Source organism: Metopolophium dirhodum, chromosome 1 (genome assembly GCF_019925205.1).
Source record: "Metopolophium dirhodum isolate CAU chromosome 1, ASM1992520v1, whole genome shotgun sequence".
NCBI lineage: Eukaryota > Metazoa > Arthropoda > Insecta > Hemiptera > Aphididae > Metopolophium > Metopolophium dirhodum.
In genome coordinates, this window is record NC_083560.1 from 78,033,566 (window position 1) to 78,105,654 (window position 72,089).

A 72,089-nucleotide genomic window follows, 5' to 3' on the forward strand; every position below is an offset into this window, starting at 1 on the left:
TTTATTCAAATTCTGATGTGATCTATTTTAGTTTAATTTAGGACGATATTCTCAAATACTTAGATTTTTATACAGTTTTAGGAGTGACAATACCAACTTCTTTTGGAATTTTCTGGGCAAGCTGGAATAATTCAAAAAATAAATTTACTCTAATTCTTGGGCTGTTTATAAATACTTGAAACTTCAATAGAAAGGTGCACTTACAGCAATAGAAAAGAAATTAAAATACTTAACACAATTTTTTTTAAAGGAACCCATACCTATTTGAAGTTCAAATGTTGACAAACTAGATAGTTATATAAACGAAAAACAACTCATTTTTATTGCAATTAAAAAAATATAATCTTAGAGTTTTTTTTAACTTTTTACCATTAAGTACATACATATTACACTATTATTTTCTGGGCTCGGTAAAATTTTGAAAATATTTGGACTAAATTTAAGCTATTTATACCATTCTATGGTACGTTGGTATTGACTATCAACACTTATAAATTATATTTAATAATTAATAATAAAATATACCTAGGTATTTATATAGATATATATATTTTAAAGTACCTACTTGATGCTAATACTATAGGTACGCACAGTACACACGACATAGGTTGAACACTTCATAATGAAGTAAACGGTAATTTTATTGCTATTACATAATTATTATGTGGTTTATATCAGGTAACTCAAACCACGATTAACCTATATCTGTTCAAATATTATTAAATCTAAAATGTTCCAAATCTCAAAACAAAAAATTAGATGTCATAATTTATTACATTCAACTGTAATATTATATTGTTACATACCTTTTTTAATAAAACAAAATTGGTGTCAACTCAAATTTGTGTTGGTAATGAACTTTGAGGTACTCAAATTCTTCAGTATATTATTATACTTCTTATATTATAGTCTTTCACCCAGAAAATTTCTCTGTGGGTCTTTATTTTTATATAACAATAAGTCAATAAGTGACTATTTCGTGCATTGTAGTTAATTTTATGATAAATATCATATTAATGGGTTTTTAATTTTTATATAAGTACGTAACTTATACAATATTATAATTACAACTGATGTCTGATATCTACCAGACGGCAGACATACACATAACTAGACGTAATCGACATATGAGACATTCTAACAGAACTATGTATAATATAAGATATTTCAAGTATAAAATGAATTTATAATGTACAGACGTATTGTAGTACCTATTTAAGTATTTAATTTAAATTATAAAACAGTGTCGGTCTGGCCATTCCCACTTTCCAGTTATCGTTGTGGGCACTCGGCCTCCGATTTTATTTTCTATATGGGGGCCCAACTCAAAAAAGCAAATATGTAAAATATCTTTGACCAACTATAATTGTATTATCTTGTTTGTGGTTATTATTATATTAGGTATATTGACTTCAAAGTTACAGAAACAAATAAGAATATTATCAACCTTATATTCATTAATTTAAGATTTAACTTTAAATTTAAGTATGATCAATGTTCATGGCCAGGAATTTGATACATTTACATTATTTCTAATGATTTTATACAATGCACGCTTTTATAGAAATTTGATTTATACCTATCATGCAAAATGCAATGGTACAAATTTTAATTTGCATTTTTCTTTTATTTCTTGTAGCTATTTTTTGAATTTTTCTCGTTTTAAGTCAAATGTTTGGTCGTACTATATGTATTAGCTTTTTAAAATAAAATATTTGAAAAAGAATTAACCTAACATATCATGTAGTACTATCTTTCAATTACTTATAGAATACAATATTGTTTAGAATACAGCCACCGTGAACTTGTAGCTTATACCTACCTATTTTCTTTCTTATCTTCAAGTCGTATTAACATATATGAGTCGTAAAAATATACCTAAATTTTTATTTTTTTTTTAATTTAAAATCTATATTAGGTATATTTTAATTTTAAAAATAAATGTATGGTCATCTTGACATTTTTAGTTAATTATTTATGTTTTTCAGTGATTTTAACATAAAAAAAAAAAAAATTTAGTCCTCAAGTTCCGAGCCCTATACCTTATGGATACACAGATATCTATCATGTAAAATACCTGAAAATCAAGGTAAAACTTAAACAATTTTTAAAATGTATTTATGTATAACTAATAACCTGATTTGCATAGGAGTCAATTATAAAAATTTTAAAAAAATCGTTTATAAACAGGGGCCCGTGGAAAATTACTGTGCCGGAGTCCAAATGATGAGCCAGACCAACAGAATATATGACAGGTATACCTACTACCTACATTAAAAATGTTTAATTAATTCATACTTTATACGCACATATCTATAAGACTATACGGTATACCTACAAGTGTTAAAAATTATGCATACCTACTCAATGTAATCTGTAAACATATATACTAACAGTTTGGATATTAATATGTCGAGAGTAGGTAGTGTATATCTAACTGATTAATTGTAGTTAAAATAATTCATGATAAACATATTACCTGATATACAAAGTTAATAAGATACCTACTCAACAATACCTATATATCATAGTATCATACCCATAATAATGTTGTTATATTATGTAGATTATTTATGTAAATATATTAAGTAATATAACTATAATGTATCATGTATGACTGCTAATCAAATAATCGCATGCTGTCATTTTTTTACTTTATCAAGAACTTATGTTTTGTATTAGTTTTGATCCATATTATAGTAGGTACTGAATATTTATATTAGTTATTAATTAGTAATACTATATCGTTAATTACGTATAGATAGGTTATTTGCACTTTATTTACATACAAACATTCCCGTAAAGACTATACAATGTATATATGTATGTCATACCATATTGTGTACCTAGTGCTACAAACGTCGAATAGTAGATACTCGTTTATTGTTAACTTTTTTTTTTACGTTTTGAACCTACAGCAGAGGAGGGTCTGTTTAAAAACAGTTATAAGTATAACAATACTACTCCTCTGCTGCCATCGTTTATTGGTGAATAACAATTATCACACACAATAATTCACATACATATAATATACATATCACTTATAATTATCCAGGAAATGGTCGACTGATTTTTCGCTCATATTCTCGAACCGGTGTCGCACGCACCCGCCGGCCTGGAATCTTGTTCCGCTGATTTGGATCGGCTCTTGCTTCAGTTTATCGATAACTTAACATTGTCAGTTTGCACTACAGTAATATAGGTTACATTTATCACATAAATCCGTGTAATACCACTCTTAACAGTGCCTTAATTTTTTTTTTAATTTAGTAGCCAAACTGTTCAAATTAGGTACCTAAACATAATCTATTTTAAAAATGACTAAAGAAGTTCCTATATTAATCTAGTGCTTTGATGAGGCTTTAAAAAAAAAAAAAAAATCGAATGCAACTGTTGCAGCTATAATACGGGTTCATTGTTAACCTCAATCGGTTACAAATTAAACAATTACTAAAATAGTCTAATATTGAAATGATCTATTCTAGAGAAACACTTCCTTGATCATTTTAGTAATATATGTTAAGTTTAGGCTACACGAGAAGAAATGGGAAGACTAGAAAGTTGTAGATTGTATCTATGTGCAGAATAATGTTATAGTTAGGTACCCATGCTAATATAATCAAGCTATATACATACGTAGTATGGGTAAAATGTTCATAATAAATTACAATTGCTATGTTATTACTACAAATTATAACTCTGAATGCTATCATTACAAATGAGATTAAATTGTAATTTTTATTGCACTTATTGCACTTATTATAGATCTAGTGACTTTATTGATATCATAATTGGAGGTGCATTAGTATTAATAAAATAAGTAATAGGTAGTTAAAAATAATAAGCTGTTAATTTGAAAGAACATGATACTTTTATGGCCATATCTTAATGGCAATTATTCTTAGGGATCAAAATGCAGGAAAAATTCGGGCAAATATCGGAAAAACCCCGTTTTCTTCCCAGAGCCTTGGAAAATGTGGAAATATTGGAGAATATTAAATGAATACATTTCCGAAAAACCCCATAGGTTTTCAACACAATAAGCATAAAGGTTAAGGGCTATACATAACATGATTACATGATAAGAAGCCACCCATTAGTATGTCAACTTAAAATCGGTATATTATTATGCTACAGGTATCTGTAGGGCTGTAGCTACCTACCTACCATGTAGGTATTATTTTATACTTAGTATTTAAAACTAGATTTGGTTTTTGAATAAATTGAATTTTTTTTTATATATGAATTGAATAGCAGCACGCGACGTCAAGTATAATCAAAAATTATAATTAAATAACTACTTTTAATCGGAGTTGAACACTTTAAAAACTGCTGACGTAAATTAAAAAAAAATGTCAAGTGTGTGTGATTATTGACTATTAAACAATATATACAAGAGGATTATCTTAACTAGATAGAGTCAGTATTCAACATTTACAAAAATCAATTAAGTACCTACATTCAAAAATTAGTAAATTATATTAATAACCTGAAAAATGAAGTAAATTTATTAAATAAAATGTAGTATAGGTACCGACATATTGTACAATAACATGTGGCACTGTGGCACATAATATATAAAAAGGTTACAAATAATATAATATTGATTTAATATATGTTATATTAGTAATAAGAACTCTGATGTTAGTACGTTTTCATATATGCTACCTAATTATATATTTATAAACTAGTACAATATGAAAAAATATAATTATAAAAATTTCCCACCAGTAATTCCATTAAAAAATGTTAACTGTTATTATATTGAACAGTTCACTTTGTATTTGTTCATGACAAATAGGCACATTACACATATTAATTGATAAAAATAATATAGTATAATGCATGTATGATTGCACAATCTTTAAAACTATACCTGTATAATGTGGATATATAGTGTATATATTATATAAATTGTCTTTGTATTCTTAACGATAATATATTACTAACATTACATTATAAATTATATAATAATATATATAAACTATTGAGATAACGCAGGTACCTACTTCTGTTTTTATTTGGTAAGTACCCACCTATTATTTATCTGTATATATATATAATAGTAGTGCCTATTTATAGACCTATATCTTTTTATAATTTAAGCAAAGCCATTCATTTTATTAATTTTACAATGATGTGTGTTTTAGATTTTGAGCAGAGCAATGAATGTATTGGTTTTACAATAATGTGTGTTTTTTATTTTATTTTTTAATTTTTTAACTTTTTTTGTGTCTGTGTACACGATAAGTAGTCGAAATAATGCTTTGATTTTCAACTTCAGTATCTTGTTCGATGGGAAAGTAAATATTGTTGTTGCATTGGGGAGGTCAAAATTTCCCAGTAATTTTCAAAAGCGCCGTGAAAAACAAAAGTAGAATAAAATTGGTTTTTGACAAAATCAATTTTGGTTTTTGGTGTAACTTTAAAACAAAGACCGTAGATACATGACATTTTGACTGAATGTATTTATATTAGCATTTTCTATACACGATAAAGTATAATATTTGTTTTGAACTGTTTAGGGACATTTTCAGTTTCCAATTTTATTAGTTTTTTTTTCTATGAATGTCAATAAAACTTGATTTGTTATGTAAAAATGCTTGAAAATTAATAAAAGGTACAATTTTTTTTCATAAACATTTAAAGTTGGAATTTGGACAAAATTTATCAAATTTCAAATTTAATAATTATTTTGTAGTTAAAAATTTATAAATTGTTCAACTTTTATAGCCAAGGATCTAAAATTTAAAACAAGGTTCCACGTAAATATGTTATATATAAATTACTTTATTATAAGTAATATCATAGGATTTCGCTCAGAATCGTTTTTCTTATACAATTATATTATATCATTGAATTCAAATTTGAAACCATCCATTACAGTGACCCACTTATGTAACCTACTGTACAGAAGAGCAACACCCACTTGTCTACCTTCTTTTGTTTTGAGTGCTAAATTAACTTTTATTTTTTAATCCAATTATTATTTGTTGTTTGACATCTAGATTCTAGAGAATAACCAGTATTACACCCTGGCACAAAACAACACGTTTTTAATGTGTAGGTGTAAAAATACAAAATACAAATTACTATAGTTTTATGCATAATTATTGTATTTAAATGATCAAAGCAAAATAATAATAAAAATTATTAAAAACCTTCACGATCGTTTACATTTTATCTCATTTACATTTTACTTAATCGTGAGATCGTTTAGTGTGTAGCTTAATTTGTCATGGTGTGTAGTGTGTACCAAGGTATGCAATTATTAATTGTATTATTTTAGCTATCACGATAAGATTGAACTTTTTAAGTTACTTTATACCACCGGCTAAGATATCTTAGACCATGCTACTTGGTATTCATATACCTTATACGTGAAGAAACGCTAGAAAGTACGTAGTGCTAAATACAAGTTACTAAGTTAGTGTATTCTAAAGGTAATTTCATGCAGTTGCAGTGTTTCCCATTAAAAATATTATTATTTGATAATTTTATATTGGTAAATAATATTATTACACATCGATTCGTTGATGTGCTCGGGATTTGTTAGAATACTTATAATATTACTCAGTTTACAATATTGTCCAATGTACTGTAAGTATCTATAATATTATTTCCTAATGAATTTTAGTAATCAACTTTATCAACTTAAGAGGACGTTACAAGTGCGTAACATAGCAAATTGTACGCTCAGCAGATCACGTTTAGCTTTGTTAGCAAAAAATTAGAGTGAATTGACCTCTAATAAAATTTAAAGGTAAGATTATTACCTAGGGCATCTCATAGGCTTTTTGTTATAGTTTAATTTTAAAATTGTAATGTTAATATTAAGATTAATAACATTCATATTATTTTTTAAATTGTTCAGGAAATCAACTTGTGGTTGGTAAAAATATTTGATTGATTTTCAATATGGATAAAAATGTTGGAAAAAATCATAAAGAAAACCTTAAAGTAAGTATAAAATAATTAATATACATTTTAATATTTTATCATTATTCACTTATTTATTCATATTTTAGAAAACATATGTTAATGCTAGTCTTTTTAGTAATATTGAAGTGGGTATAACTATAACTATAATACATAGTTTTGCAAAAAAAGTGTGATAGCTGCCAAAATTTTCCTAAACAAGATATACACAATTGGTTATTACTCAAATTAAAAATGATCAACAATAAAGTCTATTTTATTGATTTTCAAAACAGTAGAATATACACTGGCTGGGATGAATATATGGAAGATAATAATCTCCCTGAAGGATTTATGTTCTATCCTAAAACAGTGTTTTATGATGCATCAAAAACATTGTATCAAACTATGTAACACCGGCTTACAAAACAACCGAAACAGTTTTAAAAACAGCTGATATAGCTTTATGCATATCAAATTGGGTTGGCCATGTAATGTTTTTCTGAGGTTTGTGGATATTTCCTATATCAGCACCTATTGCGTTTGGATTTACAATGCCGGGGTCTTTATTATCAGTAACCGCTTTTTCTTATCGATTTGGTTGACGAGTTCAACAACTAATTGTCATGTTCAGACATGACATTAATAAATCCAGCACAGAATCCTGGAAAAAATGGATTAGTTTAGCAATTGTCACAATTGGTACTTTTTTCGAAAAAGTGCTTGTATTACTCAATGTACATTGGGAGTCTTCCGTGCTACTCTGGATTTCATAGATAGCAATTTTAAAGTAACATTGGAAAATGTGTTAAAACTACTTTTAGATTTGTTCATTGTTACAGGATTATTAATGTCTCCAAGTCACATTAAAGATATTTTAAAGGTAAGTATCGACACATGTTCTATTAAAGTAATCTACATTTTTAAATAGAGCCCGAAATCATATGAATTTGTATGTTTATAAATACATTTACAGAGAGATGAATGTATTTAACAATGATGTGCCTTTTTTCTGTCTGTAAACATTTTTCTAATAGAAAGAAATGTTCTTATATTTATAGATTTGAAAAATCAATAAAAGATTCCAAATAAGTTTTCCTACCTTTAGCAAAACGCTTGCCAAGTTCAAAATCGGCATGTAAACTATCTTGATTTTTAATTTTTAGAAATGTATTAACTGATATCACACTCAAGCGGTACAATAATTTATATCCAGAAAAATGTCGATGTGAACAGCCCCACAAAAAATCATTTTCATTTAGTGAGATAGATCTCCGAAACCGGAGAGCGGATTTTGTCGTTTGGGGTTTTGTTTGTGATTAATACTGGCTAGGTGAAGTGCAGTGAAGATTGTCAGAACTTTATATTTAATAGTAAATTCACTACAGAACATTGAAAAAAATAAAAATAAATTTTATTGAGCGTTTTTTTATGTTTTTTTTTTAGCTTTACAGCTTTGTAATGAATGAACGATAAGAGATAAAGTTCTAAAAATCTTCACCGCACTTCTCCTAGCCAATGTGATTCTAACAAGACCCCAAAAAACAAAATCCGTTGTCCAGTTTTGGAAATTTTCCAATGAAAATAATATAGCAAAAAATAACTCTTTTTTTTAACTTAGAAAATCAAATATGAACAGAAATCAAATTAAATATTCTGTTTTTGCAGTTGTTGCTGCTAGATCTGTTTTTTGTTATATTTCTTGCTTGTTTGTCCAGTGCTGTTTTACAATATTTTTGTTTATATCTACCTGGCTACCTGATTTTTAGTTAATTTTTCTTATATTGAGTATCTATATAAAAATTCTATAAACAACTGTTTGTGTAAGTATAAAAAATAATGTAATACCAAAGAAAGTACCAATTGCTAAAAGTATATCTTAATTATTTAATATATTTTTCTCGCAATTATTGTATTAATTTAAAAGGGAATATTTTACTAACATTTTAAATGTTTACTTGGATGATTTATTAGTTATACAATAGTTTTAAACAATATGTTTTATCTAAAGTGTAATTAAACTTCATTTTTTTACGTAGTATTGGTTACATTTGTGTTCAAAATTTCGTTGACTCAAATTATTTATTTTTTCATTGATTTTCCCTCCTTTGAACACTGACTTCAATTTGTATAGTCTTTATAGTTTTTATTGTAAAATGTTAATAAACATTATGATGGGTCTAATCCAATAATTTTTTTTAGGTAATGGCCGTACAAACTGTGTGGGAGCCGATTTACAAGACCATTGAACAAATCCCTTGCTGTTTGGGTCAATGTCACGTCTGGAACTCTGTTGACTTCTTCAAAAATCATTTCGCTAAGTTAGTGGAAAGAGTCACGATTTTTCTCGCGGAAAACTTCACGGTAAGCAATCTATTGTTCGCGTGGAAAACTATTCGCTGTGTGTTTGACGGCTATCAAAAACAAACTTCCCAGCTGGACGACGGTGACCTGTTGCGGCACGTGGTGGACGGCATCGCTTTGCACGAAAGTGTGAAGTACGTGATGCGTGGCCAGAGGTTAGTTACCCTGGCCCCACCACTTACATTTTATAAATGGAAATTAATGTTAAATTATGTAATATCATTTGTAATCATTTGTAACTACAAAAAAAAAATTTGTAACTCACCCACTTCGGCTCAAAACGAAGTTTCCATGTGGCGGGGCCACGGTGACGTCACTACAGCCCGCCATTACAGAAGTTCGACTTGTAGGTACTTGAAACCTAGTGGAGATTATGTAATATAATTTGTAATCATTTGTAACCACAAAAAAAAATTTGTTCATCGATCCTTTTGACTAAATGGTGCATGTCAATTATTTTCAATTTTCATTAATAAGTACTCACCCATGTTCAATTGTTTACCCTGTTAATAATTTTTTTTGAAATTTTTTATTCTATAAAACAAATGTATTATTTATTTATACCTTTATATTATATATAATATGTTTTTTACGTTATAATATTATGTAGCTAATATCTATGTTAATATACTCCATAGTATATAAAGTATACTACAAAATATAATAAAATGTTAAAAATATTTTTCACTTCATCAAATTAAATATTGTGCAAAGTTCATAATCAATAATATCTCAAAAACAGTCTTACCTTTTTTCACATTTTTTAAATCTCTTATAATATTCGTGTATTTGCGATAGTTCAGTTCTTGAAATTATTATTTGTAACTATATAATATTATGTAGGTAGGCGCCTACCTATATCATATTATTGGTGGTTATTACGACATTATTATGTAGGTACGTTTACATATATTATTATTCATTACATTGCAACACATATTATATGTTATTAATTGAACGTTTATTTAATACATAGGAATACTTACATTATTTGGTAGCTATTCTTAATGTTTTCTTAAGTTATGATGGATATAATATAGTCAGGTACTTTGTTTTATTTCAAATGAAAAATATGTAAAATTAACAATATAGGTATTATTTTGTACAAAATAGAATTTCAGCATTAACTTTAAAACTTTTTGATTTTGTTGATACTTGATCCTTTAAATCGTCATAGCATTACCATTGATCATTTGATCTCAAACCATATGCTATGTAATGGCCGTATGATTGTTTTGGTTTTAGAGCTTCCGGTAAATATAGTCATCTTGAAAATACAACGAAAATTTAACAAAATTATGCAGGAAAGGTTTGGTTGAAACTTGGAGATATTAGCAAGACAATAACAATTAATGGAGATGTATACAATTTAAGAGGGGTAATTGCTTTTGATGGATCGGCAAGAGAATTAAGACAATCATACGGCCATTACATAGCATATGGTTTGAGATCAAATGATCAATGGCAATGCTATGACGATTTAAATGATAAAGTATCAACAAAATCAAAAAGTTTTAAAGTTAATGCTGAAATTCTATTTTGTACAAAATAATACCTATATTGTTAATTTTACATATTTTTCATTTGAAATAAAACAAAGTACCTGCAAAACGTAAATGATCCTCTTCTCTGTGACCATATCGATTTTCTTTAATGCATGATTGAAACTATATTATATCCATCATAACTTAAGAAAACATTAAGAATAGCTACCAAATAATGTAAGTAGTTACTAGTTTGTAGTATACTTTATATACTATGGAGTATATTAACATAGATATTAGCTACATAATATTATAACGTAAAAAACATATTATATATAATATAAAGGTATAAATAAATAATACATTTGTTTTAAAGAATAAAAAGTTTAAAAAAAAATTATTAACAGGGTAAACAATTGAACATGGGTGAGTATCAGGATTATTAATGAAAATTGAAAATAATTGACATGCACCATTTAGTCAAAAGGATCGATGAACAATTTTTTTTTTTTGTGGTCACAAATGATTACAAATGATATTACAAAATTTGACATTAATTTCCATTTATAAATCGTAAGTGGCGGGGCCAGGGTAACTAACCTCATGGCCAGCGTGAAGCTGCTGGAGAGTGTGTGCGATTGCACGCCGGAGAAACTGATCGGCCGGGCTCTGGTTAAGTATTGCGTGGATCACGTCCTGCGGGAGGCGCAGAAGCTGTCGGCGCTGTGCGTTGATTGTGTGGCCGAAATAGCCAAACACTGCGAGACGCGCGCGTGTTAGGTGGACGAAGAGTGTTGCAAGTGTTCTGGGCTCGAGGGATGTGCCATGAACCAGTACGCGCTGTGGGCCATCGGCCAGGTGAATGCGGCCCAACTGATGGCCGAGTACGAGAAGCACGCGTCTCGCCCGGAAAACATGTTCGTCGACGAAATGGTTGTCAACAAGCGCGACGGCGCCGGTTGGTCGGCCAAGGGGTACTCGTTTGTGGCGCCCGGGACTTGGAAATGTGTTTGCGGTTCGCAGAAAAGGCCGATCCGCAGCCGCATCAGTACCTCGATCACCAACTCGTGCAGCCCGAACCCGGCGTTTCCCCGATGTTTGGGGTTTCCGTTTATTCGGTCAATATCGTGTTTTTCGGCATAGACCTAATCAACGGTGTGCCAAAGATGAACATCAGCTACTTGATACTTCTTCGAGCAAAATCGTGATTCGGGCTCATCCATTGCTAACGATAGAGGTTTTTGGAAGTTGCAAGCGGCTTAAGTTATTACTTTTTAGGAGGGTTCACTCCAGGTCGACGGCGTTATCATCGCTGCCACATTTTTTAGATCTGCCAAACCCTGCCCTCACTTTCTTCTCTCGGCCATTCACTATTTAGTAGTATTGTCGTTTTACTGGCTCTACCTACTACCTAGACTTATTAAACACATAATTTAATTTCATAAAAACCATATACCTAAGTATTGTAAACGTCATTTTTAAGCATAAAATATCATTTTTAATCTTATTGATTTTCTATAATTTCTTTGCGTATTATAAATTTACGGGTGATTTACATTTTAATTTGTCGGTAATATAATACATTTACATGAGAGATTTTGCCAAATTTATATATAGATTTTTTTAACCCTTACAATATTTTATAATAACATTTATTATGTTGTTTTATTTGTCATGGATGTATGCTATAATCATTTTTTATACTGATGAAATTATAATCTCTATCGTTGATGGTTTTTTGTTATCAACAGTATCTGTTAAGACCATTATCATAATATATTATACAATTATTATATAATAAATTATCATATGATTTATTATATTTTTTGAAAAATATGAAATTAAATGTTAGCAATAAATATATTATACATAGTATACGTATTAAAAACACAGTTGTATCCATTATCATGTACGGCTGTAAACATTTTTTCCAATTAATGATTGTTTATTAATCTATTCTAATTTTATTTTTTTAAATGTTAACATAATATAATTACGAACATTGGAGTAAAATGTTCACTCTATTGTTCATGCATATAGTATTGTAGCTACTAGCTACTAGTGATATTATTGTTCTTAATATTTAAACGATTTGTAAACAATATTATTTTTGGTTATTATCTATTCTTGACATGAATCCGGCAAACGCATAATTATTATAATATTATGATCTGATGATCAACTAAACTTTTACAATAAAATGCGTTGATATAGCCTGTTACAGATAATGATTTTTATTTAATTACGTATTTAAATTAAAACAAACTGCAAAATATTTGGAACCTACCTATATTGGATACTGCTAACAATAAGTTCATTATAAATTATAATGTTTAATTAGTTATAATTTATAACTAGGTGCCTATATTAATTATGAGATCGTTGTACACGCATGTGTTGTTCTGTCTTATTAATGCAAAACAGCAACATTTCTCAATCATGTTCGATAGTTCCATTTTTGTGTTGACATCTTTAATATTTTAATGATTTAACTATTATTAATTTATGATCTAAATATTCTGACCATTCTGTTGTTTTACAATATTTTAATTTTTAAGTAATATATGACTGTATGTGTGCAAGTTATAATATTTAAAAATACTCATAAATTCCTTAAAAATAACAAAGAGAGGCCTCAGAAAATTTTCTTAACTTAAGTTTAAAAATTGATTTGATTCACTCTAATATTATATCAATTATCAAACATCACAAAATTGATACTGCCAAGCCCAAATTTTCAATGTTGTCCATTTGTAAGACGGAGACAATACTAATTTTGACTGTGGTGTCTTCGTATTAATCAGAAATTATAGTTGTTGAAATATAGACACTATCCCATGATTTTCGTGCCATAATACAAACGTCAAAACCACGCACAGACCAGTTATATTATCTTAGTCCAAGACAAAAACTACATTTTTCTTTTACCATCCGTTATGCCTGTAAATGAAAGCTCATAGATATTTCATGGTATTGATGGTTATTGCGAATTTCAAAATCATGTTCTCAGATTTAATTGATATTTAACATAAATATGCTTACATTTCCTCTATATACTTAAATATTTTTGTAATTTGGGTGGACAGGAAATATGTTGAAATGAAACTAAGCAAAACCACGGGTCACTGGGTATATATTACGAATTATGATACTATGTATTACATATTATATATTTATATCTACCTATCTTTTATAGTATGTATGCATTATCAAATGGTACTACCATTACGCAACTATAGACTATATCAGGGGTCGGCAATTAATTTATATGACGGGCCAGATATTTAAAAAAAAAATTTCAACGGCCAAAAAAATCTTAAACATAATTTTATCATTGATGTATTTATTTTTGTATTAAAAACACATTTTAAGACAAAGTATTTAATATTTAATTATTTATAAAGTAATACATTATAAATAATACATTCATACTAATAATAACAAAATTGTATACTTAAGTTTAATGAGAAAAATGACATTTCTTTTCTTGAGCTAATTTTTTAAAATCTGGTTCTTTTGGAGAACAACTGATGCGTTATCGGTATCGGTTTTCTAAAAACGTCATTTTTGAAAACGAAGTTTCACATACATAAGTGGAGCCAAACATAGTAGATAATTTTATGGCAAGGGTTTTACAGTTCATGTATTTATCCAAGATATCTTCTTGATTTGATCTTCCATTTGAAGTGAAGATTTTGGAAGTCTGAATAATTTTGTAGCAACGTCAATCCATTCTCCAGTCGGAGAAACTTCAAACGGATTTTTTAAAAATTGAGACAGTTTTCCATTAAGTGTTTCAAGAAGTAGGTTCAATGTATGGGTGTTCTGTTATCGTGACTATTATTATAAACAGCTTTATACGATGAACGCTATCGTAATTTCCTAATAAATCATACGAATAGATGGCCGCCTATTGCCGACCCTTGGACTATATTATAGTGGGTACAAGCAGTAGTTAAAGTGGAAAAAATGTTGAGGGGGGACTAGTCACCAAAAATTGAGGAGCGTTCCCGAGTTCTTCAAAGTCTATAGGTATGTAACCAAACTTTTTAAAGAAACCTACTAGCAACTAGGTAAAATTTGTTTCTTTCACACACCTTTGTAATTTGTTCATAAAAATATTATGTTAATAGTAAAATCAAATTTTCTCCTAAGGAAAATTATTTAAAACATATAATGCCTGCTAAATAAAAAATAAATTGCCTAAAATGTTTAAAAAAATAATATGCGTTTACATTTTAATTTTAAACATTTCATTAAAAAAACATAAAAAATAATTTATAATAAATATAACTATTCATATTCTCTCAGTTTAAAAATGTATTTAAATGTATTATAATAAATATTATATCACATAGATATAGGTAACCTTTTACCTTTATTAATAAATTACTAAAATTTAGTAGCGTACTAGCGTCCCCCCAGACTTTGGAGACTTAAATTAAAGGGGACGCATAATCTTACCATAAATAAGAAGGGGGACTCCGTTCTCCTCCCCCCACTTTAACCACTGGGTACAAGTGTATAGATATTTATATGGTCACATATATATATAATGTGATAAGACTGACTTAGACTGTCCCCCGTGTATGCCTTCATATCAACAGACAATAATATTATTTGATTTTCGTCCGTCACTTTGTCGTGACCCCATGAAATATTTTTAAAATTATAAAAAACTAGGTACCTACGTGACGTCCCAAATATGTCAAATCTGTTAAGTTGGTCTGGCAACTCTTTAAATTACGATTTAAGGTAGTATGGTTGCCCAACGACCACGATTGAAGATATCGAACTCCCATAATTTGACCGGTGAACTAACTATCTGAAACAGCTGTTCCCAGTACAACAAGCGCACCCTGAGGACAAATTTATAGATTCAAATATACTATATACTATAGGTATTATTGGTATCAAAAGCAGATAACCATGGTAAGTGGTTATGTGGTTATGATATTATTATATATATATAACATATTTAAACCACAACGAGCGCTAGTGATTCTGGGCCCTCAGCTGTTTCAGATGGTTGGTTTACCAGTCACCATAAAGCACTATATTTTGTTATAGGCCGATGTTTAACCAGTATATCATAAATCGTGCCAACGACCCATTAGAAAAATGTTATCACACGGCTACGGTTTGAATCGAGAAGTCACGTGATCTACGGGGGCCCTCGCATACAGCGCTCATATAGGTTCAAATTAAAACTAATAAAAACTGTTATGTTATACCTATATACAATAAAAATATATCTAATGATTGTATTATAATATAAATTATAAAATAGTCCACTAGAAGCGCTAGCACCGAGGGTACGATTCAAATACAATGCCGTCTTATCATAGCTGGTTGGGCAACCATACTATCAAGGTGGATTTATAAATCCACCTTGCATACTATCTTAAATCGTGTTTTCAATTGAAAAGGATGTAAATATATAAAAACTAATTGAACATGGAAGAAATAATACCAGAGTTTGCAGCATTAAACATTGCCAGAAAAATTTAAATATATAGGTTGGTAACAAATAAAAATGTTGGATTCTTTGTTAGGTATAACTTGGATATATCACTTTTAAAAATGTTGTAATTAAAATGTATTATTTTAAGTTGGGTAAATATCAACAAAAATTTTAACCAATTAAATATATTATAAAATAAAATTCTTATCCTTTAATAATAATATAGAATATGTAATTAATTAATTGTCTAGTTGAATAAAAAATAATTTAGTGAATTATAACTTATAACTTTTAAGTTATAGGTTAGGTTACTGTGCCTTAAAACCTGAAGTGGACATGAAAATGTTTGAGGATATGGTTAATGAAACAAGGGGTAAATAGAGAGATTCAAAACGAAATAGCGGCAAATTTGGACTTTGCCTATGTACATTTTGTCTAGAGCCGGCCCTGATAAGGTATTTGTTTTTAAATTTTAAACGTTTGTATAGTACCAAGCACCAGCTATTGCCAGATCCTTTGTTCTACGATTTTGGGGTGAGTTGGATATACTAGAGGACTAGAGGAATAAGCATAGGTGTGCGCACATAGCGAGCCGATCAAGCCCAGGCTCGACCTGAAACTTTTTAGGGCCATGGTAAAATGTGCATATATATTTTATTATAATGCTTATATTATAACAATATATTCGTTGAGATCATGGAAATTTTGTTTGACGTGAAAGTATAATAAAATCAAAAATATTTGTGTGTACCTACCACTATATACGTTTTATTAATCTAACAAAAACATTATACAAACATTATACCTTTATACAAATACAATAACAATGGTACTATAGATATTAATATGTTAATACATCAACATGTATGTTGATGTGTTAAAAAAAATTATTTGCGCTGTCCAAATATTAAGGCACTATAATTGCCTAGGCTCGACCAGAAATTTAAGCCTGCGCACGCCTATGAGAGTAGGTAGTATTTAAGACATTTTAACGAATTTAAAAGAAAGTAGGTACTAAACATAATAAAAATATTAATCAAATAAATACATTTGAAATACGTGCTAGTAAAAATATTGAATAATAAAGATAGGCAAGTCTCTTCATGGCACCATATTTTTAATCAACATTTATTAATTGTTCAGAGGATTGATGTTTGGACCGAACGGCGATAGTTATTTTAATCAAATCGAATAAGTATAATACGGCAATTAGAATAATTTGTTATTTTTTTTACTATATAATTAAACATTACAATTTGGTACCTAACGATTTAAATGCCTTTTTTTACTTAGTAAATTATTTATTGTTTTTTACAGGGCTTATTGAAACCAATATTTGTCACCGATTTTGAATACCGGTTAAACCATTGAAAACCTAATTTATGATACCGAAATCGAAATCGAAAAATTCAAAACCGGTATTCAAAACCAAAAACGAAATCAGAAAAAATCAATACCGATATCCGAAATCGAAATCGAAATAGGAAAAAATATTTACGGTTTCAAGCCCTGTTTTTTTTTAATTTGGTCACATGTCGCGCTTTTAGGCTTGGCGGTTGACAACGGACTAATCGCAGTTGTTGTCGGTAGACTAAAGTTTTCAAATACAATGATCCAGCGTGGAACGCCCGGCTCGTGTTCTTATCTTTATTAATTTGTGACTGATCGCTATAGATCGCCAAGACCGAACAAAGGAAGTCCTTGGACTGAAAGTAGATCGAAAAAATTCTTGCTATAGTATACGCATATTGAATAGGTACAAAAAAAAATCGGATAAGTGGGTGGCGTGGGTCAATGTAATGGATGGTGTTAAATTTGAATACAGTGATATAATGATATTATTGTATACGAAAAACGATTCTTGGTGGAGACGGTTTGTCAGCTCTGGATATTTTATACCATATTTATATTGTTTTTATTAAATGACGCCACACACTGCAGCGGCGGGGGTAAAATTGTGTTCGGACTCATTTTGCTGTAACCGCTACCGCCACCGCTGCACTGTGTGCGGACCTTTATACGGTAGCCGGTACCTAAGTTGAATTTATATTATTTGCATATTATCATATTTGTATAATTGTAGGTATATAAGTACCTAATAATGTACTTTAGTGTCCTGGTTAGGCGTGGTGGATAGCCTCAGTTACAAACGTGTTCTGCAGAGATCAAACATCAGCATGCAGTGTCGCTAGTTCCCGGATGGGTGACCACCCTGGTTTTAGTAACAAATCCTCGCCACATATACACGTAGGTATTCTAATCAACCATACTTTACCCCAAAGTTGAAAAACCTACCAAGTAACCTTCAGGCTAATATCTAAATTCGTCGAAATTTGAACTTAAAATAACTATAATAAAAAAATTGTGTTCAGTTATATATTTTTTAGATACCTATTTTGGTTACAATATGAAGTAATGATTAAATTGTTTTAAATTTTTAATCTTTAGCTATACAATTTTCAACTTTAATTAACTTGTTTTTATAATAAATTGTTGTCGATGAAAAATGTTTTCGCTGTGTCTAAAACCTTGAACAAATGAATGCATTGCAAAAGTATTAAATATTCGCTGGAAACATTTTTTTTAATAACCATTTATAGATTAAATGTTGACAAAATTCATCAAAATCACAAAATACTAACGGCAAATTATTTTGTAGTTAAAAATGATAAAACGATTTAGCTAAAGATTTAAAACATGGATTTCATAGGTATAATTGATATTAACCCAAATCACTAAAAAATATATCAACTCAGTTTTTTATAGACATTTTAAGTTCAAATTTGGAAAAAATGACAATTTTAGTCTGTTATATTGTTATAATTTAAAAATATTATCCGTGGATACATTTTAGAATAACTATAACTAATGAAATGTTTTTGTATTTTCGACAAAATAAATTTAACCTACTGTTAGTACAAATTACTTAAACAGCAATAATATTATAAATGAGGTTCGGATTTGAAGGCAAATACCTTTTTTTTTTAATAATAATAATAAAGAAATAATTTTTATATATACAAATGCATGTCATTTAATATGTAAGATGATGAACGTTTTTCTTTTTGCTGTTTTTGCCTTTTTTACTGATAAATACATTTTTGTCTTTTTCACTTATATTACTAATGCCTTTATTGTGTTAAATTTTCAATTGATTTAATAGTTTTATACACAAAATACGTATAAACGGTACAAATCGATAAGATTTTCTGAAGACTGTGCATTGTCGGCTGTTAATTATTTTTAATGGGTTTTATTATAGGCGATATTTACCGATATCGCTAAATACTTTATCGAGTATTTGATTTAGCCAGTTAATTTAACGTTTATAAAAGTACCCATACTACCTATCTATAGATTAAAATATGTACATAATGCGAATATTCTTACTATAGATTCAAAATTGTCCGTCAGTCCACCCCGATTACATTTTCTATGTACACAAATATTTAATGTCCAAACCGTCAACCTTTTACTGAAGACAGTTTATCTTAGTACATGATAGTGATTTTTTTTTAATACACACTAGTTGACTATACAATATACAAACTATTTAATTTTTTAGTAAAATTTTTTTTGTAATTGCTTTTTAATATAAATTAAATGCTTTTTTTGTCTTTTTTGACATTTTAAATTCTTTTTTTACTGATTATATTGCCTTTAAATCCGAACCCTAATTAATAAATAATACATTTTCGTAATAAATTAATACAAATTGAAGGTTATGTGTTAAAACAATAAGTTAAGTTTAACTCATCCATTACAATGACCCACATGACATCAGAGTGGTACACCCACTTGCCCAAATTTTTTATATTAGTCATTACTTCTACAGTATATTATGTACATAATTATGTTAAATATTAATATCCATTACTCGAACCAAAATTTGGAGGAGCGGTGACTCTAGGTACTTTAGTTACTTTTTTGTTCACTTATAGAACAAGCCGTACCTATAAGTACAGTGTACTACGTACTTAATCTTTCTCATCTTCAACATATTTTATTGACTTTAAAATATTGAGAAATATTTATAAATACAATTTTTAAGGTGTCGTTGACGGTTTTTTCGATTTTCTGAAATACTATAAAATTTTTAATTTCTATTTTCTATTTTAGTTACTACCTTAATTATAATACTTTTCCACTAATCTACAGCTCAATACTTATTTGGTGGGAAGGGGGGTTGATGTGGTGTATTATATCAACAAAAATTACTTCACAGGAAAACCTCTCACGCTCTATAAAATAGTTGGATTTTGATACTTTTTTTTTTATTTAAAGGAAGAGAACATTTTTCAGGTAGGATCAAAGGCCGAATTTTCATTTTACTTTAAATAGTGGTAGAAAAACAAGTTTGAAAAAGAACAAATATTGCTTATTGTTCTTATTAGAATTAATAATCGTTTTTCAACTTTTGCGTTTATCGTAATTCAGAATTAAAACGTTATCCAAGTTTTGCGTTTATCGTTATTTAGAAATAAAATATTATACAAGTTTTGTGTTTATCGTTTATCAAGTTTTGCGTAAATAGTGTTAATACCTTTAAATTTAAAAATAATAACTAATGCGGGTAGGTAATGGCCCGGATATGGAATATAATAATATAATCAATTCTTAGATTGTTCGCATGAAATAAATGATTCTACGAAACCAATAGACCTTTTAAATAAATAGATTTTAAAATATTTCATTTTGCATTATTTTTCGTTCAATGATATTCTATAAATTACGTTTTGCGATATTTTTCGTTTAATGGTATTCTATAAATTACGATTTGAGTTATGTTTGGTTTAATGATATATATAATATATTTTGTTAATCGTTAGGGAAAATAAATGAAAATGATAATTATTGAGCTGTTAAGGTATCTTGCAAAAGGATAAAAATTAATAATTGTTATTAATTTGGCGCCAAGAAAGCCAAATTTACCAAACTCGGACCGAAAGAAATCATATCGTCATATTGATATAGGTATCATAATGTGTTTATTTCTACATTTGGTGAACCAGATCATCATTTTGCAATTTTTACATAGGTATTTTGTATTTTTATATAAACAAGAAAATAATAGAAAATAAAAATAAAACTTTTGGAATTGGTTTTGTAGTTGGGCGGCGATCATGAATTTAAAATTCGTTATTCGATTGATATAAGACATAAACCGTAATATTAAAATTGTTGAAATATTGTCACGATTTATTTAATGGTCCAATATTAATAACAAATAACAAATATTGTAATAATTATAATACATCGCGAATGAGTTGGCAACACCGTAAATGCGGCGGGCGACGACCATGGTCAACGGTCCGCGGCTGTGGCGGCGGCGGAAGTTCCCTCGAGATATCATGTAATCATAAGAGACACAATAGAGTGGGCGTATATTAGCATTTGGCGTACGCCGCCGCAGCCGACGACGTCGTTCTTATCAATATTCATCGTAGTAATGTAAACTGTAGTATTGTACATTTGTACGCACTAGGCGCAGAGAGTGCGTCCGAAGTTCGAACTATACGGAAAACATTATTACTGCGATACACCACCTCCTATTTTACCAATATCACGACGAAATATTTTAAGCCTTTTATTTAAATCATTAGCGTTTGTTAGTATCGTTATTTGAGTATCCTGCGGGAAGGAAGTACACCGCGATTACGATAGTTACGTTCGATCCGTTTTTGGCTGTTGTAGTCCGCGGACCCGTCACCTGTCGACGATCGTCGCGGTATATTGTACGCACGCGCGCTCGACGTTTGATTATTAAATGCGTTTGCCGATATCGTCTGATCTTTGCTCGGCGTCTGGACGGCGACTCAAGTGACAACACCAACTGTGACATTTCCATCGACGGCGTAAGACAGCTCTCGAGTACTCGCGAATCACTCGATTTTGTTCCTAGTCGAACGTCCGTCCGCCCGCCTACTCTAATCCGGCTCCTCGACTTGAACACCCCCTGTGAAACGGAGTCAGCGATCGACGTCCGTGTACACTATGCTTGTAAGTACCCTACCTCCCCGAATCCGAAAAAATAGTTTTTGTAAACTACCTACTTTCGCTGATGTTTACGATCGACTGCCGTCAGACAGTCTGCACCGGACACATCGTTTGCAATGATGGGTATTATCGACGACTACTCATCGCGAGTCCATAAGCGCAACTAGAGGGTGCTAAAATTATGTATATCTCACCAACCCGCTTTGCTCATCAGCTAAATTTCAAAGCCATTAATAACAAATGTTTGTCACACAACTTCAATGTTATTATTAATTTGTATACAACCTAATATATTGCATTTGCAAATCAAAATAATTGTCTTACTATTATTACAATACAATATTATTCAACTTACAACCAATATAAAAACTACAAATAACCTGTGCAAGAATATAATGTATTATTTTAAAACTGTTCCTTGTTTTCGTGCTGTACTTATTTAACCTTGATTCTGTTCTAATATTATTTCCAACACCCCTCTTAAAATTAAAAATGGACAAGTCTGAAAAACTTGCTATACTTGTCTTCAATCAATTTTTAAATTGTTGCATAGGTACTTATGCATTCACCAACTTATTGGAATTGTAACTGCTGTTTGTAATACTTGTTTAAGTTAAGAAAAGCATCTTTTAGAATTGTTTTTTTAATATAAACCTCAAATTAAAAATGGTGGTGCTAAATTAGAGCTTGGGGTTACCCCAGCACCCCAAGCCATCCCCTAATTCTGCTTGTGCATGGATCATTGGGTCCAGACACATTAGACACTGATTGTTTTTAAGTCTTGTTTCCTTCAATGTGTTAAATATACAATAATTTTCTGTTTCTAGTCTGACGAGTTTGATGTGGAAGAAAACAATTCCCAGAGTGATATATTAAACGAAGTAATTATTCTTTTTTATCATGCATGTAAATTGTTTGGCTCATTTTAATTTCTACAATTTGTTTTGTACACCAGGGGAGCAACTCTGAGAATGTCGATTTAAGCGATAATTCTCTTCAAGTTGTTATTTCTGACGCTCTCAGTGAAAAGGACAGGGTCAAATTCACTGTTTTGTCAAAGGTAAGAGTTATATCATTGTAACAACATTTACCAAAGACAGCTATAATAATTTAATATTTATGGTTTAGACAACATTACCAGATTTTCAAAGATCAGAATTTTCAGTTGTACGTCAGCATGAAGAATTTATCTGGTTACACGATCAGTTTGAAGAAAATGAGGACTACGCTGGGTTTATTGTTAGTATGGAAATTTATGTAAATTAATTCATTCATTTGAATTACAGTATTGACAAAATACTAATGAGAAACAAAAATAATTGTCTACAAATATTTTTTAACATTTTGTGTTTAATTATTTAATTTAAAAATGCTAAAAATCAAAACTCACAATTTAAACAGTCTCTTAGCTTATAAAAATCTATCAAATTTGCATAAATTACAATTATATAAATAAATTCCTAGTTATCAAGTTACTTAGGCATGGTTTAATAACCAATACAATAAGTACTTAAAAAATTAATTGACTAAGCTCTTTTTTTCCCTAAGCCAAATATGCAATTTAATATTAAGACTTTCTATCAATATGAAATATTTTTGAATTAATTTACCAAATACAAATGCACTAAATTATTTCATAACAGATAATTAACGCAAAAGTTTTTATAATTCACTCTTAGAATTTTTTCTCCAAGAAAATTAAAAAAATTGTCCAACTTAATTATAGTATATAACCACACATTTTAAGGTGGTTTTATTGAGCCGCTATTTTTTACAATTAACTATAGTCTATTCAAAATGAGATGATGACTCGGCGGCCAAGTTGTGCGCATGGGCGTGGCTTTTGTTCCGTAGTAGCGCTTGAGACACCGCCGCGGACGGGAGCTTTAATTAGTCTAATATCGACTGCCGATGTGTGTGGATAATTTAAAATGCATTGCGCGTATTTTTTGTATGTCTGTCGGTCGCGGACGCACACACGCACATCCACGTCTCGCGTGACACGTCCCCGTTGCTTCGGTCACATGATCGATGCTTGTGGAGGGAGTATGACCGGCGGCTGACCAAAACTGGTCGCCGCTGAGTCATCATCTCATTTTGAATAGACTATACATGCATAGAATCATGTAAATACCAATATTTTATGTACAAATTATTTAATATTTTATTAGTAGTACATAATAAATACTCTTTTCAAGTTAATAAACATAGTCGGCAGCGACCAGTTTTTGTTGGGCTGTAGTCAGGCAACACCTGTTTGTCCCCCTCCCACTCATATATCTGTTTACCTGCCATGTAGTATTGCCACACCCTTACACACAAGTTGGTCGCTGACTACATTTCTTAACATAAACAGAGTATAGTACATTATGTTATCTATATTTTCAAAATAAAAAAGCACTTATACTACCTAATGGAAAAATAAAATAAAAACAATTTACAAATTAAGTATAAATAAGTAGTAGAAGCATGCTTCTTACTTTTATGAAATAACAAAGTTCATATCTTATTTCTATATAGCCTTTTTCTACCAAGTATTTAACAAATATACAAATCTCATTTTATTTATTATAAAATTAGATGCTCATGTAGTCATGTATTTATTAATTAATTACTGATCAGTGTTGTCTATGGATTTTAGATTCCACCTGCCCCACCACGTCCAGATTTTGATTCTTCGAGAGAAAAGTTACAAAAATTAGGAGAAGGTGAAGGTACAATGACCAAAGAAGAATTTTTGAAAATGAAAAAAGAATTAGAAGCGTATGGCAATAAAAATATTTCAATCATTATCCTACATAGCTAATTGTGTTATTCGTTTCTAAGCCATCAATTACATTTTTTTTTAGTGAGTACTTAGCCACATTTAAAAAGACTGTTGCCATGCACGAAATGTTCCTTTCAAGACTAGCTCAACACCCGGTATTTCGTTATGATACAAATTTTCGAGTATTTTTAGAATACGATCAGGACCTTGCTGTTCGTACAAAAAATAAAAAAGAACTTTTCGAGGTGAATATTTTGTTTTTAAAATTATTTTTGTTAGTTTTATATTACTTGTATGTCATTTGTTTTAAGGAAATAATGAAATCTCTGTCAAAGACCACAGACGAATACCTACTTTCTGCAACTGTAAGAGATGTCAATGATTTTTTTGAGCAAGAAAAAAATTTTCTCATAGATTATTATGGCCATTTAAAAGATGCCACTATGAAATCAGATAAAATGGTAAACAAGCATAAAGGTTAGTGTATTGTGAATCTATGTACTAATAATTTAATTTAAATATAACATTTGGATTTATCAGGGGTCAGCAATCCGCGGCTTTCAAAGCATTTTTGTGGCCATCGTAATAAATTTATAATTAATATAAAAATATACATAACCCATAATAGAGAATGTTATTATTGTTGATTTGAAATCAATATTTCTTAAGAGGACACTAACTTACATGTGTTGTTTCCGTTTTACTAACGCATAACATACCAAGATTTACGTTCAGCAGCTACAATTTTGTGTTATGAGAATTTTTATATTTCCAAGTTATGCTCGTATCTTGCTTTAAAATAACATAAACAGAAAAAACCTATGATATTCACTAGATAATATTCTTACTTCTAAATGTATGGTAAGTCATTTTGCTTCAATATTAAACATAACAGAGTTATATATATATATATATATTTATAATGTCATATTATTCAGAACAGTGGCGGTGATCCTATAGCCCATGTGTTGCTTCAGCAACTAATACAAAATTTGTGGGTACCTGGGTAGGTGTTTGGATGTAGAGTGATTATTTATTATTCCATGACTAATTAGTGTAATATAATTAAAAACAAAACAATACTATGTATACAAGTTTTGAAATAAATCATATTCAGAAGAAAACGTGGCATTTATAATGTTATTTATATTTATTCAACTAGTAAATTATAATCAAAATAATACCTTCAGCATGCGTCGACATTGATTCTTGCTATTTTAGATTCTAAGCAGAGCAAAAGAAACTGTTTATTTTAGAATGATGTGTTTTTTTTCTGTTGGTCATCAACATTTGCCAATTGGAGTACCTAGTAAAAATGCTTCGATTTTCTAAAATGTATTTCCTGATAGAAAAGTGAATCTAGTTGGTGAATTTGGGAGGTAAAAATATTAAAATCCCATTAGTTTTTGAAAGTGTTGGGAAAAACCAAAAAAATGAGAATTTTTATGCAATAACAATTTTTAACAAAATCCATTTGGTTTTTTTTGGTGTAACTCAAAAATAAATTACCGTAGATACTTTAAATTCCTCCCATATTATGTTAATATGACTATTTTTTATATTTGATAAAATTTTGACACTTAAACCTATTTATAGCTATGAGACATTATCGATTTTTTAAAGTTAATTTTTTTTTAGGTAAGAATTCATATAACATTTTATTTTTATAGGTAACATTAAAAAATTTAATAGAAGATTCCTCATAATATTTTCTACGAAATAAAAGTTTACCGGAAAATAGCACAATAATTTATAGTCATTAAATATTTTTGATTTTTATTAATAATTATATTTGATTATTTATACAAGTATGCAAGGCACACAGTCACTGCTCAAAATCGTTTTTTGTTTACAATGATTTATTATTGAATCAAAATCTAACACATCCATTATAACTACTATTAATACAGCAGAGTGGTACCCATTTTTCCACCTTTTATATTTATATTTACTTGATTTATCAGTAAATAAAAATGTGGGCAAGTGGGTAACAATCTGCTGTACACAAGATGTTGTGGGTCACTAATGGATATGTCAAATTTTAATTCAATGATAATTATGAAAAATTTTGTTGTAGGTAGAAAAACTTATGAGGATTTTTTTATTAAATTTAAAATTGAAGATGTGAATTGTGACATTGTACCTATAGTGTGACTCCATATTATTTATAATAGGGTTGTCCTATAATTGGCATTCTGTGTTTTGTTTTCCCAATGAACGTTCTACAGATTGAAGAATGCATTTATGTTCTGTATATTCAATTACATTCCATAATAATTTTCTATTATGTATATTTTTTTCTTTAAAATAATGGTTGTTTTAATTAGGAATATTATTTATTTTGTTACTAATTTACAAAAATAAATATGTGTTTTTTTAAAAAAAATATTAGATTAATTATTATATATCAAAATATAGTGCCCAAAAATTAACAAAAATATGTGACCTACTGATTGAATATTGGTAATTTGTTTTACCTAATAAATGTTTGTAGGTGGGTGGCTCCTTAGAATTATCCTCAGCATTACATATTTATTTAAGGATACCCGTCACTGATTCAGAACATACAATTTGCCATGGTATGTGTTTGTAATTTGGTGGCAACACATGCAGGTGTAGTGTCCTCTTAATAAAAGTTAAGTACAATATTTAAGCTAGTTACACAAAATCGCAACTGCTGAATATAAATTGTGGTATATTATGGTTTAGTAATATGTGCTATACATGTGGGTATGATGTCATCTTAAATCATTTATTTAATGTACGCATACATAGTTGTTGTTCAGTGTACAGTATAATACTTGTTGCACGTTAAGAGCATGACTGAGCAGCGAATAATAATTGTTTAGCATCCATTGGTACGCAACCGGATCATAACTAACTTTTAACATGCAATACAAATGCAATAGTGGGAACGTAAGGTTAAGTTGCATGACTGGTCATGCTCTTAACATGTGCCAAGTATGTATTCATCAGTGTTCATTGTATAATTTTACTGTAAAGTGCTGTTGTTTGAACAATATAATATGTTCATTGTTCTTAAAATATAATATTAAAAACACTTATCCTAAAATAAAAAAAAATGTTTTCCCTAAAATTTATATTCGTTTTTGCCCATTGATATAACTGAACCTAACTTTGATATAAAAAAGATTTCATACTCAATATACTCATGATATAAAACCTTTTTTAAAAACATGCAAATATTTTAATTAAACATTGAATAGATGTTGCAGACTGTTATATCAAGATTTCATCATGTTTAGTCCAGTTATCTACTTTTGATCATAGAGAACTAGATTGGTTCTTGAATCGATTTTCCGAAACATTGGAAAAACTTAGAGTAAGTATTGCCATTTATATAAAATAAAGTATTTAACTATTTATATATTTGGATTAAGTTTATTTTAATTTGTTCAAATATATTAACAAAAAATAATAAGTACTTGTTAGTTATTACTAATATTGTTTTCCAATTTGTATTTTTATGTAGAAAGTGGAAGGGAGAGTTGCATCTGATGAAGACCTTAAACTTTCAGATACATTGCGTTACTATGTAGGTGATTCATTTGCTGCAAAACGATTATTATATAGGCGATTACGTTGTTTAGCCAACTACGAAACAGCTAATCGAAATCTAGAAAAAGCTAGGGCAAAAAATAAAGACGTTCATGCAGTAAGTAATTTTTACTGTATATAAATACAAATATACATAATACATTATATAATTTTTATTTCGTTAACTTGTTTAACGAGGCTCAAGAAGTTTATGATGTAAGTACCCATTAGTATGATGTATAATGGCATAACATGATTATAGCAATATGCCATTTGTTTTGTTAATTATCTTTTTAGAAATGTATAATTAATATACAAATATACTTCAAATTTTTTTTATTAACAATTGTATTTTAAAAAAAAATATTACTTTTGCAAATGTTGTAATTATTGATAAAAGAGTAGATTGCATGTTAATGACTAGTATATGTCTCTGTATTATTTACATATTTTAATCTATCGTTTATGTAAAATGATGAGTATAGTCCGGATTTATGTGTTTTACACATAGTTACTGAGGATAATATGCAGCTAAGATTATAAGATGGTAAACAATTTGGACGGTTTATTCAATACAGGATTCATAGAAAAAAGTTTTTTTTTGTATATTTCAGAATATTTTATGGGTTATGGAGTATTAAGTTTATTTACCATATTTTGGAGTACTTAGTAAATTGTGAGAAAAAAACACAAATTTATTTTAATTTTAATATTAAGGAACCTAAAAAAAGATTTTTTGAATATTTGTCAATCATGTGTATAATAGGTACTTCACTTAAATAATTATTCGAGGAATATTGTAAAAATAAATTTAAAAGCATATATTGAGATTCATTGATTATTTTTGTAATTTTTAAGAGAATATTTGTTGGTTTTTATGGAATATAAATCTGGACTATAGCGATAGTGATATTGCTAGGAATAATAGTATATCTGGTTAGGTTGTAAATGGGTATTTATATTATTTTAACTTATAACCGGCTTTGTTATAAGTGAATTTTATTGGATGCTGAACTACAAAGTTGATTTTATGTTTTAATCTATTATAGCTTTGTTTTATTATAATTTTTAACAGTTTTATAGTTGAAACATTTAAGATTTTAATTTTGTATTTATTTGTTGTTAGTAGATATAATGTCAATTAGAAAATTGTCAGCAAAATATTATAATATGTGTTATTTAGATAAATTATGAATTATTGTTGTATGAATAGATTAATTACAAAAAAATCAATATTTTTTTACACATAAAGTATATATTTTTAGGCGGAGGCAACACAACAGATATCATGTGAAAAATTTGAAGTCATGTCTGATAAAGGAAAAGAAGGTAAATGCTATATTTTATAATATGAAATGCAACATAGTTTTTTGCTTTTTATATTGTATAGTTATATATATATATATATATCATACTTGGTAATCAATAATTAAATAAATATTATTCTAGAATTGATTGATTTTAAAGCAAGACGAGTGTCAACTTTCAATAAAAACTTATTAGAACTTGCTGAGTGGGAAATAAAACATGCACAGGTACCTACATTTTTATAGAAGTTTATTTTGGTAACAATGAACCAACATGGTTTTCAAATATATTTATCTTAGTTATTATAAAATTAAATAGAACTGCCATATTTGTTTACTAAAATACATGTTCAACCAGGCATGTTAAACACGAGGCCTGCGGACTTCTGCCCTAATAGATGGCAATATGAATGAACAATTAATTGTAAGAAAACATTTTGTTATCTTCATTATGTAACAATTGTGTTAGTGCGAGGTACATTATGTTACTTTTCTGTGTTATCTTTTGATAAACTTATATGTAATACCTAAGTATTGTCTAGTATTGTAAGTAACAAATAATATTAAAAATTTGTATAAATGTATTTTTTGATATTATATTTGTATGTGCGACATTATAAACTATTCAATATATTTGGTCCAATTAATACTTATGAGTTTGACATGCCTGTGTTAGACGCTATAGAGCCATAATTATTTCTTAGGTTAAATATAAAATCCGTTATTAAATTAAATAGAAACAAGGAAATGCTATACTAGTGTTTAGTTTATATTTGTAATAATATCATTAGTAAGGGGCACATTTTATTATTTTGTTAACTTGATTTTAGACATATAACCTATTTTAAGAGTAAAACATAGATGGCATATTAGTAATATAATTATTATTCATTATTTTTAGCATCAAATAGACATTCTGAAAACTAGTCTTGAAATGATAAACAGCGAAGAAAAGAAGTCAACACTTAACGTCGAGGTAATTTCATAATCAATTTTATGATTTCTCACAGCATATGTGTAATGTTATTTTATGGCTGATTTAAATATACCCATATACAGTGGAATGTCGATTATTCTATCTGTCAATTATTCGCACCAAAATTTGCAAATATACTTAATAACAATATGTTTATTTACATATTTTACAAAAATTATTAATTTGAAATATATTTTAAGTACATAACTTAATTTACTTTCAAAAATAATACATAATATATTTTATTATTAGGAATAGGATTTTGATGAGTTGCATTATTTTTTTCTAGAAAAAATACTATTATCATGTTTCTACTGAACATTAATTCAGAATCCAAAATCATTATTATTTATTTGTTTTATTCATTTATTTCTACATATTATATTACCTAAATGATATACATTTAATCTTCAAAACATGTTTATTTTATATAAGATAACAATAAAAATGTATTTGGATACTTGTTTTGCACCTTCATATAATTTAATCTTATCTCAATGCTGTGTTTTAATTTTATTTAGTGAATTTTTGACTATTTTTAGGTCATCAATATCCTATCTCTATTAATTTTGTATATCAGGGGTAGCTAGCAATAAGAGAGTCGCGATATAATGAAAAATAATATGAAGAGCAGGAAAAAGAATTACACCAATTATTATATTAGCAAAAATGTTAATACGCGAGCCTCATGAGTATGACATGAGCAGCGGTTTGGCCACCCCTGGTATATACATATAAGTACACGTACAAATAATATAATATATTATAATATTATGTATGATAAATGTATAAATAAAATATTTTAAATTCAATATACATGTACAATGTACATTTTTAGTCATCATATAATAATCTTCCCAAATCGATTATCCGTTTCCCTATTGGTCATAATAATACCAAATAATCAACGCTCTTCTGTATATGGTAGTTCTGTCAGAACTTAGTACAATTTATATTACTATAATTTGTTAAAATTGAAACAGCCTTAATTATTATAATCTCTATGTATCCACCATTTTTTGTATTACTAAAATATTTATTAATTATTAAAATTAAAATTATGAAAATTATATAAAACATATTATTATTTATAGTTTATAATTTATTTAAATATATACGTTTATACTTTATATTTTATAATATTAGGAAATTAATCATTCCTTAAAGTGATTTTATTATTTTGTATTATTATTTATTAGTATACACATTTATTATTTTTATATTTTGGGAAACAGTTTTCACCAATACTAGCTCAGTTAATATAATATTTATCATATCATTAATGTTATATAATATTAATATATATATATATAAATATATATATAATTATCACATTAATGATATATATATGTGTGTGTATGTTTATACCATTAATATTTATCCTAAAATATATTATGTTACTGATATATAAAAAAAAGTTTTAGAAATTTTAAAATTCTGTCATTTTTTGACAAATTTTAATTTTTCGTACGTTAAGTTAAAGGCGACATTTATCAGTTTTCAATTGATTTATTCTATTATTACTTTACTAAAACATTGTGATACCTACAATGTTAAATCGATGGTATTTTTATATTAAATATCAATTTTACAATGCGATAGTATTGTGTTATTATGACAATTGATAATTAAAATGTTCTTATTCAATCATACTGCCTTTTTCTTATACTAAATAAATCAATCGACTGTTGTATTACATGTAATTACATTTGTGCATTTAGTGTACCATTATCTTTCACTTGTTATGTTTTGTGTTGTTGTTTGCATACATGTAGTTGGCACGACGTTATCACGGGAGCAATTGTTTTAATTTATTTATGTCTATGAATTTAAATAATTTATTTGTGAGTTTCAATTGAATGAAACATATTGGCATTGTGTAATTAAATTAACTAAGTAATTACAATTTTTATATATATTCTTAACTCAAAAGTATCAGCTAATGACGTACAAATGTTTTGGAAAACCTATTATGTTACAAAATAAAACTGGGTTTAAAAAAAAAATAGATGGATGTAACATTTAAGTTAATAGTGTTTATGTGGTTTTTTTTATCCCTTTTTATTTCTTACCTTACTTTGATTACTTGCAAAGCGTGTGGAATTTCAATATTGAGAATCACCATTTTTATAAATTTATATTTTAAAATAATTATATGCTTTTTAATTATTGAAATATATTTGTTTTATAATCAAAAATAATAATATGTTATTTTATGGATATTACCTTTTGTCAAAGATCTTGTTGATGTTAGTAATAATTAGAGTACAGATTTTAAAGCAATAAAAAACTAAAGAAAAGCAATAAAGCTGTTGAAATCTTCCAAAAAAGCATTAAAAATGGGTTATAAAAAAAATATTTATTGCAAAAAAGTATTAAAATTATTTATTAGTTCATTGAAATTATTATTTTAAAAATAGGTATTATAATAAATTTATTTACAAGCCTGCTTCTTCGAGTTCTTCTTCCACAATAATTAATCTGTAAATCAAATTTTTTTTTAAATAATTTATAAAAAATAAATTAAATATTAGTTATAAAATGATTTTTTGGCAGAAACTTTAACACCACATACTTTGCAAAAAAGTACAGCACTGTCACAAGAAAATATGTCTTCACTAAATTCTTTTACAAAATTGCGAAGACTACAATTATTAATTTTCGGCATTTTGTAAGTGACAATCGGTAAAAATAACAAACTTTACGATGTTACAACGAAAACTAAACTGTAATTCTGAGTAGATAATTTCCAGAGCAAGTAGTATAAATCAAATTTGTAGCTGACATAGCTTCGTTTTAGAGCAATAGAAAAAAAAGGCAAATGCCTTCAAAATTCGTACTCTAGTAATAACATTACTATATTGATTATTGTTATCTGGTACAGTCTGTATGAAAGTTAATTGCATGGTCAATCTATAGATATGGATCCATTTATGTTTTTTATTGAACAAACATAGAAAGTGTCTCAGCCTTTTGAGCAAATATCAGTAATATTATATTTTGGTGACTTGATCCCGTTTCTACACAATACTCAGTGCGGCCCATTTAAACTTGGTATAATCAAACTTAATCTATATCAAATGATTAAATCAAAAAACTTGCAATGAACTAAGTTTTAGTAATAATTATTCTATCTTATGGGATGATGCCTTGCCAAATGAGAATGGAAAATTGCAATACATTTAAAAGGTTATAGATGCATATTATAAAATATTTAATAAAGTGGGTTGCCTAAAATCTCCCTGTTAAATATTAAAACATAATTTTATCAAATAATAGTTTATTTAATCATGTAGGTACTAAATTAAACAACAAATCACTCTTTAAAATAGTTATTGAAACAACATAATATTTTTTACGTTCTAGTTTTTTGAAACTTAGTTAATTGATCATGGTGATTTTCTGACACGCATTAAGTAGTTGGTTGGGAGAGGTGTATGACTTACAGTACACCCACCCAGTTACCAAATGTGACATTAATATTATCTATTAAATAAAATTTAACTACAAAGACATTTTCATTATTATTTATTTCAGGACTATATTTAAATCTATAAAAACTATATATTATAGGTGTTTTTTTTGTGTGGTGTAATGATAATAAATCTATTTTATACAAATTTATTATATCATTGTTTAAAATTAACTGTTGAGGAGCTTGTTTTTAGTGGCAGAGGGAGGTTAATCTAGTTAACCCCCTTCTCTATAATATGCCTCTGAAGATAACTATGTCTATACCTCTATTCAATTAAATTAATCAGTAATAACAAAATTAATTGCAATCAGATTTACACAACTTAGACGTAACGACCAAGACGTATTAATATAAATTATCAATACTTCCTGATGAGTACTTTATATAATATATTCATATCTATGACTAGCATAATAATAATAAATAATATGATCTGTACCTACCTCTTATACGAGGCTGTCAATGTTTGTAGATAATATATTATTATATTTAAAGTTTAAAGTTTGAACCTTGCAAGATCAGTATGACTTACCCAGAGAGTATTGTTTTCAAGAGAATAGATAAATTGATAAAATAAACTACTGATGAAGTCCATTATTGTGTACTTCAGTAGTCAAGCGACAATAATGTAATGCAAACTGTAAATATCGAGTGTCCCTAGTTGAATTTTTGTTTTAACTGGTTGTATGTAAGTAAAACTACTAACCACAGATTTCGATGTAGTATAGAAGTCTGTACTACTAACAGTTTTAATTTTGATTTTATTGATATTATACATTTTGAGAATTAGACATTGATATCTTGTTAATAATTTTGGTATTTTTTACTATTGCAATAATTATTACTTTAAGTTATACCCTTCAAACTTTAGATTCTGATGAATGTATTGATTTTACAACAATGAGATTTTTCTTTTTGTGTTGGATACCACTTTATAGTTGAAAATTGCTATGAAAGTAATCATACTAAAAAGTTAGACTATCTTCATTTCGAATCATTGTTCATTGTATACTATGATTTTTCATTGAATTCAAATTTAACATATTTATTACAGTGATCTACTCAATGATGAATACACTCGAATCCTAACTGTACCCTTACTGTAAATCACCATCTAGAGAACATAAAGCCAAGTCAATGACAGTTCTCAAATCACAATTTATGAATATTTTTAGATCTAGTGAAATGGTGTAAATTTGAATATTGTGATATAAATTAGCTGGGTATAATATATATTATTTAGGTAAATATTACAAAAACATTAAGTTAACAAAAGTATAAACTATATAATGAAAAAAAATAAAAACAAATAATAATAATAATGCCATAGCTGTATAAATTAAAACAATATAAACAAATGTAAACAAAACAAAAAGGTTTTTTAAGAATTCAGGTAACTAATTTTTTTTTTTTTTAATACATATTGTCTTAAGTATTATACGTTAACCTTTAAAGATAAATAAATACAACACAATTTGTCTTATACTTTTTAAATGAATCACTTTAATGTCATTTATAAAAATTATATTACATATCATAATATATTATCTTCTAAATAAATAAAATATAGAGTAAAATAGTAATTTTTGGTTTTAATATTATCTTTAGTATAATCAAACCAATATTTTAAAATACAGTAATGCAGTCTGGTCAGTACCTGTAAATCAATTTTCCAGCGTTATAATAGTTGTTTTTTACGTTGATAAAAGTAATTATAATTATAATATTGTATATATAATTTTATAATTTTTTCCAGATGGCATAAATTGGCAAAAAATTTAGATGACATGAGTGAAAATTTGTGGTCTGATTTTTATTATAAAAATTGTATCATCATCATCATTCAGCATGAAATATGTTTAAAAAGATAAAAATTAAATAATTTATGGATAAAAGCATCTGTCAGGTAAAAACAATTGAATTACAGAAAAAAAATTGGTTTTGATTTACAATGATTCACCTAACACACTTAACCTCATTTTTTGATTTTTCCTTTAAAAATGAAATGACTCAAATTCTTATACTCAACATATTTTAAGACTATATTTTCAATTTCTTAAGATTTGTTGTGTTGCATTAGACCTGATGGTGATACAAACTTCTGTGTTTAAAATAAGAACCTACTATTTTAATGTAAGTTATTTATTTAGTGTATCTTTATTTTGAAAATATTGATAGAAGTACAGTAAACTCTTGTTGTGTCAAAACTCAAATGGAACAGAAGAAGTCTGAGATATAGTTTTATTGTAATGGTAATTTCAACTAACTTTGAGATAAAGAAAAATTTAAACAAGTAGTTTTACTCAGTTTTTAAAATGCTTGGTGAATATCCATGAAGAACATTTAATTGTTATTTTGTTTTATTTATTGATATAGACATAATTTAATAAAGTTAGAATTCCATGATTCAAAATACGGATAGTTTAAATTAATCTTTCTGTTGGTAAATTGATTAATTCATTATATTATATCAGACAATTTAAATTGTGTCATAGCAATAGTACAAATGAGATTTTCACGCTAAACAATGATGTATAATAAAGTCGTCATAATAAACCTATGTATACTCTGTTCAAAATAACAAACGCAAACATAGGCCGACTTGTGCGCAGAAGCGTGGCAATACTACACGACAGGTATATAGATTGGTGATTTGGTAGGGAGGACAAACGGATGTTACTTGACTGCTGCCACGGTTTGCGTTTTTTATTTTGAACAGGGTATATTTAATATTTATATTTCGGTTAATATACATTACATTTTAACAATCACCTAATATAATATTATTGTCAAACAAATCACATACACTCATATTCTTACCAATTGTATAATTTTTAAATAATTTCTTCGTCTGAAATCATTATGCGTGTGTGTTCGTTTGCATGGATGTTACGATCAACCAATTTTTGTGCGTGCACTAAAGGTTCATCATACTCACCACTAGAGGAACGACTTTTATAAAGAATAGGACCTGTATATGGTGTTGCAGCGTTATCTAACAATATATTATTACTGCCTTCTTGCAAGCGTACTGAACATAATCTAGACCGAGCTGATAATTTTAGTCCACTATCAGAGGAATCAGTTAAAGATACAGAGTTTTCAAAATATGACGACAATTCTGGTTCTGATACTAGAGATTCGGAACTTTTGGCAGTCATTGGTCGTTTACTATATTTAGTGAGGGTGCGCATTCGCTTATCAGAGGAATCTGTTTGAGGTGAATGACATTCTTGTTGGTCTGTATTAGGGTCACCAGTTTTGTTAGCACATGAACAAGTAGAACAGTGTCGTTGAGATAACCGCTCTTTGACTCTTTCTTCTAAGACTTTTGCCAGGATTGCTGCTGAAACACTGTTTACAGGTTGTGATGATCCTTCTTCGGTGTCTCTTGATGACTTTAGATCTTTATCTAAAATAATAATAATAATCATAATGTATTTTTCTTATGATAAAAGCAATTAATATGTATGTTTGAAATTATGTTTGCTAATTAATGTTGGATATTGTGTTTAGAATAGTTAGTGCAATCAGTATACATACATGAAATGAACAAATCCTACGCATAGGTATTGTGCTATTCTATTTTTCTATTACGATTAACCCAGACAGATACAATACATTAAAATATAATCAACAGGACATACGCAAAAATTAATATTGGTGACCAGGATGTATATATGAAACAATTTTGGTAACATACCGAGATATTTTGTAACCTCCAATGCACTCGTTCAGTGTATTTTTTTTAATAATTAAAAAAAAATAAAATATTAAAATGATTTTAAACATATTTCTGTCATGTTTGTTTGAATTAATTAATTTGAATATTATAATGAACTCAAAGCTAATTTAAAATTGTATAATATGTAATACATATATTTTAAATTATCTATTCAAGAATGAATTACAATTTACATAATTTAAGTTTAACTTTTAAGTATAAGGTATGTATACATATGTTTAATTATCTCAATTTGTAAAAATATAGCTTACATCAAACGTGTTTAACTATTTTTTCTTGTACTAAAGATCTTGTACTTCAATAATTTATCACTTTGGAAACTGTACTAATATTTAAAAAAAAGCTAACACTCATTATAATTTTATAAAAAAAAAAATTATTTTAAAAATTACCATTACTCAATGAATAAACCATTGCCGTTGGAGGAAATGTAGGAATTGGTACTTTTATAGTTTTTCCTTCTGATTTCTGTGCTATGTTACCATTACCATCTGACAATCGTCGTTGTTTGCTAAAAATATAATTTCGAACTTTGGATTGTAATTCACTTGGCAACTAAAAACATAATATCAATATTATAAATATATAACATTAATTATTAAACTAAAAATATTAAGTTTTGTACATTTATGCTACAAAATTAAAATGTTATAAGTACCTTAGGTACATAAAATATATATTTTTTTAAAGTGACTAAATCTATGGTTCACAACCAGTGTGTCGCCTGTATAAACCGTAGTCATTAAATTTTTTTTTGTTCATTTATTTGGTCATAGAATAATAGTATAAAATATTAATCAAGTGCCAATAAATTTATACTGTGTTTGAAAAATATTATTAGGTACCTATAAGACATTATTATGGCGTTATGATACAGTTGACTGTTAAAAACTATAGATAAAAAAACAATATTTACACCGTTTCATCAATATAATTTATATTTGAAACTAGTAAATTACCTAGATTAAAATATTTAGGTACGTAAATAAACATTTGATACGTGTAAATTTTATTAACTATGGTTAGTCTACCAATCTTGAGTATCAACCTGACTTTTCTTATTAATTACCTAATGCATTTTTTATTTAAATACTTACCTAAAAATGTTTAATCTATATTTTTGTTTTATAATAAAATGGTAGCACAAAAATAAAAATAGGTACATTTATAATTGTTATTTTTTCAAAAAATCATTATGCAATTTATATTGAGTGTGTCGCCATTTATTTGGACTTAAATTAGGGTGTTTTTGTGAAAAAAAAGGTTGAGAACCACTGGATTAAGTAGCAAAATATATTGAATAGGTATAATGAAATATCTTAAGATGATAAAACTCATTTATTAGTCACATTACAATTTTTATCGTTAAATATTTAATGAGTAGAGACAGTTATTAATAGGCTTGTTACATAAAAATGACTATTACAATTTACATTTACTTACATTATCATATTTTTGAGACACAAAATGAGATGGTTTGCATTGAAGTAATTGAATAGCAATATTAAGATCATTTTTATACCTCTCCTGTAATAAATAAATTCACACAATATTAAAAATAAATTTGTTATATTATTAATCATAGATAGATTAGTGGGTTTACAATAACGACATAGGTAATGTATCTAAAATAATAATAAGAATTTAATAATATATTCTTAAAATAAAACAAATAATTGATATACCTAATCATCCTAATAACTTCAACAGTCAATTAGTCCATAAGAAAACAAATTCTGATTTATCCATTTATTAATAAAGGTAATTCTGAGGGTAATTCTTAATTAAAAAAATTAATTTAAATACCTAATATTGTGTTGGTACCTAGGTAAATTTAGATTCATCTTTATAAGTAGTTTTGAGTTTGTATCATTACTACCTCCACAATTGTTTGATTAAATTATTTGTTCATAAAACGTTGTGGATATCAAGTAGGTAGGTAGGTATTTCGTAAAAATATTTAATTTATGATTTGACTAATTCCCTAATAATTGTCAACAAAATTTTGTAACTATAACTTACATTTTCATCGTTCAATTGATTTACTTGAAATTGTTGGTCAACCAGTTTTTGTGATATAATTGTGATTTCTGAGTTTAATACATTCTTTTCGGACTCAGTTTTATCAACAAGTAACAATAATTTATCTTCAAGACTTTGGTTGACCCGTTGGACTCTCTTATGTGATTCTAATAATCTAAGATAAAAAAATATTTTATTTACAAAACATATCATATTATTATGGATAATTGTTTACAATAACCAATTACAGTCTAATATTATCAACTGACATGGCTATTTTCAAAACTTTCATTAACAGTTGTTATTTGTATAATCATACTTAAAAGTAGGACTTATCATATACATTTTGTAAGATAGGTATGAAAAATAAAAATTGGACCTTATAAAAATGTATTATAATAATATTATGTTATAATAACTTAATCATATTGAATATAATATGAACTAGTAAGTAATTACCTAGAATATTTGTCTTGCCATATTAATATTTCATCTGTTAATGCAGCATACTCGCCATGGGGAAATTTTTCAGCTTCACAAAGAAAATTAGTTTCCATGTTGACAATGTGATTTTCTCTTTCCAAGAGCTTTTGTTTTAGATTTTCGATTTCAGCATGTAAATGTAAGCTAGTCTGCTCGCAGCTACAGTCCTGAACATAAAAATATTATGTTTGGTTAAAATATAGGTATTAAATTAAAATAAATAAGTTACAAGACAATTAAAACAAGCTATTATGATTATATTATAATAACTTTTAAGTACCTAGGCATCTAAATATTTTTTTCAATGCAAAAGTGAAAACATTTTAACTTTGTAAAAACCAGCATAATATAATATATTTTAATTTTAATGTATGGAACATTATTTTAGTAGGTACCTAGACATATTATTTATGTGTCAAGGAATTTAATATATTTAATAGCGACGTATCGGGAAAAATAAAATAAATGTATAGTAGGTAGATCATCGATGATTGGAGGACATATGCTAAGGTAAAAAAAATTAATATATTCCAAGGATTTACGGCTACTGAAGCACCTACCTATCACCCGGAGGAATATCAATAAAATATAATATTGAAGAACTTAAGCTACTGGGATATATATTCGCGCCATTCGGTATAACCAGATTAGATAATGCCAAGAAAAAAACAATTGGGCATTCCTCTACCGACGGTGGCCATGACGGATATTGAAAATTACCCGAGCGAACAACGATCCGCTGCGTGCAACCGTCGAGCGTACTACGGTAAGATACTAAACCGGTCACAGCATGCACACGGGGTTGAGGTTGGCGGACGATATAATATTATAATCGTGGCGCGCAAAGACCGACGAAAAGAGCGCCGAATATCAGTACTATAATAATGTGGGTGGTTCAGGTGTACTCACATTTTTAGCTGGGGTACGCACGGCCATCGGTACTAGAAGTGCACGAGCGAGCAGAACGACGAGGATCTCGCGCGCGCGGATGGCGAAGAGAGGCTGCAGCGAGCGGCAACCGGACAGAGGATAACGGCAACCACCGGCTTCCGTCGGAAGAGGGACGCAGCGGCGACAGTGACGGCGGAGGAGGATAACGTGCACGTCCGAACGTCAACGTTCGGTGTCCGTGTGTGACGACGAGCGCCGCGCGTCGTCGGAGCGAAAGGAGCACGTCGAGTCGGCGGCGGTGGCGACGAGTACAAGCGCGCACGCACACGCAAACGCACACGTGCGCGCGCAAAGGGTTGCCCAGTAGGACGGACGACCCTGCGGATTGACGACGGCGGCGGCGGCGGCGGTCTGATCGGCGATCGTGTCAACGACGACAATGTTATTAAGAACAAAAATAATAATAATATCAGTATCGTCGTCGTCGATGTTGTTGTTGTTGTTTTTGTTGTATCAGGTACGGGAGGTGATAACGCGCGATACCTAAGTGTAGAATATTATTGTTATTGTTCACGGTATTCGCGGTATATTAATAATATTATATCGTTAGTACGTGTCCTACGGTTTATATTGTATGAGCGACTATAAACTGAAACGGACTTGGTTACGATTGTATTTTTTGGCATTGTCTCGGGTAGAAAGCGAAGGTCCGTGGATTTACAACCGCCGTTACCACGACACGTAAACGCGGTAGGTGATTGTAAAACGTGGCAGCTTCTCGGTGTCTGGACCGGCCGAGATTGACACGAAATTATTTATAATATCATCTTAAGTAACACATTCATCACGATTTTTTTTTTCTCTTATTTTTTTTTTTTTTTTTTAAATGTCTTGATATTAAATTATCTAAGCTTAGGTACTTATAAAGATTTACAATTTTCTAACATTTGTATATCAGATATCATTGGTATATAGTAGAATTACTACCTATAGGTTTTACATTTTATAGAGCACAATAAAAAATTGTACATTATACAATAAATTATGTTGCACATAACAATAATTATACAATCATACAAAATGAATTATAATTAACGAGTAATGTTAAATGAGCTAATTTAAAACGTCTTGCAGGGTACCTACGACCACGTTGGAGTCTGCGTCTAATAGGATGGGCATTCACCTGAAATGTCGTGGACCGATTGATATTTGTGTAAATTAGGTGCCTACTGAAGAAGCTTAACTATAGGTCCCCTTGGTGCAGAATCACGATTTATGTCAATGTTATTACTGTTATTAGTATGTAATTTATAGAATTTGTTTACACTATCTATTATGTGGACTGTGATTACACTGCCTGCCTCTGTGTTCAAGGATGTTGTTATTTGTAATTCACCAAATTCAAAATTTAATAAATATTTATATTGTTTGGGTAAAAATATTTCACTATAGAACTATGTCATTATGCAGTGAAAGTTGTAGTCGAAAATATTTGTCAACTATTTGGTATAATATATATTATATTATAATATTACATTATAATGGTCGGTAAAGCGTTGACACGCACAGTTTCATCGTACCATTTAAGATTACTTTTGGCTTGCGTGAATACAAATTTTCATTTAAATAATATTTTTAAATTGATTCAAATCCAAACTGCCCGGGTTTTCCGGGACGGTGACGGTTATTCCGACAAAGTGTTTCGGGACCGAAAATGACCTCGGATTCGGGCTCGAAATAAAATTTCAAATAATTATCATGCTGACATTTTTGCTTTTACTAAGCACGTTTCTAATAGGAAAACAATACACAAATAATTATATGATAGTCAAGTCGACCAAGTAGATTATACTTGAATGAATGACGACAACTATTTTAAATAGGTATATATTTTCATTTTCCGGCCGGGTTGGTGACGACGATATTATTATTGACGAATACCTATCGTTACCCGTTCCCGAAATGGCTGTCATCAGTACTCATCACAATCATCAACAGTTGATGACTTTGTCGGTTACTCATTTGGATGTGTAGCATTGGACAAGTTTATCCCTCGTAGAGTTATGTACTTATGTATGTATAAAGTTATGTCGTAAAGTACTGACCATTGTGTGTGATATTCGAGTATATATATAGATAACGTAAAAATAGGATTTTAAAACTGTCGTTTTGACCGTACAGGAGTCATGAGATTTTTCCATCAAAATTTTGCAAAAATGTTTGTTCCGGTTTTAGTAAAATAAAATCAAGCAACACTACAGCTTAAACTGTGGTATACTAGTTAGCAGCAGTAAGTAAGTATTATAGGCAGTCGGTATACCGTATAAAGTAAGTTATACATAAGCACCTAATACATATATATAATTTGTTCATTTTTAGACATTCCCCCTGGCCTCTCCCCAAAAGAATATCTGTGGACGCCAATCAATGGACGTACGCTAATATAATAACGACAACGATAATTATAATATTATAATTATTATACTAATGAATAAGTACCGGTACATACATTGAGCAGTCGATAAGTATACATAGTACATACTGCATAATACCTAACTAGGTAACGTAAATTAGGGTTGATCGCATAGAAACAAATTTGGGGGGTTGGGGGGGGGGCTAAGCCCCCTCAAACTAAGCCGTAGCCCCCCTCAAAAATCTAGGACATACAATTTTAAAATGCTATATTACAATGGTCTGCTTGCCTTTATAGTATATTCAGCCCCCCCCCCCCCCCAAGTCAAAAGTTTAAATCGCGCCTATGGTTGATCACGAGACAATAATATTAAATATATGTTGGACTCGTTATATTATATTATTCTTGAAACTGTCGCAGAGTAAAGAGTTATATAAACCAATGATGATTTCACGACCATCGCATTATGCAGTCATGATAATATATTGTATAGTTCTCGTACTCGAATTTCCCGAACATCGATCGACGCATGGGCGTCCTGGGAGGGGGGAGGGTCAAGACTCCACTATAAGGTTGTTTAAAGAATTCTGTTAAGGGGATTCGATACCGTGATTTTCTGTTTTTGTCTAACACACGCGCGACATAGTATTTTAGACGTGTTTTTTGCCAAACATTCCAATTGATCTATTAAAGCGATAAGAATTCTGAAAACAGATTTGAATTCGTCGTCAAGTCTACTTGAAATCGACTTTTCCACATTTTTGATATTATCCCTCCAAATTCCAGAAAACGTCATATTAAAAAAGAGTGTATAAACATTTTTGTATTTCAATTTTTGGAGAATCTAAAATCAAAAAATCAAAATTGTGGGAAAATCGATTTCAAATAGATATGACGACGAATTCAAATCTGTTTTCAGAATTCTGTTCACTTCATTGGATCAATTGATATGTTTGGCAAAGAATCCGTCTAAAATCCTATGTCGCGCGTGTGTTAGACAAAAACAGAAAATCACGGTATGGAATCCCCTTAACCGAATTCTGTTTGCCCAAACATTTATTATATATTTATTTTAAAATAATAATGTAATAATGTAAATTTGTTCATTTTTAGACATAATATTATCTGCCTACTTAACACACATAGGTATTTAAATATATTAAAGCTAAAAGTTTATTTTATAAGAAAATCGTAATTTATTTTAGATTTTAAGCGGATCGCCTTGCCCAATTTTTTTTGTGCTCCCCCCCCCCCAGAAAATATCTTGCCTCCCACCATATAAAAATATATGTGGACGGCCATGATGCACGTATAAGTGCGGTAAAATAATAACGACTACCTACAATAATAAAATTGTATTAATAAATAATAATTATACCAGCTTAGACTTTCGCTCTATTAAATGAGGTTATACATAAGTGAATTATACAGTGCATGGTACAGTATTCTATCCAAAAGTCCGTCGAAAATAATTCGATGTTATGTTCAATAATACAAATATGGTAAAAAATACTTATTAAATATTTATTTTTTATAATTACGTAATAGGTACGCACTACGCAAGTAGGTAGGTACTATTACTTTTTAAATTCACATTTAACTTTTTTTTCATACCAATTATAGGTTTACATAAAAATATTTAATATAATCATATACAATATACGAGAAATATTTTTAAAAAATAATAAATTTTTTTTTGCGTATTCGATGATTACCTATTGCATATTTTTTAATATTTCGTGGACAAGTTTGATACTTATTGTTCATTAAAGTGAAATTAAACTATCATAATATACCGTTTTCAAAACCTTATAAAAGTGTATAGTAATATTAATTCATCAGGTAGAAAATCAAAAAACATAAATAATGTTGACTACAAATTACAAACCTTTTGTTTTTCGGTAAAAAAATATCAATTTTATCGTTTATTAAACAGGAAGTGAACTCTCTATTGTTCAAAATATTGTCAAGCAATTTCACTAAAAAAATTATTCGCCTTACATCTTGTATGTGTGTATAGGACACTGCCAAATTATTTTTATAGTAAATTATTATTATAAAACAAACGATTTAACCTTTGAGTGCGTTTTTTTTCCATATAGGTACACTTATTTTTATTAATTGTTGCACATTTTCACGATTTTTATTTAAAATGTGCATCACATAAACTTTTAATGTAACTTTTTTGTGCGTAAAAGTTAGTAGGTGCAGTGGTACACTAATCATGATATTATATTATTATATGATTTAAGCGTTCAGCATATAATATTATGATGTAAGACGAGAGTTGACTGTTCGCACTCCGTTTGTCGGTGTTGACGAAGACAACTGTCGCAGCTGCTGGTAAATGGTAATTTTAATTGATATTCAGATATTCTACGTGGCGTTATTGTAGACGACTCTACGCGCAGTTTTATCTCGTTCTGTGGTCCTACTTAACTGCAGACACCTGTCCTGAGTATCATCGAGGACAAGATGAGTTTGCGTTTCGATCTTCCGTCCTCGTTATCACGTTATGGCAATGGCATTATCGGATTATCGTGATAAGAACACCTTACCTATTACTCGGCTCTATACCCATAACCCACCGTCAACGATTTTTCTACACACGAGGTCACCCACTCGGCCACTTGCCCTGCACCGGACCAACTGTGGGTTTTAAATATATATATAAAATTTAGTATATTTTATATATAGGTGCCGATTGCTGGAAGATCGACTTAACGCAGGCCCATCATTATTTCAAAAACTTTTAACGTTTTTTTTTTTTTGCAAGTCGTAAAAACCAAATTCGACAATTTTTATTGTTATAATTTTCTAATTTCTTATACTTTTTTAACGACAACATGTATTTTTAATTCCTTATTCTAAAGCAAAATACTTTTAAGAATTGGTACATCGATATATTATAAAAATCTAATTTTGGACGAGTATAACCTATATGTAGATACTATAGTAGTATAGTCTATAGGTATAGTTCGCAAGTCATAAGTATTTAAAGTTTTTATATACGGAGTGGAGTGATACAGGAATACCTACCTTCAAAATATTGATCGACTATATTATAATATTCACTATTCAATAATTTAAATAGTTTAAATATTTACTTATAACTTACAATAATTAATAAAATAGGCACTTGCCTAAAATATGATTTTTATAAATCGAAATACTCAGAATAATATTCTGTTTAGGAATATGAAATTAAAAATTTATATTGCTGTCCATCGTAGTCATTCAAAAGAGTAAACACTCAAAAAAATGGTAACGATAAAAAATAATGAAAAAATATAATTTTGCTTAAGTAATTACAATGTTAAAAGTCTATCTATGATCTATATAGCAAACAATATTGGTGTTGCTATTTAAAAAAAAGTAGCTTGTAGCACGTACCAAAGCCCAAAAGGGTTAAATTAATGTTCACGTTTTCTCGAAATGTGTACTTCGATATTCCCTTAAATGTCCTCAATACCCAATTTCGATCGGAGATCATCTAGCTAAAATACTTAATGGTACCACCCACACACCATAAACATATTTCCTAACTATGGTAAAAATATATTTAGGAAAATAATATATTGTTTGTCAAAATATTTTAAAAATTTGCGTAAATAATTAGGAAATATTTTAGTTATATTCTTGGGCCAAGCAGTTCATATATTTGTGGAAACTTTATAAAAACATTAAGTCAACATTTTTATGCAATCCTAACAATATTTTGTTATTAATAAATTATTATGAGAAGAAAATATTTATACAATATTATTAGTCAAATATTCTTTATTCAAGCACTTTAAAATATTCACAAAATATTATCATTTCCCAAATGTTGTGTGGGCAATGCACGTATTGCGTACCTATATATTGTCATTTTTCGATAGTGTTTAAAAATGTCATGAAATTAACTTTCTTGAAATACTTATTGCATTTATGTAAAAAATAATAATAATGTAAAAAAGGTATTATTTTATCTGAAAATGTAGACATAGTCATAAACTTACAGCAATAGAACATTTTTAAAAGTTGGTTTACTGTATCAAGTTATAATAAACAATTTATAAGTGATCAATTAATCAATAAATAATAATATAATAATACTATTTATATACAAAATAGCAAATATATAACTGTTAACATAGTACCTAATTCGTAAACCTTAGTCATTCATTATCGATATTTTCAGTGTGAGCAGTTTTACGAACTGAGCAATGTACAACACAAAATGTTATATTTTAAATGCCAATAATAATATGATTCAGCTCCATATTGTAGTTCATAATAAATTATAATATCCTTGTCCGGAATTTTAGATGAATATATTATTATTGTACTAGAATCAATGTTAATTAGTAATTAGTAATTACTAACATTTAGGCTATTTATCTGAAATATCTATATTTTTGCTCATTAAATATAATGCATAAGACGCTTTCATTTGTAATTGGTTTTGGAATATTCATTTTTGGTATAACTTACGCCAAATGCAAATGCTTAGATTAGTTAAAGTAGGTTAGTATATAGGTACCAGCAATATAATGTTATAAGTTATAATAATTCACAAAATCAATATCGGATACATTTGTCAGGTACCTGGGATTTCAGCACTTTTTTTGTACGATACGGCTAATTTTTTACTTATCTCGTTTTGGCGGTCGTAGGTGTAGGTTATATATGTATATATATTAGTGTGTATGTATATATTAGTCATGAGGGGGTGATGGGTTTTAAACCCCTCCCCCCATTGGCCTTTTTTACGTGCCTGTTTTTTTGTGTGCCTTATTCTCCCCCAGTACGGCAAGAGCTAAAATTAGACGACTCAGAATGACTTACAATAAATTAATGTGCTTCCTCATTCATAGTCAGTGATTATAATTTTTCCAAAACGTCTTTAAAATCCATTATCGTGGTAAGCGGAGTCAGACTGGCCTGGACCGCTAGTCCGCAATTGCGGACGGGGCCCCGGGTTGATTATGGTAATTGGGGGCCCCTGATTTTGTACCTTTTAATATTACTATTATTCGTTTAGAGTAAATAGAACCAACTAGATTCACTTTCCCATAGAACAAGATACTGTTGAAGAAAATCGAAGCAGTTTTACTGCCCCAAACGGTGGTGACAGACACAAAAAAAAACATACATCATTGTAAAATCAACACATTCATCGCTCCGCTCAGAATCTAAAATGTGAAACTTGCAGGCAACTTTAATTTAATTTAAAAATTAAAGAGTATTTTTTTAAAAAAGTTCAACATACCTAGTACAATAAGAGTTCAGATAAATAGTTCAATACTTATAGGTGCCTCGTCTCACTCCAGTTTTCCCAACGTTATTATGATATTTTTATCGGTCCGCTGCATGTGAAATCAGTCAAATCACCGCCGCCGCTAAATTATTTTTTATTTATAAACTCGCAGTGAACGGCCTCGTCCCGGCGTCGTGTCCCCTGCGCCGGCGGCCACCCACAAACCCATTCTCGTACTCAGATGCGGGTCGTATGCAAATTGTATTGTGTCGCGGCTGTCGTAGGTCGTCATAATAATATAACGTTCGTCGGATTTGATGTAATAGCTGGTATGTCAATATAATATTATAAATTATAATATTATGTAGATTTTGGGTATAGCTGGTATATTATTAGCGAGTGTCGGTAGCGCAACCACAATTGTTTGCGTTTTTGTTGTGTATATCTACCTACATTATTAAATTGGTATCTACCTACGTTTTTTTTTTCTTATTAACAAGCATTATTTTATACACTCTTTAAACATCATAATAATTAAAGCAGGGCTGCTGTACATTTGTAGAGAAATGCATTATTTTTAGCTCGTTCCAGTGAAACATACCACATATTTTGAATTTGGTACCAGTGAATTTAGTTTTAAAATTTTTATCATGCATTTTCGACATTTTTTATTTTATTTTTTTGTATTTGGCATTTTTAAGTAATTATTATTAAAGATGTTCAATACTTTTTTGAATACCTTTATTTTTAATAATTTTCATTAATTGCCCAAAAATTATTTTTCTTTTTTGTCTTAAAATATTTTATACGATCTGTAGGTACATTGTATACTTGATTGATAATAATATCTTTAATTTAAAATATCTTACGCATGATAGAATCTTGTAATATTTTAAATTATGATTCATAAGCATACTGCTATTATAATATGTAACTAGTGCACTTTATATTGAATGTTTTGACATTTTAATACGTTTCAGTCCAGAAATGCTGCCGCGTAATTTTATAAAAGCTTGATATCGAGCAGTAAACAGTTATTCTGATGTATTTATTCAATTTTTAAAAGATACTTTACCAAATAACAGAACAATAGTTTTTTTTTAATACACCTCATTGTTATATCATATTTTAATATAAAACAATTCTACTGCATTGTGAGTGAGTCAACATTTGTGACACATCATACTATGACTTGCACACTAACACAATTAATACATTACATCATTATTAAAATCGTATATTATGTGACGGTAGGGTATTAATATGGTCACATATGACACGAATATTTACATTTATAAGGTTTTTTAGTGCATTTTTCTAGATTTAAATGTATTTTTTACTACGTTTTCGTGATTTTAAGTGAATTTTTTAAGGGTTTTTTATGTATTAAATTCACATACATAATATTATTTATTATATTACGCCTATAAATATAATTTTTAATATCTGTTTAATTACTTTTACCTAAACGTTTTTATAGATAGTAAATTAAAAAAAATAAAATAAATCACGTTCTAAAAATATGATTATACTTTACGGGTCGTCGATTGGTTGGAGGTGGGTGGCTGGGTTCCGGACAAGTGGCTATATAACCTCTTTCGATGGTGCCACAAGCCAACGCAATGGTGACACAAAATAGTCACAAATTATTGGATAGTGCTTATACATAAATTTACTGTAAAATAAATTAAGCTTGTTACAGTCAGGGCTTGAAACCGTTTTCAAAACCGATTTCAGAAACCGGTATAAACCGTTTTAAAACCGAAACCAAAACCGTAATCAAAACCAAAACCTAAAAAAATAGATACCGGTATTAAATTCAAAACCGAAATCTGAAAAAATTGAAAATCGTTATTTTTTTTTTAATTTACGTGTTTTTAAATACGTAAATTCCACTCGCATAATTAATACTCATAATCAAATTGAGATAATGATTAAAATGTAGATAACCATTTCATTATTCGCAAAAAAAATTGGAAACCGGCATACAAAACCGAAACCGAAACCGGAATTTCTTAATACCGGTATTGCTAAGTTGAAACCGAAATCGTAAAATTTCAAAACCGGTATAGTATACATAATTTAAACCGAAACCGAAATTATTTCAATCGGTTTCAAGCCCGGGTTACAGTTACTTAATAGTGACTCATGCAGCGTCATCACTCATCAAGTCATGTTTATGTATAATATTATTATGATTTTATTCTAATTTTTATTCAAACGGAATTTGATTGCGATACGATAAAAACTGAACATAAACTTACCAACCACATGGAAATTATTTTAAATTCTATGTTTTTTCAATACGTAAATTTTAACGTGTTTTTTACTCGTACTATATTTTGTATTATGTTAATAACGTCGTACTTTTGATTTCTAGAATGACATAAACTGTACGTTCATTATTAGGTTGTACATTTATAATTAATAGGTAACAAAAGGCATACAAAAGGCACATAGGTCACTATAATACGCCATCCAAAGGTCGTATAATATATTATACCTACTCGCCTAATTTCCTAGACTTTGTCTTTCAACAATTTATTGAACAATATCATAATAGAACGTAATACCTACCAATTTAAATTTATGATTCCGAGCTTATTGTGTACACTATACAACTTTTAAGCACTGAGTTATTTTTCAAATGCACAGCGACTGTATAAAAATAATGTAGGTACCTATAGTTTTCGACATAACATAGTTAAAATACCTACGGTACACGACGATTAACTTCTCATTAACATTCCTTAGCCCTTAGGTAATATAAATAAGTTTCTAAAGAGTTCCGAAATAGATATATACGTATAGGTAGCTTATACCTACACGATTGCGGCGTGTTCGCAGTTTTCACCACCACTAATAATAATTATTAACGAAAATCGACTTTCTAAAATCCCACATATTGTATGCTTTTACTTTTCAATCGATACATCCCGTGAAAAACTTTTAAGATAATTTAACTACCCCCATAAGTGCTTTCCGAAAACAACATATCATTGTTTACAAGTTACAACCATTACACGTTCCGATGCACCCGAGAAATAACTTGCAGAGTAGGTAAATGAAATACTTACCCAAGTTAGATTGAGTACGGTCGTTTATAAATGGTCGGACCTATATCTCAAATTGTCTACGTCATATAATTTATTGGTGAATAATATACTCAAATTAACAAAAATAAAAATAAACAATAACAATAGTTACGGAAAAACGGTTAATAGTTATATCTGAAAATAAAATATAATTACAATAATAGGTACCTATTGAATAATACAATATAATAGTATAAATCCAGTTGGGTAATATTTATTTAGATATCTATATATAGCATATTATTTAATTTTATTACGCAATAGAAGTTTTAGTACCTAATTTATAATGACGACCAAGTATTCGGGTGAGTTTATTATTGTACAATAGTAGTAAGCATATCAAACATGAGGCCTGCTGCTAATTTTATTTATAGCCCGCGGTTAGCAATATTAATAGTAAAAATACATTTATTAAAAAAGTATTAAAAAAAATGATACAATTTTTATTTCATGTCACAACTATGTTATAAGTCTTAAATGTGGCTAGGTCTAATACAATTTCACCAGAAATAAAAAAGTTAGTGGCAGAAAAAAGAGATTTCAGACATCGCAAACATCAAAAACAAATAATACATTTTAATTATTTTTTTATTTTAAATAATGCCTAGATTTGTACATCATAAATAAGTAATTTAAATAATACATTTAGTTGTACCGGTTGTGCTCGTAATGAATAAAATTAAAAATGTGTATAAAAAGTTTCTTTTCGATACATTTTTTATTTTAATTGTGACCCGCATAATTAACTATTGAATACATTTGTCCCAGTTAATAAACTTGGTGTTTGACATGCCTGCGCTAAAGTATTATTAGTATTGTAAGTTATATAATCTGTAAATAATAGTACTTAATATAATATAGTTATACATCTTGTTATTTAACTAATTATTATGGAAAAATTTCAACGTGGCCACAATAATTATATTAATTAAAAAAATTATGAAAATAATTTCCGAAAAGTTTTTAAAAATAATTGTAATAATTAATAATTAATACACTTCAGTAAAATTATTTTAATTAAATACCTATATACTAGGGATTTCAAACGTTATAGGTAATAACGTTATGATTAAAACGTTATATATTTTGACAAAGCAACGATTGAAATTTATAAACGTTATTATAACAGAAAGCGATAATAAAAAATAATTAAACGCCGCAAAACAAAACATAACGATTAACAAAATATATTATATATCATTAAACAAAACATAACGTAAAACGTAATTTATAGAATATCATTGAACGAAAAATAACGCAAATCAAAATATAAAATGTATTTATTTAAAAGGTCTATTGGTTTCGTAGAAACATTTATTTCATGCAAACAATCTAAGAATCTAAGAATTGATTATATTATATTCCGTTTCCGGGCCATTACCTACCCGCAATAGTTATTATTTTTAAATTTAATAGGTATTAACACTATTTTAAATAATGATAAACGCAAAATTTGTATAACGTTTTAGCTCTAAATAACGATTAACGCAAAACTTGGATAACGTTTTAGTTCTGTATAACGATAAACGCAAAACTTGGATAACGTTTTAATTCTGAATAACGATAAACGCAAAAGTTGGATAACGTTTTAATTCTGAATAACAATAACCGCAAAACTTGTGTAACGTTTTAATTGTGAATAACATTAAACGTAATTCTTTTCTTCAAATGTGAGCCCTGCTATATACTAATATTAATTTTATTAAGAATAACACCCTAACTACGTTACGGTTGTTTAATAGACATTTTCCCAATTTTCAGAAAAATTACAACTGGTTACCACCAAAAACGCACCATCATATTATATGTGTCAAATTTTTGCCGTACAAGATCTAACTGGCAATTTCGAATTACTCAAGAAACAATTATTATTTATTATTGTTCACATCACAAACATAACAAGAAAACTTTAAACGCCACGCTACCAGTATATAATCTAAAACTGCACACTAATAAATTTATTTTCAACGTATACCTTTGTATCTTTATTATAATATTGTAGTATACGTGGTAATTACATAACAATTAAATCAATCATATTTATTGTAATAGGTATATACTTAACTCATACTTAATTATATATTTAACTCAAGACACTCATTAATTCAGTAAACACTAACGTTTTTGAAAATACTAATTTTACCTAATTTTAAGCCGTTAACAAACAACATTTATTTATTTAAAAAAATATATATTTTTTACTTTTTTATATCGTCCCAATTTTTTAAGTTTTTTTCACCTTTGAATGACAACATATTATAATTTTGATTTCATATCCCGAAGCAGAATATTATTTGAACTATTTCAATTTTTGTTAATGACATTTCGGACAAGTAGGTAGTTCGTTATAGTTAAGACTTATTTAAAATATAGACGAGCAGAGTGTGTACCAACATTTTACGGGGTAGGTAAAAGGACCTACCCTTGCACCTCTCCACTCAGTTGACCTGAACTGACTTTAAATATTTATAAATCATTATATATGGTTGTCCAAAATTTGAATTTTACATCATATCGAAGTACCTACTCCAAAAAATATTCTGCTGTGGAAGAAGAAATTAAAAATGCACGTTTTCATAAAAAAAAAAACAAAAATACTTAAAATATATCATTTTTTGTAGAAAAAATTTGTTATTAACCATTTAAAATTATTATCTAATAAATATATTTTCAAAAACGTTAATAGTTTTTGGAATAATGAATGTCTCACGTTAAATGGATCACCCGGTATGCGCTGCTTTCATCGCGTAAATCATTTTTATTTTTGATCGGTTTTTATCTAGATAATTTAAATATTATATCATGCATGCTTAAAATAGTAATTAATGTACTTTGTAATAGGCACTTACACCATTATTTTACGTAATAACTAACGGTCTTATACATTTTACACAAACTTTAACGACTAATAACCATTAGGCATTAATCATTCGGTAATATTAATAAATAATAATTATCATTAATTATAATACCACTATAAATTATATTATATATTTATATTATAGTGTGTATAATATTGTATATTATTATTATGAATACGATGTTAACGATTTTCAAAATTGCATGTCACTTGATTTGCCGGCTTACCGCAGCGTTGCTTCTGGTGGGATATAGGTATTTGTCAAAACAATATTATATGCACAATGCTAAAAATTATATTTTAAATCGGCGGTAACGTGGCAGTCAATGTGTTAATACCCTCCCTAAAGATTTGCGTGATTATTCAAACAAACGAAATATACTCAAAATCTATCTTTTGAATTGGATCATGCAATAAACTGCGGATGTATGTATCACTTTAATTGTTTTAAATAGCCAATAGGCAAATATCATGTAATATATAATATTTGTAACATGCAACCATTTTATAAATATTTTTTTCACTATTTTTTTGTTATTTTTTATTTGATGTAGGTACAATAATTAAAATAAGGAGTCACTTTGTAAAAAAACAAATTGGGCCCCATGCGAGCTAGTTTAGTGAGGCCCATTACACATTATATAGATAAATATTAAAGTATCTATATTTTGCTAATAAATAATAATAATATTAATTTTTAATGGCAGCGCACCACTTATTATTTTTGAAAACCCCACAAGCCGAATTTGTAATAAGAACATGTATTCAATATTTAAATGATTAAAAATGTATTAAAAATACAAGCTATGCTTAAAATCCGTAGACCCTGAATAAAGACATGGCTGGACATGGGTTGAAATTACCTTAAATGGTTAAAATCAGTACAGTTCTCTTGTAAATTTACTTTGTAGACTGCAGTCACAGTCGTAATACTTCTGAACAAACTATTTAATTGCGTTTTGACAATTATAGAAACGCGATGTTTACATTACAATGTAAACTAAGGTAAGTACTTACTATAATTATTAGACAATTTAAAAAAAAATTAAAAGCACAATTTATAATTCTAATAGTTGATTAGGTAACTATCATCGTTAAGTCCGTTAAGGGTTGAACCTCATTATGCAACCTTATAGCCATTTTCGGTACTGGCTTCAGATGATATTATCCCAGGGCTGGAATTGGTTAAAGCTATTTTAAAAAAGTTACTATTAGTGACTAGATTTAATCATGCAAGTGACGACCTATGGCTGTAGACCAGCTGCATACGATCCGAGTCCCAATAAAACCTTTTCGAACGAATTGAGTCCAAGGTTGTTTAAGGTGTACCTATACTAATTGAGTCCTGTTAAACTTTAAAAAAAAAAACATCTTCCTTCCCATTTTTACAGACTTATTAGGATTAACTGTAGCAAAAAAATGCTATAAGTATGGTTAAAAATATTTTTTTTATAATATAATAATGTAAGGCTATAATATAATATGAATAATTTAAATGTTTTTTGTGTTTAATTAAATGAATATAAGCGATGATAAATTAAAAATGTTTGTATTGGTAAAAATTGATATGATAAACATTGTAATATTCAAATCTCAAATCGTTATTTTCCTTGATTGCAACAGTTACATTTGTTCTTCAATTTCTTTTTATTTGTTTTTGATATAATTTATTAATAATAATATGAGTACTTCTAATGCTGATATATGTTTCGCATTTTACATTTAACAAAACATTTATAAATTGATAAATGTTTGGATTGGGCTGAATAAAACATAACATTGAATTTTGAATGAAACTGTTAGTTTTTAGTCTGTTAAAGACTGACTGTTAGTGGTCCTCGCCAATGAATATTTAAATGAGGCCCACATTTCTGGAGGATATTGTGAACTTTTGGATACGTAATTTTCTAAAATATGATCTGTAAAGCATTCAACTCGATAATCCGGGGGTAAAATAGAAATTAAGTCATCGGTGAAGCAATCATTGACATCTGGTGGGTTTAAAAACTAAAGCCCAAAATATATTTTTTGATAGTTACCAATTTAAGATTTTTTATTTTTGTATTAATTAACTAGACCCAATGATTGGATTTTTCTAAACCATGCTTGTCCCAAATGTAAACGGCGACCCCTAACTTGTGCTGATGGCCAAACTTAACATAACTGTTAGCGCTCGGTGTACATCGTAAACTAGGGTGTATAATATTATAATGTTATCGGTAGACTGTAACATATTATTATACTATAACGGTCGAAATTTCCGCCATATTTATGATTATGTTACCTATTTTATTTTATGATCATCTGACGAAAGTCATAAAAATGATATGAACGATACGTCGTAGTCGCCTCCATATAAGTACGTACTATACGTGTTTTCGTATATTATGGTTGGTTTTATATTTTACTCAAAATTATCCTCGCAAATTAGTATATTTCTGGCGGAGTCGGTAAATTGCGTACCCCAAAAAAGGTCATAGTCAATTTATGTTTCATTAAAAACAAAAAAACAGCGAAACCAATGTTTATACAATTATATTGACAGTCCTAAATCTGAAAAATGAGAAGGAAAATATTGATTTTGCAAAAAAAAGCCTTAGACGTAATTATTAGTTATGAACAAAAAATATTTAGGTAGGCATACATAGAAAATTATACCCAGGCCGCAATTTACGTATGTATAAAATATACCCAGGCCGCAATTTTCGAATATTATATAAAATATACCCGGGTCGCAATTTACGTATTTACAAATTAATATACCCGGGCCGCAATTTACATAAAAAATTAAAAATGGGACGCAATTTACAGTGACCCATTTTTGATATCCCAACTCAATTAGTATATTTCTCGTTTATAACCGAGACACAATTAGTGTATTATTTGTTTCCCGTTCATGTATTGGGACTCGATTAGTATACTGCAGCGTGCAGCACAACATTGTATGAAATTCCATATTTTTCATGCGGGCTGCCCGTTATTGAAAATGAAATGAAAAAATACAAAAACGTTACGATACGATTATGATATAGCTGTGAGAAAGCGTAAACCTCAAAAGTGCCTTTATACTGTCGTATAGTTTATTTTGTAGGTACTCATATCATATACAGCTGGACCCAACGTATTATTTCTTATCCAAGTGACCATATGCACTTGCCTATATGGCTACATACACAATATAATATATGACGAAAGTGTGCCCGTGCGTGTCTTTCCGCAGTTTTCCGTAATAATAATATAATATATGGTTTGGTCAGATTCGGAATGTATAAGTAACTCTGCGAGCAAACAAGATATTTTACAAAGTATTATTTGCACAGTAAAATCTAAGGAGGTATATCACCAGCAGCTATATCACATCAGGCAATATATTTTTCTTATTACACCAAAGGTATAATATTTCTTCCCTCTCGATATAATATTGCCTGCATTGTACGTTTATATTATTTTATGTTTACATTGACGATTTCGATATTAGTTCACGGGAATTTCATTCTATACGATATACAGAGTGATTCGCCAAGCATGCTCACCCATTTTTTACTTCATCAATATACAGTTATTCAAAATTTGATTTTTGGAATTTTTAAATATACTTACATACTTAAAGTCTATCTTTTCAAATTCTCAAGATTTACTTGAGGAGTCCTGTGGATTTATACAAACTTCTGTTTTTTTAACGATATCCGTCCCCATTTTTTACTTCAATTTAATTAGTGGTTGATGACTTATATATAATGAAAATTCTAAGTTTTTGAGTTAAATAACCTTGTGCGTACCGATAGTCCATACTATGATGATTTGAAAATCTTAGTGATTAATCCATCCATTAATCAATCCATCAAAACGTATAATTTTTAAAAATCGTTCAAGTATAATAAGTACTAGATCCAATGTTACATCTAAAAATAATAACAATAATAATAAATCACAAATATCGTATTGTATAAGCTATAGCTGTTAAGAAAAATTGGTATTTCTCTATCCCCACTTAAATATTCTTTTACTTGAAAAGCACATATATTAGTTTTTTTCAACAATAACGTGAAAATAATAATTATAACATCTGTCCCTATTTCCCGCACAGCGCTATATAATGTAAAAAAATAATTTAGCAGTGAAAGGGCCTTCGATAATGCTGCTATTTAAGGGGCAATATTTAGGCAATTTCTAATCCCGTCTTAGCCACACGGGATATATGTGTGAGTTGTAAATGATTATTAGTGCAATAGTGCGAATGAAATTCAATGCGGGTACCACTCTCGTACGCGCATACACATAACTCAATAACAATAATATAAAATTCACTATACGAATTTTACTACAACTTACTTATTGTTTTGGCAAAATTAAGTTAGTTATGTTGTCTGATTTTAATTCTGAAAAAATATATTTTGAATTCAGCACTGCAGAACCAATATGCAGATTTATGCCACCTCGAATATCGGGAATCCATTCGGATGTCAATTTTTAGGTATGTAAGACCGGGTACAATTGTAACAGTTTTCATAAAATTATTTATTTCTACCAAAATTCAAAATTTGTTGGTTCATTTACACTTTCAATTAGTAAAGTAAGTTGTTATCTTTAAAAATATGCGTGTATTGAATCTTTATTTCCATATGTTGTTGAATAAATATAAATATAGAAAAAAAATTTTATAACTGTACCCGATACAGGGTACAATTAATAGCACCAGGTACAAATATTACATACATATTATTTTACTTTTTAATTGTTATAAAACTTATGAAATATAATAGTTACCTTTAAATAAAATAAAACATAACTTTGGTAAACAAATTATCTCAAATAATAAAATATAATTACGTAAAAATTTTTTTTATTTATTATTAAAAAATATATAACATCATATCATTTAAATAACATAAAATAAAATAGGTGCAACAGTGTATCACAGAAGGTTACTGTTACATTTGTACATTTCAATATTTTTTAAATACTCAAATATCAGAAAAAATGCTGACTAGTTAGAGTATTCAGATCCAGAACCAACAAAAACTACACTACTTCTGGTGTTTATCAAAATAACTTTAGCCAAACATATAATTAAAAATGTATACTCAAATAAAAAAGTAAGTACCTATATGATTTACTATTTACTGTTAACAAAAACACATTTAATTTTTTTTTCAAACGTTTATCTAGTCATCATAATAAATTTTAATAGAATTATATTGGTTATTGAACAACTTATTGCCTGTGTTACAATATTGTACCCAGTCTCTCCTAAGTATGTCAATAATGGGAACCAATTTAGATGCAACTAACTTCATTATTAAAGGAAAAAACGAGATTGAGCATGTTTGGCGGTGAATCACTCTGTACGTTATATTGTACGTATTATTTAAACTCGTCATATTATATATTATTATATGTATGTCACTATGATAAATGTAAGTACCATCTTTTTTTAAAATACGGACGTGTGTTAAAATATACAATGCTGATTCCAAGTATACAGAAATACTCAAATGCCTATATATAAGGTGGTAACTCTATCTACAACATATAATATATACTTAGACCATTTTTTAAAATCTGGAGATTTTTTTGTGGGTACTTCTTAAGGAGTGTTTTGTGGAGATAAAAACTTCTGGTTTTTCAAACGAAAAATAACCCTTTTCTACTGTAAAATATTTGTGGAAATTTTTTTCTGAAAATGTTGAAGTTGGTATCAGAATAAAAATTCGAATAAGTTTTTGAGTTATTAACTTTGTGTTCCAAGGATAATGGACTCATGATAATGCAGGATTAGGAAGATTATATGGGGATTTGGTAACTTGAAAATTTAAAAATTATATTGATTATATATTAATCCATCAATTTTAACAACTTGTAAAAAGTTGCCCTATATTATTACATCTACTTTATATTTTTTAAATCATTTTTAAGGATTATTAGGTATATCTTTTAGAGGATGTCAGCGCACTATTGGTTTTCTCTCTCTGGCCCACGAGCAACATAGACAAAACACATTTGCGCAGAATCGTTTTTTCTATATTTTTAAGTAATCTTAGAGTAAAATCACTCATTACAAAAAAGATAGAAAATAATATTTTTGAGGGAATGTCATATCGATTTCTCTAAATATTGTTTGAAAACAATTTAATCATCATTTAAATTTAAATTTTTTTGTTTATTTTGAAACTCAAATACAAAGTCAAATAACAATAAAATATAAAATCGATATGACCTTACCTCAAAAATATTATTCACTATCTTTTTTGTAATGGGTGATTTTACTCTAAAATTACTTGAAAATATAGAAAAAACGATTCTGCGCAAATGTGTTTTGTCTATGTTGCGCGTGGGTCGAAGAGAGAAAACAAATAGTGCGCTGACATCCTCTTAATATTACATAAGCATTTTAATACCAAGAAAATACTCGTTTGAATTTTGATTAAGGTAGGTATATCAACGTTTTCAAAAAAAATTTCGACAAAATAATATTCAGTAAAAAGGGGAGGGGAGGCTCTCATTTCTAAAATATAAGTTTGTATCACCCCAGAATACTTAGTAGAAAAAATTCAACAATTTGAAAATATGGATTGAGTATATTTAGAATTTTCAAAAATCAGAATTTGAATCACCCTGTTCGCCGTTATAATATACGTATGCTTACTTGTCATATTATGTTATATTATTATTATATCACTACAATATTTAAAATCTGTGCTGAAATATTTAAGAAATTCACAATTATACAGAAATATCTATATAGGTATACCTACTAACATACTATAATATTGTCTGCTGGCTTTATATTATATTTTATTAAATTTTTCCACTTCACGCGATGTAGGTAACGTGTGTACTAATGTAGTATGATTTAATATATATTTGCATCATGGAAAAGAGTAAATACTAAATATACTAACTGCGTAGGTAGGTAGGTATGTAATATAATATATACGCTGAGGTACTTTTATTATATTATTATTATATTTTAAATTACAATATCAATGTTGTGTGATGAAAACGGGGCTTTTTATTTTCATCGATTTTCTCTCAGACCGTGCACGGCGAGTAGGAGCAGAATACATAATATACAATATATATACCTGCATTATACATACAGCAAGTACAGCGGTAGAAATGAAAAATCATTTTTATATTGAAGCAGAAAGCGAACGATGAACAGGTAGGTACACAGCGGAATATCAGAATTAAGTATGTATAGGAGGTAGCTATATGTAGTATAATACTACAGCGTACGGTGTTTATTAAAATACGGAAGCTATATAGACAGGTAATAAGCGTATACAACAATTTTTTCCCGTCCCTTCTATATACATTATAATATATTATAATTCGATAAAAGTGTAATAATGTATATTATACAGGACGATTCACTGAGCATGGTCACCGCCTCTATGTTTTCCTGCAATAATAAATTTATTTCAATTTTGATTGTTGGACTTTTGAAATATTATATACTTAAAGAACATAATATTATTATACATTTATTGAGATTTGCTGTACTACTTATTGGGAGTGTCTCGTACAGCGATATGCAAACACTTGTTTTTCAAATGCGAGCCCCCTCCCCTTTTTTCTGTAAACTGTTTATAACAGCGGTTCCCAAACTTTATTGGCTCGCGGCACCATTTTTGAACTAAGGTTTTATAAGGGCACCCTAAGAAATAAATAAGACCAGAAACAATTGTAACGGTTATAATAATTGAACATATTATGTATTTAATTAAAATTATGCATAATTTATATAATTTTATTTACATAATCGTAATTGTTTCCAATAAATAGCCGCTATCGTCGTGTTTCCGAATATATTTTTGGATCATATCAAAATCTACGGCAGCAAGGAACTCTTGTAAAGACTACGCTGCGCACCAGGCCACACACTGTGGGAACCACTGGTTTAGAAGAGAATTTTTTTGATGACATTTTGATGTATACTTATCTATTTTAAAATTCAAACGAGTAGTTTCTCACTTAATAAAATATTTATACTATAATGATAAATATTCCTTAAAAATGGTCTTACAAAAATTTAAAATAGATTAGGTACCTGTGCAATATCGGATATAGTATTTATTTATATTTTCATCTTTGGGCGATTTTTAAAAATTATAGATGTTGATGGATTAATATAAATGATTAAAATGTTCAAATTACCATAGCATGGGTTTATTTTCCTTGTCACACAGAGTTTACTCAAAACTACTCGTTCAACTTTTGATTTAGACACGTCATCTTCCGCTAAATAATTTACAGTAAAAAAGAGGGGAGGGGTGGTTTTGATTTGAAAAACAGAAGTTCGTATCTCCAATGTACACATATCAAATAACTCTCAAGATGAATATAATAATATGATCTCTAAGTATATTTATAAGTTCCGAAAATAAGATTTGTAATAACTGTATTGTCGAAGAAGAAAAAAAGGGACGATTGAGGATGCTTGGCGAATCCCCCTGTATATAGGTCCTATATATTATAGTATATTTACATGGATAATATATAGCTGGTACATAGGTATTATATACAAGACCATGCTCTGACGTAAGTAATAATATGATAACAATACACCTGAGGCGTGGATTGCCGAAAGTTTTTATATTAAAACAGACAGCGCGTCAATAATTTATGAAAATATATTTAAAAAACGACGAATTTATTATAAACGTCGCTTTTTTCCCCATCAAAAACTCGCGAGTTCAACGAAAAAAAAATTGTAAACGTCAAAATCAGCTACTTTTTTCTTGTTTTTTTTGTGGGTGGGTAAGAGTTTGGGGGAAAAATATATAATGTTTCAAGTCGGAGGCCAGTGGGGTTGTGGTGCACGTGCAGGCTATAGACTTAAATCCGATAAAATACACGGAAAAAACTGTATGGTTGTAGATACCAATTAAATGGTTATCCTAACCAAATTCAGTGGTAGGTATAGGGACTACCATTTATCATAGTTCCAAGTACCAAACCCATTTGGTTGTCATAATTCAGTTGATGTAACCAAACAATTTGGTTAGAAATTCTACCAGCCTACATGGTTCCATTAACCATACACTATGGTTATCCCAACCTAAATTTTTTTGTAATTATAAAGCAATAAATAGTATTTCCAACAATATTGTAAGGTTACGGTAACAATTCTCATTGTTTGTAGTAACCACAATAAAGTGGTTGTATAAATCACTAGGATATAGGAGGGGGAATTTATATCATATATTATATACATTTTTAATAATATATATGAATAAATAATTAAGAACAAAATATAATGAATAAATTATCTTTAATACATTTTAATATAAATAAACAATTTAAAATATACCCTTAAATAGGTAATACCTACAATATTATTATTTATACATTTTAATATGAAAAAAAAAATATTTAACAAATAAAATACATTATTACTTTATGGTATAAAATATATAGTAACATTTTAAAAATTACAAGATACATATGTACAACCATCAGACATTGTGCTACAAACACAAGGACTTTGTTCTACAAGTAGATCATCAAATGAAATGCATAATAGATCATCACAATTTTTTATTTCATATGCTTGTAAATGTTCATTAAACCCTATTGTACTTATACGTTGACCAATTAAAAATGGTATGTCACATTGGAGTTTAAAGAAAATATATTTTATTATGACAAATATAGGCATATCTTTAACATCAATTATAATAATCATTCTCTGCTTGGTTGTGTAACGAGTGCCTTTCACCTGAACCCACGAAACAAAACTAACAGAATTTAAATTTGTAGTCTGATTTAATAAATTATTTTGTATTTTTTCTTTCTCATTTATAGACATATCTATTACTTTTCCTACGTTTGATGATTCTAAAGACAAAGATAGTGTATTCGATTTAGATAATAATCGATGTGCAAGTCTTAGTTGGTGTTTAATACTCAGTGTATAGCATATATTTTTCCGACTGGTAATAGAATGGGCCGTTAGCTTTGACTCTCTATGTTTAGACTCATATCTCATCGACCATAAGTGAGATACAGGCCCAACTTTACTCATTATTAATGGATAATGTAATAAGTGGTGATACTTTGGTTTTAAGTTGGTTAGAAACAATTTTAAATACAACTCATGATGCTCAGTTATAAGTGTTTTTAGTAATAAATTATGTTCTGGTTGAATTGACTTTAACGTTACGATCTGTATAATTTGTCGAAGTAATATATATAACTGCCAAAATTCCGAATTAATGGGTACAAGGTCACCAATTAGAACACCTAAATGTCTGCTAAAACATAAAACTTCAATTGCTGACATTTTTAATTTTTTTTTATTTCTTATTGTATCCATTGTTATTGACTGAGGTTTGTTTTGGACCTCTAAAGGACCATAATTAAAATACTGTAAACGATTGTTTAGTGTATCTAAAGAAAAGTATTTTAAATTAATTATAAATTCATATAATATACCACACAAATCATAAGAACAAACCCCCTCCAAAATGTCATGCATTAGGTCAACCGAATGATTGTGAACTGCATGGAAACCATCAATTTGGTTCCATACACACAATTCATTGATGCCTGTAAGCGATAAATTATCTATGGCTATACCCTCTGAATAATTTTCTGTATTTCTCATTTTACTGTCATCTTGACTTACTAAATAATTGCATTCAATTTTAGAACACAAACAAAAACGACAAGGGTAATTTGCATTAAAGCCTTCACTAAAACCTAGCATTGAGTGTAAGCCCAAGTTATCACCTATGATTAATGCCAATGAAAAGTAGATTGTGTAATTTTGACTTTCTACATTCACAATTATACCATCTTTTTGTAAATAATTAATTTCATTAATTAATTCTTTAAATATATTTTTATTTCCAAACTCCTTACGGTCATTAGCAATAAAAAGAAGAGCAAGAAAAATGTAATTTAATGAAGACTGAAATTCTGGAGGGAGGCATGACCCAAATGATACATAAACTGCCCCTATTTTTTTTTTCCCAGCATGAGCACCAAGAGGATTATTTGTTTCATATTCATCAAAATATAAAAAAAAAGGAATGATTATTTTATCTGGGCTACTTTGACATTTAACTTTCCAAACTTCACTTTGCACAAAACTACAAACAATTCCCCCAGTCATAGAATTTAAACGTTTAAAATACTCAAGAACTGTTTTTAATACATTTGGTTGTTCAAAAAACACTTTAAAAATACATCTTAATGGAATAAAACAAATATTTACATTAACTAAATTAATTACAATATTATCATTTTTTGTAATATTTTTATTTCTACTACCTATAGCAATTTCAATTGGTTTTACATAGACTCCTAACTCTTCCAAAACTTTTAATCGTTTATACTCAGTTTTTAAATTTTGAAACGGATCATTAATAACATCAAACATAACTGATATTTTACTCATTGAATTTTCATCAGAATTATTTTTTTTTAAATTATCTAATACTTCTTTTTTTAGAATTTGCATACACTTATCATTAAATCCATTTAAGTCATTTATAAGAATTTGCACTTTGTTTCTAGGTACAACCGCTTCATTATACCATTTTGATATAAGCATTATTCCATCCTCAGTAACTAGATTCTTGAATGCCTTAATAGATATGTCACTACAAGAACTTATTTCTAGTTGTTCATTAGATTGTTGATTCAAAATATCATCAATCTGTGTTGGTTCTATATGTAAATTGCTAGAAGACTCTTGGTTCACTAAAGTATGAGTTAACAAATGTCTACTGAAAGAATCAAAAGAGTTATAACTTCTTCCGCATGATGGTTCTATACATTTGTACTCTATTATATTCTCAAAAGAATGAAATAATTTTATATGCCTGATAAGATTTTTAAAAGAATTTACACTAACTAAACAAATAAAGCATGATGCCATTTTACAATTGTTTTTATTAAATACAATTAAAATTAAAATAAATTTTAGTACAACAAATAACTAAAAAGCTAAATGCTTTAAAGTAAAAAATTAAATTTGCAACTGTTAAAATTAAAATTATTAACACATTTTGGTTAATTAACACTTATTTAAGTCATTAATTAAAGTAGTGACATTTGGACTACAATTTTTGTCAAACTTTGTAGTTATTTCATAGAAAAATGTTTGTATAAAATACCAAATTTGTTCACACTGTGGTGTATAATGTAAATTGAAAACGAAGAAAGATTTAAAACATATATCAATTGCCTTTAATGCGCTCTCAACTTTATAAAAAAATTTGTTGATTACTATATAAAAATAAGTCACCTGACTATCAGCCTCGACAAAAATTATATATGGTTGTAGTTTTTCTCCCGTTCTTAACGCTTTGTTACATTTTTCATCGTCTACTTCTTTCAACTGTGACACTGTCTGTAAGTAAACTAAACTATAATTACTTATTTCAAAGAATTAATTTAGTTTTAAAAAGAAATGAAATTATGAATTCATACATTTGCATAATAAATGAATGATTGCTGAATTTCTAATTTAGATGGTCTAGTAAAATTTTTTTTTGATCCAGTACATGTTCTTTTTGATATATTTATTGGTTTAAATAATTCTACCAGAACTTTTAGAGCAGCAACTGTGTCAATACCTATAAAACATAAACATATATATATTAAAAATTAATTTCAAATAATAAATTTTACATTTCAAGAATTTTAAAATAGGAGCCATATTTGATGTAATAATAATTTGTTAAAACTTACCAGAATCTGGAGGATTTATGATCGCATCTATCAAATTACTATCAATTCCTTTAATATTATATTTATTTATATAATTTAATAATTTGTTTTTTAAAGTTTCAAATTTAGTAAAAAGTATCAGTGTTTTTTGGGGGTATAACTGACTAAAATCCAGATCAATCTGCAATCAAATATGTAAAAATAACTCATAAAAAAATTAATTAAGTAATTTTAGCTTTAAGTTAATTCATACTGACCAATGTGAATCCAAGTGGACTTTTTAATGGAGGATAGACTGATAGATAACAACTATTTGTATCATCACTTAATAAATAATTATATCTTTCTTGAAATGTTTTAAGCCATTTGTTTTCAACAATACTCCAAGGTGATATATTATTTTTGAGCCATATTATATCATCTGCTAATTCTTAACCAAACAAAATAACATATTTAATATTAATAAATATATTAATGAATAAATTCTACAATATTTACTATACCTTCACTTGGTATAAAACTATTTTCAGGAGTAATCTCTTTAGTCAATCTTTGGTTTGTTTTCCTAATTTCTTTTCTGAGATTATTATACTTATCCCACAACTTTCCTCTAGCTGGCGATACTAAATTTGCCTCTTTTTTGTAAGGAGTATAATATGTCTCTTTATGTTCTTGAGGAAATACAGAACAAATTTCTAAAGATACTGCAATTAATTTTTCAGTAGATATTTTTTTGTCTTCACTTTGTTTGAGGAAATGCGTTACTATTATATGAGATAATTTATTTCTCAACAATCCATTTAATTCATTATTCTTTAAATAATTATCTAAAATGAGTTTGCCTTCATGATAACTATTCAAAATAGATTTTAAATTAATTGATGTATTTAACGACTGTAACAAAAAAATAAAAAAAATTGTAATGTGTCTCAGTATGTAGAACAATTTTGTAACAAAATACATTTAACAGTAATAAAATAATGGTTAGAATGCATACAGTCATATACACTAGTTAGGTACTTAAAAAAACATACTGTAGTGTTGATTATATTTTTTTTAACATTCACATCAACATTATGAATGGTACTAGGAGTATCGATAAAGCTGGTGCTAGGAGTATCAATAAGGCTGGTGCTAGGAGTATCAATAAAGCTGGTCCTAGCAGAGGTATCAATGAAGCTGGTGAAATGTTTGTTGGTATAGCAGGGGCTAGTTTTATTATCAGTAATACAGTTTCCAAGCGTTGAAAAATCTTGATTGATAATTTCTATACCTACAATTTATTTAAATTATATTATTAAATAGTAAATGCCTAACACAACAAGAATATAAATTATAAAGCATAGATACTTGAATCATCCAAATTTGTCTGCAAGGCTTCATGGGAGTTCAGTATATCATTTACATGACTCAAATTACCATCAGTTAAAATATTAAAAACAGAGGTCTCCGAAGAAGAATTACATGAATTCTATAATAAATAATACAGTTTAATGCATACAATATAGTATTAACTATTAATAGGTACAATTTATAATTCATGAAAATATAAGTTAGGTCAGTTTTGGAAATTAAAAAAAGGTTAAATTACAATGGGTACACATTAGCATTGATTAAATATACATATACATATATTTAATCAATGACATTAGTAGGTACACTTTTATACTTGGACATTAGATGATAACTCCGACTTCAATTCTGAAATTCTTTTTACTATTTTGGCTCGATGACCCATAGGTAGACAAAGCTCTCGCACCATAGATTCAGTTAAGCATCGGAAAGCTTCTTCATCTACTCCTTGATCTAACCATTACAAAATAATATTTGAGTAGATAACAAGCAAAAATTAATTATAAAACATCGTCTATTTCTGATATGGTCAGACATATTATTACCAAATGGGGAAATAATAGAGGATCTTGATGTTTAAAAATTTGATTTAGTTATCCCAAGTACACTTTAATGTATGTTTAAATAAATTGTCAATACCTATAACATATTTTACTTTACCTACCGATGACCTAGTAGGAATACACAGATGATACAGATCTATCAATACCGATAAAAGGAGATGACATATTATATTTGTTAATTTGCAATAAGCTAAAGGATTATAACTTACAAGTATTACCTATTATAAATGTATGGAATTTGTAAAGTAATATAAATTGTTATGTAGTGGGATCAGTGATAGACACAAGTACACAACAAATATAAGGTGACACGTGTGTACCTATTATATACCTACAAAATATAATAATATAATATAAATTCTAATAAGTACTATAGACTACTAGGTACTGTACCTACCTTAGTACTAACTTGTTACATTCTAACAAATAACTATATAGATTAAATCTAGTCTTAGGGTAAACTAGGGTTTATTAATTTAGGTTTATGAAACTTACCTATAAATTCTTGAACAATACTTTGCGGAATGTTGAGTTCATTTAAGTTCTTTACAACAAAATTATCCATGATTAAATAATAAAATATTTAATACATACAGTCCATCTGTTATATATGTATTATATAGACGTAGGCACGTCGCACGTAGCACGTATGAATAGTGTACACTACTATACACTCAATGACCAAAGAAGTCGAAAATCAAAATGTGAAATAGGTACTAGGATGTATTGGTAGACGGGGAATAACAAATACTATAAACAGTAATCACCATACGTCCGTCCATACTCCATATGACAATAATAATTATCTACATTATAATATTATATAACAACATAATCAATCACAAAATCGATATCTTGTGTATAATGGATCAAAATCCCCAACTATAATCTGTAAATACAGTAAACAAACCCAATTCAACTGCAGCTGCAAAACTATTTTTAAATTTATAATTCTATTCGTAGTATTGTAGACATGTTATTTGCAACCACTTTCGTGACGTTGTTGCAACCTATTAAAATGGTTAAAAGTAACCTTTTATATGGTTCGACCAACCGAAATAAAATAACCATTTACTATAACTAAATTATTTTTTTCCGTGTATAACTATATATACATAATAATATGTATTATATACACGCGTTGTGTTTTTATAGTGAACCGTTTCTTTTATATAAGTGAAAAAGCCTCAAGTACGCCCCCTCCCCTACCCATTATAATATATACCTCTATATGGCTGCAGGACCATCGCCGGATTACCGAGCCGACAACACGCGCGCGACCCGAAGGGAAAAAACAAAAATATAACGAAAAACGTTGGCTGCTGCCCCCATCGTGTACCCTTAGTGTATACTTAGTCCGCACCGTTCGGCGAGCACCGTACACGCAGAATAAGCCGACCGCGAGGGGGAGGGTTGCACGATAATAATCCGACCCCCGCGAGGGCCGCTGCGATTACGGCGCTTCGATTGCTTCTCCGGGGGTAGCGTAGTGCCCGCGCGCGTGTAATTGAATATAGCATATAATAATATCGATCTTCGGACCATATCTCTCTGATACCGTTCCTCGGTTCGAGTAAGCCGGGATGATATATAATATATATGCCGCCCCTTGGACGTTGGAGTCGGGGTGTGCGAGGGTATGTCCGCTCATCCGTGTTTATATTTCTCTATTTATTTTTTTTCGCTTATTCGATAAACCGTATTGCGCTCGTTTTTTCCGACATATTATATTATATAATGTGTGTGTGTGTGTGCGTGCGATTTCTGTGACTTGGAAACTTAACTCTGTTTGTAGATATGGTGGACGTTGCGCGGTAATGTAAGTAAGGGAGAAAAACGTAGAGAAACTTTACTCCGACCGTTCAATCCGCATAAAGTATAGGTATATTCAGTACCTACATACGATCCGCAATGGATGCAACGCACCACTGTAATCTTTATGTTAAACAATATACTATACAAGTCTATAGGTAGGTACTTCTAATATTACCATAAGGAATCAAACATTTTCTATTCAGCTCTTTAAACTTTTCAAGGTTCTTAAAAAAAAGAAGCTTAGCACACTGGCTATACTAAAATAACAAAATATAGACATTATTATGACAAAAGATTATTATATAACTTATCTATTAGGTACATGAATAAGATGATGATGATTTCAGTAATTATTGATAACTTTAGTTTTACAGCTTCATATATTATTATGTTTGCACGATTTTATGTAGGAACATAATATTACATTTTAATACATAAACACATTATGTATTTATCGCTATTGATATTTTAGTAATGTGAGAAAAATGTATAGTAATTATTTATAATATAATTGTATTACATGTAAACTATTTAATGCATTCGTAGGTACCTATTACAAATTGTGAATTCATGAGCTCTCACACGAACGTGTTCAGCGGTTATAATAATTCCG

General features: G+C 28.6%; 3 protein-coding genes and 1 pseudogene across 7 annotated transcripts; 2 read left to right on the top strand and 2 right to left on the bottom strand.

The window, feature by feature from the left end:
* The first annotated feature begins 6,918 nt into the window (after positions 1-6,918).
* LOC132941990 (uncharacterized) lies at positions 6,919-12,106 on the top strand (annotated as a pseudogene).
* A 9,529-nt stretch (positions 12,107-21,635) lies between these two features.
* LOC132933695 (sorting nexin-6) lies at positions 21,636-36,206 on the top strand. Of its 3 annotated transcripts, none has more exons than XM_060999976.1 (14): positions 21,636-22,230; positions 23,055-23,108; positions 23,183-23,287; positions 23,356-23,466; positions 24,869-24,990; positions 25,077-25,239; positions 25,306-25,471; positions 28,222-28,337; positions 28,488-28,670; positions 28,751-28,768; positions 29,818-29,881; positions 30,002-30,087; positions 30,761-30,835; positions 36,067-36,206. In XM_060999976.1, the coding sequence occupies exons 1-14, from the start codon at positions 22,225-22,227 to the stop codon at positions 36,073-36,075; spliced, it is 1,278 nt and encodes a 425-aa protein (XP_060855959.1). In that variant the 5' UTR covers positions 21,636-22,224; the 3' UTR covers positions 36,076-36,206. The 3 variants fall into 3 exon arrangements, with proteins under 3 accessions (XP_060855959.1, XP_060855957.1, XP_060855958.1); XM_060999974.1 differs by lacking the exon at positions 36,067-36,206 and adding an exon at positions 32,611-32,868 and having other exon boundaries at positions 21,637-22,230; XM_060999975.1 differs by lacking the exons at positions 28,751-28,768; positions 36,067-36,206 and adding an exon at positions 32,611-32,868 and having other exon boundaries at positions 21,639-22,230.
* LOC132933696 (uncharacterized) lies at positions 35,785-42,069 on the bottom strand. 3 transcript variants are annotated; one of them, XM_060999978.1, is made up of 7 exons: positions 41,470-42,065; positions 40,537-40,727; positions 40,078-40,252; positions 39,499-39,582; positions 38,448-38,610; positions 37,131-37,722; positions 35,785-35,967 (listed from the first exon to the last, which is right to left on the bottom strand). In XM_060999978.1, the coding sequence occupies exons 1-6, from the start codon at positions 41,494-41,496 to the stop codon at positions 37,145-37,147; spliced, it is 1,218 nt and encodes a 405-aa protein (XP_060855961.1). In that variant the 5' UTR covers positions 41,497-42,065; the 3' UTR covers positions 35,785-35,967; positions 37,131-37,144. The 3 variants fall into 3 exon arrangements, with proteins under 3 accessions (XP_060855961.1, XP_060855962.1, XP_060855960.1); XM_060999979.1 differs by having other exon boundaries at positions 35,785-37,722; positions 38,454-38,610; positions 41,470-42,069; XM_060999977.1 differs by having other exon boundaries at positions 35,785-37,722; positions 41,470-42,064.
* Positions 42,070-66,731: 24,662 nt separating this feature from the next.
* LOC132935510 (uncharacterized) lies at positions 66,732-70,718 on the bottom strand. The gene is made up of 9 exons (XM_061002088.1): positions 70,157-70,718; positions 69,415-69,551; positions 69,096-69,216; positions 68,780-69,018; positions 68,249-68,639; positions 68,003-68,175; positions 67,767-67,926; positions 67,506-67,651; positions 66,732-67,425 (listed from the first exon to the last, which is right to left on the bottom strand). The coding sequence occupies exons 1-9, from the start codon at positions 70,224-70,226 to the stop codon at positions 67,090-67,092; spliced, it is 1,773 nt and encodes a 590-aa protein (XP_060858071.1). The 5' UTR covers positions 70,227-70,718; the 3' UTR covers positions 66,732-67,089.
* Between the last annotated feature and the right edge of the window lie 1,371 nt (positions 70,719-72,089).

Coding starts and splice junctions, on each gene's coding strand:
- LOC132933695 (XM_060999974.1), top strand. Junction 23,467..24,868: donor AGGACTACGCTGGGTTTATT/GTTAGTATGGAA, acceptor TATGGATTTTAG/ATTCCACCTGCCCCACCACG. Junction 29,882..30,001: donor GTCTGATAAAGGAAAAGAAG/GTAAATGCTATA, acceptor ATATTATTCTAG/AATTGATTGATTTTAAAGCA.
- LOC132933696 (XM_060999978.1), bottom strand. CDS start 41,496: ATGGCCGTGCGTACCCCAGCTAAAAAT. Junction 39,583..40,077: donor ATCAATTGAACGATGAAAAT/GTAAGTTATAGT, acceptor TATTTATTACAG/GAGAGGTATAAAAATGATCT. Junction 37,723..38,447: donor GGTTTATTCATTGAGTAATG/GTAATTTTTAAA, acceptor TTATTATTTTAG/ATAAAGATCTAAAGTCATCA.
- LOC132935510 (XM_061002088.1), bottom strand. CDS start 70,226: ATGGATAATTTTGTTGTAAAGAACTTAAATGAACTCAACATTCCGCAA. Junction 69,217..69,414: donor AGTTATCATCTAATGTCCAA/GTATAAAAGTGT, acceptor TATTTATTATAG/AATTCATGTAATTCTTCTTC. Junction 69,019..69,095: donor GACAAATTTGGATGATTCAA/GTATCTATGCTT, acceptor AATAAATTGTAG/GTATAGAAATTATCAATCAA.